A 67,288-nucleotide genomic window follows, 5' to 3' on the forward strand; every position below is an offset into this window, starting at 1 on the left:
TAAGCTAAGTAAAACTTTTTTGGTTTTCTTTTCCTGTGCACAGTGATGGGTTTTTTTACCCTTTTGATAATCACATTTCAGTGGTGGTGGAGTTTTTTTTGCCTATGATAGTAAATGAAACAGATTTGAGCGTATATCATTTTTGATTGTTGGCTGCTGACATATATGAATTTTGAGGCTTTTTCTCCACTTTTTGATGAAATGTTTATCGGGGGGTGTTCAGCCCATCTCTGGTGAGTAATATATATGTTTTGTGTTTTTGGATTTAAATGTCTCTATCATATCTCTCCTCTCCCACCTTTCCTCCAAAGTATACAGATTGTGATCTTTAAGTCTGTCCCCATACGGTTTATCACGAAGACCATGCATCATTTTAGTAGCGTTCCTCTGGACAGACACAGTATGATACATACATTTCCTGACAGAGAAACGGCTCATTCTGTTTTACTATTTAATCTCAAAATGTCAAGCAAAAATGCAAAACATTTCAAATTGTCTTCTCCGCTGCAGGAGGATTTGGTGCTACAAGTCAGTGCCAGTCAGTATCTGTGAACCTTGGATTTACCGTATACACATTTTCTCACTCCAGCCTCGACTCCAGAACACCAAGGCTCTTATTTTAGAAATAGCATGTTAAAATGGGGACCCCTCAGACCTCAGAAAGCCAAGTGTGTCCAGAAGGCATGGGGGATTGGGGAGGAAAGGGAGAGAGAATGGTCTAGGCAGAACTATAATCCAGCCATTGTGCTTTTAATCATCAGTTCTTTATAGGTAAATTCTACATATAGCAACTAATACATAAACTGTATTTAAAGTTAGGTGGTTAGAGAATAGCATTTACACCCAGGGGTAAGGTTACCATATTTGTGAAGAAAAAAAAGAAGACACATGATCCTGCCCACACTCCACCCACAGCCCCACCCACATTCTGCACACAGCCCCACCCACACTCCATCCATTTCCTTGGTGCCCCCTTCCCATCCAATGTACCCTTTTAGTGCTTCTCTCTCTCTCTCTCTCTCTCTCTCTCTCTCTCTCTCTCTTCCTCCAACCCTCCTCCCGTACAGGTTTTTGTTTTTTTTTTTCTCTCTCTCTCTTTCTCCTTCCAACCCCACTCTCCTTCCAGCTCCTCAAGCTACCTCTTCCCTGGACTGGCCACTGAAATTGGATCTTCAGACAGGCGGCAGCAGTAGCAGCAGCAGCGAGGTAAGCCTGCTGCCACCAGCCTGCCCTAGAAGTCACCTCTCTGCAAGTCTATGTGGGAACAGGAAGTCGCTGCAGAGAGGCAGCTTCCAGGGCAGGCCAGCAGCAGGCTCATCTCACTGCTGCCAGCTTTCCAAAGCTTTCCAAAGCTGGGCCCAGAGAGGAGGTAGGCGGGGGAATAAGGAAAGCTGGCTAAACCCAGACAGATTCCCCAATTTTTTTTTAAAAAACCATCCGAGCATCCAGACAGTCCTTGAAAATGAGGACATGTCCAGGATTTCACAGACATCTGGTAACCCTACCCAGGACCCCATTTACAGGATTCCCTTTATTCTCTAATTACATGTGTAAATTTGAGGTATGTCCCCAATCCACTCATGACCCTCCCACTTCCACACCCTCTTTTTGATGCTATGTGTAAATTTACATGCATAAACATAAATTCAACAACTGCACTAGCCGAAAGTGGATTGTTCAATCAGATAAAAAGTTCCTTAAAATCAGGCCAGGCTACAGTATTATTGATGTACTAGTTACATTAACGGTTGCTAGAATATATGTGTGTCTGTCTGTCTGTGTTTCTTTATCTCTCTCTCCTTGGCCGCTGTCCGTGTCCTTCTGTCTCCCCCTCCCCCGAGCAAAGCTGTCTGCCTCCAGCACACCCCTCCCCCCAAAGCAGCCCCTTTCCCTCTCCCTCTGGCCCCCTGTATTGATACCCCTGCTTACCCTCCCTGCATCCCGGCGTCTTCTGGCCTGCTCCAGGCCGCGATCATGGTGGCCAGCCCCAGCGTACCTCACAGGCCGCTCCCCAACCCGGAAGCATGCTCCCTCCCGATGCGATCCCGTGCATCAGAGGGAATGTGCCACCGAGGCCGGAAAGAGGCCCGCCAAAGCCGGCCACGATCGCAGGCTGCCCAGAAGAGAAGGAGTAGCGGCAGCGGCAGCAGCAGCGGTGAGCGAGGGCGGGAGGTGAGGTGCTTGCTTCCGGTTGGTGAGGAGCTTGCTTCGGATTGGTGAGTGAGGAGGGGAGTGGCCAGAGTGATCCCTGGCCACGTTCTAAAATGGAACGTGGCCACGGATCAGAAAACACGGCGCCAGGGATCACGATTTTTCAAGAGTGCATGCACGCTCTAGAGTTTTATTATATAGGATAATTCTTGGATCTGGAACAGCCCTTCTTGTTGCTCTTCCCTGAGACACATTTCCCCCTTCCCCAGTCCCCATCTCTTACCTCTTCCACCCTTTTCTTTCCCTTTCCTTATTCCCATCATTGATTAACATCTAAGCAATGCAACAAATAAGCATGACAGTCAGATAGGCCGCAGGTTTGTTTATTACCAATAACATATATAGATAACCATTAAATTTATTACAAACTGAGGCAACTCCAAACTTTTTCTCGTGCCAGCGTCGGTTCTCCCTCTGAAGTCACTTCTGGGTCCCGCGCCTAGGAACTGTTGGTGATGCTGCCCGCGCCGGGGAAGTTAAAAGAGGTATGGGATAGAGAAGGGGTGTGCGCGCATCAGGGAGGGTGGGGAAGGAGTGGGGGGCAGAGAAGAGGGTGCCTCTCACCCTTGCTACACTACGTTGTTCTTTGATGGTGCAATCTTGCAATGGAGCGTCTATGTTTCTGACCTTGTGGCTGCCACATGGCTAAAGGTCGAGCACGGGGGAGAGTTTGGTGCAGTGGTTGAAGCGACAGCCTCAGCAACCTGGGGTTGTGGGTTCAAACCCATGCTGCTGCTTATGACCCTAAGCAAGTCAGATAATCCCCCATTGCCCCAGGTTTATTAGACAGATTGTGAGCCCACCGGGACAGACAGGGAAAAATGCTTGAGCACCTGAATAAACTCGTGTAAAACTGTTCTGAGCTCTCCTGGGAGAACACTATGGAAAATTGAATAAATAAATGCACTGTGCATGGACGAACTATCCAACAGGCAATATACAAGTACATATGTTGCATTTCACTAACTCTGTTCCAGTTATCACTAGAAAATAAACTTAACAATTGCCTTTAATTTTTGATTCATAAGAACATAAGAACATAAGAACTGCCATCTCCGGATCAGACCTTCGGTCCATCAAGTCCGGCGATCCGCACACGCGGAGGCCCCGCCAGGTGTACACCTGGCGTAATTTATAGTCCACCATATCTTTATATGCCTCTCTTAAGGCATATAAAGATATGCTCTCATAGCAAATGCAACCACATCATTTTCAGAACATTAAGAACATAAGAAGTTGCCTCCACTGAGGCAGACCAGAGGTACATCTCGCCCAGCGGTCCGCTCCCGCGGCGGCCCATCAGGCCCATTGCCTGAGCAGTGGTCCCAGACTATCCCTATGACCAACTTAAAGAATTAAGAAATATTGAACACCATTTTTCTGATGTTGTATCTGCAGGGAAAATGTTTTAGCATAGTTATCAAAAAGAAGCAGGAAAGTCATACCTCACGCAGTAGAAGCACAAGCAGAGACAATTCAGGACAAAAGGATAGTCCTTCCTTAGGAACACACATACTTTATTGGAGAATCACATAAGACGGATTACTGCTTTACTCGACACATCATGTATTTCGATACATAAATAATGTGTCTTCATCATGAGTCATTATAAATCCTCTCAAAGGCATGAGAATGAAAAACAGTAGGCAGTAATCTACAAACAGAGCAATTTGCAGAGCAGCAGGACTCCTGATGAAGACATTATTTATGTGTCGAAACAATGGCCGTGTCAAGCTGAGCGGTAATCTGTTTTATGCGATTCTCCAATAAAGTTCATGTATTCCTAAGGAAGGACTATCCTTTTTGTCCTCACTTTTAGCATAGTTATCCCCAAACCTGATCCTGGAAACATCTCAGCCAAGGAGTCCTGTGTAGGCACCCAACTATCCAAAAACCCAATAAAGTAGATTGGCATATGTCCACTGAAAACTCTGGTAAAACAGAATTTATACCACCTACAATTGAACTGTAGCAAAACTCACGTTTTAGTTGTTTGCTTTTATTAGCATAATATTTCTAGATTTGTATAAATAAGAATGTATAAATCCAGACCAGTGGAGGATGTGTTGAGTTTAGATCTGTGGTAGGCGTTTCCTCTTGACCTATGCCAAAATCAAGTGGCAATGTTACACCGAACCTATCTTAAAACATATTGCATAACTGCTTGGGACCTCCTTCGAAATATGTAAAAAGGTTAAATCTTTGCAGAGAAGACACAGAATATTATATCTTTTCATTCCATTCATGATTGACAGTGTGACAAGAGGATGAATAAGTGAACTAAAGACAACATTGACTACTTGTTAAAAGGCAGGCTCGGTGCATTTGATACTTAGTTTACTTAATGCCATGATGAAAAGTTGATGAAATAGTTGTTTTGACATTTATCTTCTGGGATTGTAAGATTTGTTTTGATAATTTGGGAATTTGACTGACCCCAAAGGTTTGCTGTAGGTCTGTCTAACTTTCCCACATCACTTAAAGCATCAAAATGCTGAACACAAATAGAAGGAAGCTATAACCAGCTATGTCATAATATCCATGATGCTGCCTCTTAAATATGCATATACAATGGTAAACCAAAAGGTAAAGGCAAAATACATTTGAACACATCACTTTTCCACATAGTCCCCATGCAAGACGACACATTTGTTGTATCGATCAAGTAGCTTCTGCAGAGAAGTTCAGATACTCCTGAAGCTAGATTAGCACCGCTTCCTTTACTTCATCATGCTTTGTCTTTTGCTCTCTGGGTCACAGTGATGCACCCATATCTCGTCACCGGTGACAATTCTCTCCAGAATACTCGGATCTTCTTCATACCATCTCAGGAACTGGGTTGCAATCTCCACCCGCTGTTGCTTGTCCTAAAGGGCCAATAGCATCAAGCTCCTCATAGACGCTTAAACAGCCACCAAATTATTGCCCATATCAGCTTCGGCACTGTCTCTGATGCCACTTCCTGGGTGCGGGTCCCGGAAGAGATGTCAGAGAGAGCGCCAAAGCTGACACGGGCAGCAGGTTGGTGGCTGCTCGCGTCAAATTAAAAAGGTATGGGGGGGGAAGGGAAGGTGCGTGTTTTTTGCAGGGGGAGGAGTGGGAATGGGTGGTGGAGAGGAGGAGGTGTGCCCTCCCCTTATTATGCCACTGCTGCCTACACAATGGGTGGTGGTAAGTGCTCACATGCTCATTGTTATTAATGGCTGCATGGCCATTAATACAAAATAGAAAATCAGCCATTTTTTTGGTTTTAGGAAGAATGGCCTTAGCATGCAAGAAAAATTTATGTTATGTAAGTGTGTACTAAGGCCAATTTTTTGCCAATTGAAACCTGGTATAAATCCTAAGAACATAAGAATCGCCTCTGCTGAGTCAGACCACAGGTCCATCGCACCCAGCAGTCCGCTCCCGTGGCAGCCCCCCAGGTCAGTGATCTGTAAGTGATGCTTTATTTAAGACATTTTGTCCTGTGTAGTACCCCTCTAACTATACCCTTCAATCCCCTTTTCCTTCAGGAACTTGTCCAACCCTTTTTTGAAACCCAAAATCGTACTCTGCTCTACCACCTCCTCCGGAAGCGCATTCCAGATATCCACCACCCTCTGCGTGAAGAAGAACTTCCTAGCATTCGTTCTGAATCTGTCTCCCTTCAATTTTCTTGAGTGCCCTCTTGTTCTTGTTTCCCCCACCAGTCTGAAGAGTCTGTCCCTCTCTACCTTCTCTATATACTTTATGATCTTGTAAGTTTCTATCATGTCCCCTCTAAGTCTCCGTTTTTCCAGGGAAAAGAGCCCCAGTTTCTCCAGCCTCTCAGCATATGTTAGGCACAGAGCCCCCAAACACTATAATACTGCCTGTATGGAGCTACTACCTGTTCTTCTCCTCAACTTCTCTTGAATTCACCAATGATCTTCTATTGTGACCCACCATTTATAACTCTTTTATAATCCGCCTTGAACCGCAAGGTAATGGCGGAATAGAAATCTCTAATGTAATGTAATGCCCGCAACTCTAGTGAAACCCCTAACCCGCCCATGACCATGCATCCTTTCCAGTTATGCACTAAAAAATGTGTGCACATATCTTTATAGAATGGTGCTTAACATTGTAGCCAATAATTGATTGCTAGCAGCCAAATACTGGGCTAATTGGCTCATTACTCAATTAAATCGAGAACGCATCCGCATCTGCATGCACAGTTTTAAGTGTCATATATAGAATCTGGGAATACAGAGGTCATTCTCTATAGATTGCCTAAAGACAGGCACCAGGACGATGTGGGCCATGCATAAATTCTATATTGGTAATTGGGTGCAATTACCATTCTAGAATGCAAGTATGTCTATATTTACAAAACTAATTTTAGGAGTTAGGCATGAGCAAATGCTCATGCCTAACTGCAGACATTTAGGTGTATAACTGCTATTATTCTATAAGATGTGCACGTTAAGCACGAGGCACGTCCTTGACCCATCCATGGCTTCCCAGTTGCATTCTATTCTATTGCAGTTGCATTCTATGGAGTTTGCGCACACAATTTTTGAATCCCGACTAAGGGCTAGATTCACAAAGCAAACTGATTGTGACCCCTTTGCGACCAGATTTCCCTCGGGCCCCATTCACTAACCTCTTCTGCGATCCACTTTGAATCCGTTCATGCAAATGAGGTGAAACGCATGCAAAGTAGGCAGGGACGCGATTCACAACATAAAATTTCACATCCGACTTGGCTGGCCGATCAACTCAAGAAGCGACTGCTGGGGACCAGTCGAAAATGCCTTTCCAACTCTGGAAGCCCTGTTCTCTGCCCTGCACGCCACCCTCTCCTGCCTGCTCGCCCTGAATCGCTTGCATCGCCACTCCAGTTTTCTCCTGCCCTGACTTCCCCGATTCTCTCCTGGCCTTCCCCGCCCTCAGGCTCGCGGGACTAAAAACTAATAATAAAGGTTAAAGTTAAAAAAAAAAAGATCGCAGCTCCGATGGGCATGCACAGACCATCTACAGATAGTCTGAGCATGCATGGAGATCGCAGAAAAGCGATCCGTGCCGGCATTCCTCCGATCGCCCCCATCTGCATATTTTTGTTTCCTGAATTCGTCGGACCTGCCCGGATCGGGCCTGATCAGGTAGATTAGTGAATCTGGCCCTAAGGGCAATTATGCACATAACTGCTACTTAATGCCAATTAGCACCAATTAACATCAATTATAGCTAATTGGATGCTACGCTATTAGCAGCTATTTAATATGTTGTTACATGAGCAACTGACACTATGCTATAACTTGCACATGCAACTTTACACACTAATCCCCAAGCAAATTTGGGCATACATGCAATTTGTACGCACAATTTAATTGCGCAATGAGCCAATAACTACCAATAATAGGACACTAACAGCCAATTGATTGGTAATTAATTGGGGCCAATTAGGATTTGTGTGTGCATCTTGCTAAGTGTTCATGTTTTATTAACATTTGATATACTGCTTAAGCATATTACAGATCTAAGTGGTTTACAGTACAATACAGATACATTAGGAAAGGACTGGAACTCCATTAGCGATAGGAAAGCTAGAGATAGGATATAGCTAATAATATAGAAAATAGAATGTGCACCCCCAACCCCCTCTCAAAAAAAAAAAATAAAAACACCCAAATCTGATCACTGCCTATACCAAAAAGCAGAAAAGTAAAATACATAAAAAGTTGAGGGTATAATATTTATGTAGTGTAAGTGAAATAGGTCAAGTTAACACAATAAAAAAAAAATGATATAAGGATTCAGCATACCTTAGCAAAATAAAATAAACTCAAATATAATTGAATAAAGAAATATAGGAGAGTAAAACAATATTAAGATTTAAAAAAAAAAGAAAAGATAGAGCGGTACGGAAAGACAAATAGTAAAAAAAAAGGCTATTCTATAAAGATGTGAGGGTAAATTTTTTAGTATGGAAGTGAAAAGAAAGGGCATAGCTATGGGAGGGGCCTAGATGGGTCAGGGTCATTCACTCAAGATGCGCGCAGTATTGTAGAATTTGGGAGATCTGCGCCTAATTTATGCACACCAGATTTCAGTTGGTGTAAATCCACATGCCCAAAGTTAGGTGCAGATCCCGGCGCTATACGCCATTCTACGAGGGTGGTTTGAAAAGTTTGGTTAGAAAAAGCAAGTTAAACAACGTAGTCTCCATCTAGGGCTATACACTTAAGGGCAAATTCTATAAGAAGTACCCAAAAGGTAGGCGCCTATATAGGCACTGTTCAGCGCAATTCAAGTAAAATTGGGTGCTGTTTAGTGAATCGTACTGAGCGGCACCTATTTTGGAGGCGCCCAAGAAATAGGCCAGCTCTAGGCACAACTAAATTTTAGGCGCCTAATTGAGTGCTTAAGCACGCTTAAGAGCAGTGATTCTGCAACAAGGCGCCTAACACGAAGCCACGCCCACACCTAACATGCATAACGCCTATTTTTTTGAAGGCCGCCTAAATTTTTAGAGGCACCTTGTTACAGAATTGTGCTTTCCTGATAGGCGCCTATGTTTCAATTAGTGTTGATTAAAAAGCTTAATTGAGCTTGTTGGTCAATTTAGATAGGCGCCTATCTAGTTGGGCGCCTCCAAAATAGGTGCCTAACTTTAGGCGCTAGTTACAAAATTTGGGCCTTAGTCCAGCGAGTTTCAAGGTTTTTTTTCATAAGCTATTTTTCCTATGATACGAAAAAACTAGAAACTTGCTGGACTACATGTATAGCCCTGTCACATATAGAATCACATATAAAATAGCCCTAATAATCTTTACAATCAGAGCATCAAATCTGCCTGCCTTTCTTGATAAGTTATTAATTCCCTACAGCCCGTTGAGGTCTCTGAGATTAAATGAACACCTATTATCTATCCAGGGCAGGATTAACCAATAGGCCAAGTAGGCACATGCCTAGGGCCCAAAATGGTCAGGGGGGCCCGATGAAGGAGTGCATCAACATTGTTTTTTCCAAACGGCAATGGGCCCATCCAGCATCGATTGGCAACACGCCCCCCCCCCCCCGATCAGCAATGTGCCCCCCCCCCATCGACAGAAAGTAAGACAAGCAAGCAACGCGGGTAAGAAAGGCAACGGGAACTTGCCCAAAGCTTCCCTCTGACGCAGCTTCCTGTTTCCGCCTGGGTGCATGGTGGGGTTGGGCGAGGCAGGGGGCCCAGTGTACTTGTGTGCTTAGGGTCCCTCGACGAATTAATCCTGCCCTGTATCTATCCCCTCTGTAAAGGTTATTAACACACGACGTAATGACATTTTTTCAGTTACAGCCACCCAAATTTGGAATTTATTACCTATCTATCTACGAGAGGAAACTTCATTAGAAAGATTTAAAAGTTCTCTGAAGAGTTTCCTTTTCAGAGACGCTTTCGGAGCCTATAAAAATTACTTTTTTGACAGCATTTGTCTCTTTCTTACTTAATCAGCCAGGTTTTTATGATTTTTTTTTTTTTTTTTAGTTCAAAACTGTTTATTGAGTTTTCAATGTACAGAAGAGAACAAAAACAAAGATGAGTACAAATACAAATACAGTTCATGATGTAAATCACATCCATGTACAAAATATACTGATGGTTGTGCATATCTTTTTCCCGCCCTGATGTTTTTACCTTATATGTTCTCTGTCCGATTAAGATTTGTAGTTCCACCCTTTATCCTTATGTTTTTGGTTAGTTAATTGTTTTGTTTTTGCATAAATTAGACTATATATTTATATTATTATGTTTCCTTTATATTTGTACATCGCTTAGAAATACTAATAAACGTTCAATCAAATTTTAATAGAACTTGAAAACTATGTTGTTCAACTTGCTTTTTTTACCAAACTTTTCATACCAACTTCATATTATAAACAGTGCTCAATTCGAAATTCCATTCATAAAATAGCGCTCAGCGTTCCTTTGTTTTTTTAATACCCAAATATGTGCACCATTTTCTGAATCCAGTCCGAACCGTACAGTTGTGCATGCAAGTTTATTGGATTAGGGGGGTAAGCCCTGATTAGTTCATATGCTGATGAAGAGAGCTGATGAACTTAGCAGTGGGTATGCAAATATTCATTTGGGGTTTTGTTCATAATATCATAGCGAGCTTTATGCAGCATTTATGAATTTTGATTGAAACACTTATCAGAAAAGACCAAGGTGTGTTCTCTGTATTTGTTGAGCTTTTCACCCTGAAACCTGTTGCCACTTGCATTGCATACCACGTGCAAAGTCTGTTGACAAGGCAAATAAAGATATTGTACTACGTGACTTTTTTGAAAAAATACTTGTCAGTTTCAGAAAGGCAAAAAAAAAAAAAAAAAGGAAACAGGAAATCATACTTGTGGTGGAAAAATTTGGTACACTCCTAATCCAGTCATAATCTCCACTGAACAAGCAAGCAAGAGACAATATTTGAGGGACAATTTCAAAGGATCTCCCTGAGTAATTTAGAGAGTTGTGTACCTATTTGAATTTTGTCCCTCGCTTACCCCCCTTTTACAAAACAGTAGCGCAGATTTTAGCACTGGCCATGGCGGTAACAGCTCCGATGCTCATAGAATTTCCAGGAGCGTCAGAGCTGATACCACTGTGGCCAGCACTAAAAAATGTGCTACAGTTTTGCAAAAGGGGGATTAATGAGTAAAGGGCTGAATTCTTTAAACAGCACCCAAAAATTGGCATTGCCTACAAAACATGCTAAGCGCTATTCTATAAGCGGCTATCATAGCTAGGCACCATTTATAGAACATTGTTTGGTGCTGAGAACAACACCTATCTTTAGGCATAACCATTAATTTTAGGCATAAGAACATAAGAATTGCCGCTGCTGGGTCAGACAAGTGGTCCATCGTGCCCAGCAGTCCGCTCACGTGGCGGCCCCTTGGTCAAAGACCAGTGCCCTAACTGAGACTAGCCCTACCTGCGTACGTTCCGGTTCAGCAAGAACTTGTCCAACTTTGTCTTGAATCCCTGGAGGGTGTTTTCCCCTATAACAGCCTCCAGAAGAGCGTTCCAGTTTTCCACCACTCTCTGGGTGAAGAACTTCCTTACATTTATACGGATCTATCCCCTTTTAACTTTAGAGAGTGCCCTCTCGTTCTCCTTACCTTGGAGAGGGTGAACAATCTCTCTTTATCTACTAAGTCTATTCCCTTCATTATCTTGAATGTTTCGATCATGTCCCCTCTCAGTGTCCTCTTTTCAAGGGAGAAGAGGCCCAGTTTCTCTAATCTCTCAATGTACAGCAACTCCTCCAGCCCCTTAACCATTTTAGGCGCTCTTCTCTGAACCCTTTCAAGTAGTACTGTGTCCTTCTTCATGTACAGCGACCAGTGCTGGACCCAGGTGGGGGCGTACCATGGCCCAGTACAGCAGCATGATAACCTTCTCCGATCTGTTCATGATCCCCTTCTTAATCATTCCTAGCATTCTGTTCACCCTTTACTCTGCTGGCACACATTGTTCGGACGGCTTCATCAACTTGTCGACCAGTACTCCCAAGTCTTTTTCCTGGGGGGTCTCTCCAAGTACCGCCCCGGACATCCTGTAATCCTCATACCTAAATTAGGTATGGATTCCTCTTATTCTATAATAATGCATATAAAATACAGGAATGCCCCTGATCCACCATGATTCTCCCATCCCATAGCCACGCCCCTTTTTGGGCCTATGTAAATTTTATGTGCGGATCTGGGCATATAAATATGCACGTGTAACTTTTAATTGATTCCAATTAGTACTTCCAAGTACCTATCTTTACTTACTTATTATATTGTATCTTAATGTATCTTTACTGTAAACCGCTTAGAACCTCACGGTATAGCGGTATATAAGAAATTAAATTAAATTTAATTTAATTGTCAGTGCTAATTGGCTTGTTATTCAATTAAATTACACAGGCAAATTGGGTGTGTGCCCAAATTTGCACATGCACTTTTTAGCACCATTTATAGAATTTGAGGCATGTGGAAAAATTACTTTATTAAAGCAATGGGAGGAAATATATTTTTCGCCCAGAGAATGGTCAAGCTCTGGATCACATTGCCAGAGGTTGTGGCAATTGGTTTTAAGAAAGGTTTGGACAACTTCCTGGAGGAAAAGTCCATAGTCTGTTATTGAGAAAGACATGGGGGAAGTTACTGCTTGCTTTGGATCAGTAGCATGGAATGTTGCTACTCCTTGAGTTTTGATCAAGTACTAGGGACCCGGATTGGCTACCATGAGAATGGGCTACTGGGCTTGATGGACCGTTGGTCTGACCTAGTAAGGCTATTTTTTATGTTCTTACGTGAGCCAAGTATAGGACAATTAAGCCATTGTAACATCACTGATGAGGTTGGCTCTGAGACACTGTGGAATGAGGCATTATGACATCACAATCTCAGCTCTGGAATGTTGCTTTCATTGGGGTTCCAGAAACTTGCTATTCTTTCAGATATTGGAATGTTGCTACTCCTTGGGTTTTGGCCAGGTACTAGTGACCTGGATTGGCCACCTTGAGAACGGACTACTGGGCTTGATGGACCATTGGTCTGACCCAGTAAGGCTATTCTTATGTTCTTTTGTTTAACAGGAAATTACTGTTCTGTAATTACACAAACACACATATGAGTACATATTGCATTTATTTACTAAAGGCAACACATGCACCTCATGCTTTTTTTAACATTACCCCAGGAAAAGAAGGTGAACACATACATCTGCTTTGAGTTGGGTGTAATTAGTGGGGAGTGTGTGGTGCAGTGGTTAGAGCAAAAGTTGACATCATTGGAAATTAAGGGCTCCTTTTACTAAAGTGCGCTAGCGTTTTTAGCGCACGCAGCAGATTAGCACATGCTAACTCCACGCTACAGGACTAGAACTAACTCTAGCTCAATGCTGGCGTTAGCGTCTAGCATATGGGGCATTGTAGCGCGCGTTATTCTGCACGTTAATGCCCTAACGCAGCTTACTAAAAGGAGCCCTAAATTAATAACAATTTACATTGTGAGAGAAGGACCCAACATTGGCCGTGTTTCGGCAAAACATGTCTTCCTCAGGGATCCTAGTTATTGATTTTAATCCAGAAATTGCAGATGTAGATAAAACAAATCTATTTAAAACCTCTATGTTGGATGCCACTGCAGAAAACTACATTCCATATGTATGATTATACGGAATGTAGCTTTGTGCAATTGAATCCATCAGAGAGGTTTTAAGTCGATTTGTTTTATCTACAGCTGCAATTTCTGGATTAAAATCGATAACTAGGATCCCTGAGGAAGGCATGTTCATCGAAATACAGACGCATGTGAATTATTATTGATTTAATTTCCGATTATATTAACTTTTGATGTAATAAAGCCTGCATCAAGAATATCCTTTTTCACAATCCTGTTTGTTTTTGGATTCGACTTTCACTGTGGAAATATTGGGTCTTCTTTTTTTGTTGCTGAAGTGGTTAGAGCTAAAGCCTCAGCACCCTGAAGTTGTGAGTTCATATCCCATGCTTCTCCTTGTAACCCTGGACTGCACCTGAGCGCGGCGGGAACTAGATTTCTAGCAAACAATGTCAAGAGAGGAATAGAACAGGCTTTAAACTAAGAGGAAGGGGAAAGCCGACAGTCGACCAAGCATCAACGATTCGGAAGAAGGTATCCCGTGAAGATACTAAGGGGAAACAAGGCTGGGAAGAAACGAGGGACAAATTATAGGAGTCGACTAATCATGAAGAGGAGGTTAGAAAGATTATAGCAAAAGAGAAGAAACTAAAGACCAAAGCACAGGGAAAGGAAATGAAGACAACAAAATACCAGGATCTAAATTGCATATATACTAATGCAAGGAGCCTAAGAAACAAAATGGGGGAATTAGAAGCCATGGCCAATGCAGAGGACATAGATATCACTGGAATCTCTGAAACATGGTGGAATGAGGAAAGCAAATGGGATACAGCACTGCCGGGGTACAAGCTCTATCGCCAGGATAGGTTATGAGTAGTGTTCCGCTGGGCTTAGTGCTCGGGCCGCTGCTATTTAATATATTCATAAATGATCTAGAAACAGGGATGAAGTGTGGGATAATAAAATTTACGGATGACACCAAACTATTTAGTGGAGCTCGGACTAAAGAGGACTGCGAAGAATTACAAAGGGACTTGAACAAACTAGGGGAATGGGCGACGAGATGGCAGATGAAGTTCAACCTTGAGAAATGTAAAGTATTACATGTGGGAAGCAGAAACCCGAGGTACAACTATACGATGGGAGGGATGTTATTGAATGAGAGTACCAAAAAAGGGACTTGGGAGTAATGGTGGACATGACAATGAAGCCGACGGCACAGTGCGCAGCGGCCACTAAGAGAGCAAATAGAATGCTAGGCGTAATCAAGAAGGGTATTACAACCAGAACGAAAGAAGTTATCCTGCTGTTGTATTGGGAAATGGTGCATCCGCATCTGGAGTACTGCATCCAATATTGGTCGCCGTACCTTAAGAAGGATGTGGCGTTACTCGAGAGGGTTCAGAGGAGAGCGACACGTCTGATAAAAGGGATGGAAAACCTTTCATACGCTGAAAGATTGGAGAAACTGGGTCTCTTTTCCCTGGAGAAGAGGAGATTTAGAGGGGATATGATAGAGACTTACAAGATCATGAAGGGCATAGAGAGAGTAGAGAGGGAAAGATTCTTCTAACTTTCAAAAAATAAAAGAACAAGAGGGCATTCGGAAAAGTTGAAAGGGGACAGATTCAAAACGAATGCTAGGAAGTTCTTCTTTACCCAACTTGTGGTGGACACCTGGAATGCGCTTCCAGAGATCGTAATAGGGCAGAGTACGGTACTGGGGTTCAAGAAAGGATTGGACAATTTCCTGCTGGAAAAGGGGATAGAGGGTATAGATAGAGGATTACTGCACAGGTCCTGGACCTGTTGGGCCACCGCGTGAGCGGACTGCTGGGCACGATGGACCTCAGGTCTGACCCAGCGGAGGCATGGCTTATGTTCTTATGACAAGTCACTTAATCCCCTATTGCCCCAGGCGCATTAGATAAAGTGTGAGCCCGCCAGGATAGCTAGGAAAATTGCTTGAGTTCCTGAATGCAAACCACTTAGGCTATAAGTGGTATATAAATACTAAAATAAATAAATTATATACTTGTTTGTACCATTAAGAATAAATGCTTTTGTGTAAATTTTGTAAAATATGAGGGGAAGGCTGACAGTCCCACCCAACTCCACCTACCCTCCATCCCTAGAGCTCATTTGCAGAGGGAAGAGGCCTTTATGAAATAAGGCATCAGACACACATATAAAAATATGCATCAGCAGCAATGGCTTACCTAGGGTATGTGACACCCAGGGGCCCATCATTTTTGACAAACCCCCCTCTTCATTTTTTTGACACCCCCCTGATACCCCATGTAAAAAATATTTTTAGTAATGTTCCCCCAGGTGCAAGCCATGAGAAGGGTGTTCCCGGCCTTGGAGTCAGGGTCCGGGAAGTTCCCTACTCACAGCCCGGTCCCAAGTCTCTGGGTAGTCCTCGTGGCCCAGCATGTTCCCAGCCTTCTCTCCTATCCGGTCCAATGGCCCTTTACGTTCCGTGAAGCTGAAAAAACTGCCAACCTTGGCAGTGATTCAGCTATGTCGCCCCCGACTCCCCTTCCTGCTTTCCATCTGCCTCTGCCGCGATCCACCCGGGAGGAAACAGGAAGTTGCGTCATTGGCAGACGTGGAAAGCAAGAAGGGGAGCCATGGGCGATGCAGCTGAATCACTGCCGAGGCCGGCAGTTTTTTCAGCTTCATGGACTGGACAGGAGAGAAGGCTGGGAACATGCTGGGCCACAGGGCCTACCCAAAGTCTTGGGGCCAGGCCGTGTGAAGGGAAGTTCCTGGACCATGACTCCAAGGCCGGGAACACCCCCTGTCATGGCTTGCACCCAGGGCAGACCGCACCCCCCTTGGTACGCCACTGCTCAGCAGTGATCCTATGCATATTTTTCAATATTTTAAGTATCTGTTCTCCAAAGCACAGATGGACACGGTTCGGTGTTTACAAACTGGAAAGTAAACATGTAATTCTCAACAGAAATTCCCATGTAATTATGCCTCTTCCAAAGGAGGTATAAATATGTGTGCCTGACATGTATAATACACAGTGTCCGGACAAAAAAAAAAACAGGACCCCCAACATTTTTCAAATTAACCCAACTTCTGCCTGAAATTCGAGCTCACAAATTAATAAAACTCCAGAATTCACCGTGCCAACAGCTCAGTGGCATTGAAGACTTTGTCTTCAATGGAGGAGGAGGAGTGTGTGGCGCAGTGGTTGAAGCTACAGCCTCAGCACCCTGGGGTTGTGGGTTCAAACCCCGCGCTGCTCCTTGTGACCCTGGGCAAGTCACTCAGTCCTCTGTAGCCCCAGGTACGTTAGATAGATTGTGAGCCCACCGGGACAGATAGGGAAAATGCTTGAGTACCTGATTGTAAAACCGCTTAGATAACCTTGATAGGCGGTATATAAAATCCGAAAAAACCCCTTGTAAATGTGTTAAGGTGGATGGAGGACATTTTGAATGCAAGTTCTGAATTAACTAGGAAAAAAGGCCCATTATACTAATCTATTTTCAAAGATCACACACACACACAAAAAAAAAAGGAAATAAGGTGATACCTTTTTTATTGGTCTAACTTAATGCATTTTATGATTCATTGAGATAGCCCAGTAAAAAAGGTATCACCTTATTTTCTTTTTTCTCTTTTGTTTTGTTTCTTTATATGCTTAAATGATTGCAAAGTATTTTGAAACTCTGTATTGGGTCCTGTTTTTCAAAACACTGTGGGCCTGATTCTATAAATGGCACAGTTCGACACAGTTGTCATTCAACCACTAGGGTAGGGGTAGGCAATTCTGGTCCTTGAGAGCCAGAGCCAGGTCAGGTTTTCAGGATAGCTACAATGAATATGTATGAGATGGATTTGCATGCACTGCCTCCTTGAAATGCAAATCTATCTCATGCATATTTATTGTGGATATCCTGAAAACCTGACCTGGCTCCGGCTCTCGAGGACTGGAATTACCTATCCCTGAACTAGGGCATCATTTAATAATAATAATAACAGTTTATATACCGCAGGACCGTGAAGTTCTATGTGGTTTACAATGGTTACAAGATGTTACAAATTAATTAGAATTAACAAGGTTAGAAGCTATTTATTAACAGCACTAGAGATCAATTATTGTGGAGTAGGATTGTACAGGTTAGTTGCCTAAATACTTAAAGAACAGGTATGTTTTTAGGTGTTTCCTAAATTCCCCATAAGTAGTATGCGTGAGCAATTGTTCCAGATCTTTGCCCCATAATGCCGCTTGATGTGAGAGAAGATGTGGATGGTGTTTTTTTAATTTGCATCCTTTAACCAGTGGGGAAACAAAATTCAAGTGTGAGCTTCTCTTATGTCTGTTGTTTGAGAAAGAGAAGAGGTCAGTTATATATTTAGGGGCTAAACCGAATAGTGCCTTAAAGCAAGAGCATCCAAACTTAAACTTCACGCGTGCCTCCATCGGTAGCCAATGTAGAAGTCGGTAGGAAGGTGTTATATGATCGAACTTCTTCAACCCCAAAATTAGCTTGACTGCCGCATTTTGCACCAATTGTAATCACCGCATATTCTTCTGGGAAATTGCCAGGTAGGCGATATTGCAATAATCTGGTTGACTCGGTATAAGGGATTGTACTAGGATTCTAAATGATGAAACATCAAAATATGCTTTAATGGACCGAAGCTTCCAGAGAGTTAAAAAACTCTTTCTAACTAAGGAGTCCAAATGTTCTTTCATGGTTAGACTCTGGTCCAATGTTACACCCAATATCTTCATAGTGGGTTGGATGGGATAACTACGTTTATTGATGCACAGTGATGTTTTAGTGTCAAGTGAGTGTGGCGAAGCTACAAAAACTTTTGTTTTTTCTGAATTAAGCTTCAGTTTGAATTCAGTCATCCATTGCTCCATTGAGTTTAGTACTTCTGTTGCCTTAGGAGTGTTTTCCGAGAGAGAGGTAGCGAATGAGATACTGATTGTAAAGTTGTCTGCATAGCTAAATAATTTTATTCCCAGCTGGGTTAGTTGTGCACCTAATGACGACATGTAGACATTGAAAAGCAGTGGGGACAATGGTGACCCTTGTGGCACACCAGATGGATTGCTTCAGGTATCAGAGAGATCGTAATTAAAACGTACTTGATGGATGCGGGACATAAGGAAGCCTCGAAACCAGTCTAACACTTCTTCTCTGATACCAATTGCATCTAAGCATTGTAACAGTTTCCCATGGTCCAATAAGTCAAAGGCAGAGCTCATATCAAATTGCAAGACCGGGGCATTAAGGCCCTTACTAAACAAGAACCGTAAATTATCCAAGATAGCCGCAATTACTGTCTCAGTGCTAAACAAAGGTCTGAAACCAGATTGAGTTTCATGTAGGAGAGAGAACTGATCAAGGTATTCCATCAATTGGGCATGTACCAATCCTTCCGTGATTTGTACAATAAAAGGGATGGATGCTACTGGTCTGTAGTTGGTTACTAATGCTGATGATTCTTTACAATTCTTTGGAATTGGGGCTATTATGATATGACCGTTATTAGTGAGGAATTTTCCATTTTTTAAGTTATTGGTTAAATAATTCAGCAAAGATAGTTTAAAGTCTAATGGAGCTGCTTTCATAATTTCTGGGGGGACATGGGTCCAAAACACAGTACGATTTAGACTACTTGTTATATAATCATACCCAGCGGTGCTTAATTTGACTTAGATTCTGGAAGGCATCATAATGTTAAGAACCAGTATATTAAGCCAGAGTTTTCCTGGCTTCAATTACCAGCGCCTGACACAGATGCCTACTGATGCCTAAGTTGTACTGTGCCTATTCTGCACCCCAAGCCATGCCTATTTTTCAAGCAAACGCATTGAATGAAACTTTAATTGATCATTTTTTAATCATTTTGTGACTCAATGGAATTTTCAATTATCACACCATTTAAGCCAATTATTTATTTATTTATTTTTAACGTGGAAATAGGAGCTGCCGATCTAGGCATTACTTCTTGAATCAGGGCCTGTGTACATGTGCAGTTGGCAGTTTTAAAAGGAAACGTTTCCCTTCCAAAAACTGCTGCTCTTTATCCATATTCCACCTGCATCCACTTAAATGACCCTTCATGTGTCAGCATGCCTACTTTATATTCACTGTTAAAGTGCCCCTTGAACATGTTAAACACTCTTATCCATGTTTATGGCTGTATAAGCTACCCCCAGCATACATATTTTTACCCACAGTGAAAAGGTTTGTTGCTATGGGCAAGTTTCACTCCAAGAAGCAAACAACAAGTATAATTGAATTCTCAATTGTGCCAAATATAATTTCCTCCACGTACCTCACTTATTTATTTATTTATTCATTCAATTTTCTATACCGTTTTCCCAGGGGAGTTCCGAACGGTTTACATGAATTTATTCAGGTTCTCAAGCATCCTGTCTGTCCCGGCGGGCTCACAATCTATCTAATGTACCTGGGGCAATGGGAGGATTAGGTGACTTGCCCAGGGTCACAAGGAGCAGTGTGGGTTTGAACCCACAACTTCAGGGTGCTGAGACTGTAGCTTTTACCACTGTGCCACTCTAGAAATCAAAATGTAGTAGAAGTGAGGCAAGTATAGAACAATGAAGCCATTGTGACATCACTGATGAGGTTGGCTCTTAGGCATTGATGGAATGAGGCATTATGATGTCACAATACCAGCTCTGGTTATCAGAGAATGAAACTTTTCCCACTATACATTTATTCCGTTTTCTATATTGTTCTCCCAAGGAAGCTCAGAACAGTTTACATGAATTTATTTAGGTACTCAAGCATTTTTCCCTGTCTGTCCTGGTGGGCTCACAATTTATTAATGAACCTGAGGCAATGGGGGGATTAAGTGACTTGCCCAGGGTCACAAGGAGCAGCATGGGTTTGAACCCACAACCTCAGGGTGCTGAGGTAGTAGCTTTAACCACTGCGCCACACTCTCACTTCACCCTAGATGAACCTTCAGCCTTACACCCCACAACCCCTATTAATTTCTAGTCCCTGGCCCCTTGTCTTCCCCCTCCAAGATTTTGACAATTCTATAAAAATGCCTAATGGAATATCATGTTTTTTTAAAAAAATATTAAACTTTATTTTGCTGGTAAAGGTGGGCCATGATGGTTCTTTGAGTTTCTGTGGCTGTCGGAACTTATTCTTTTGCTGTCACTGCACCTGCTTGTTTTTGCTCCCCTAGAAGCTGCCGCCCGAGGTGACTGCTTAGGCATGTCTAATGGTTGGACCAGCCCTGCCCACTGGTACAAAATGCAGAGATACCTTTTTTTTTTTTTACCAAACTCTGAACCTGATCTTCAAAGCAAAACTACTAAGATATGGAAACATGGCATTTCTGAGGGGGGGGGGGGACCCTGTATTTTACCTGTGGAAATGCAGATTTTGATTATTGTTCAGTCGCAATGCAGGACGCTGTTCTACAATGCAGGTAATTTTCCGACATAGTGAAGCAAAATTTCCAGAGGGCGAAGGGGGGTGTCACATTGTGCATAATGTTCTATAATCATAATAGTACACATTGCTTCTGACAGAAAAATTATGGGCAGATACCCCCCTCCCTCCCCTCCCCCCCAATTCTATATATGACGCTTAGTGTGATCCCATAAAAGGTACCCGTTATATAAAGAATAGCACATAGGCCTGGATTCTCATCAGGACACTGAAAGTTCGGCAGCGGAAGGCATCCTACCACCACCTAACTAGTTTTAATTGGTGCTACACAACGTAGCAACTGAGCACGCCATTTAAAACCAATTTAAAAATATTTACAAAAAAGAAGGCGCCGCTACGCAGCCTCCAAGATCAGCGCCTAGGTCCCTGGTGGCCAGCGGCACATAGTGAAGCCGAAGCCCAGAAGTGAGCGTGGGTGGAGGCAGCGCCAGACTTTGGCGTCACTGTGCGCTGCAGGCCAGGATTCTTTTACAGTAATGTGTTGTACATTAGCTGCAAAACCTTAACAACAGCATAAGTAACTAGATGGCTAGATGTTCTAACAGTACTTTCTGGAAATAATACTTTGAAAGCACTGAAGCAGGGCTGCAAAGGGGGGTGGGGGAGCAAGGAGAGCAATTACCCCGGGCCACATTGCCACAAAGGGGCCCTAAGTCTGCTCAAAGCTGAAGGTGGTACGGTGTCAGGTCAAAAGCGCGCTGGGCCAAAGGCGCACGCAGACAATTGAGCACAGTGCGGAGGCACGCGCCGCAGAAAATTACTGTTTTTAGGGCTCCGACAGGGGGGGCGTAGGGGGGTGTAGGGGGGAACCCCCCCCACTTTACTTAATAGAGATCGCGCTGCGTTGTGGGGGCGTTGTGGGGGGTTTGGGGGGTTGTAACCCCCCACATTTTACTGAAAACTTCACTTTTTCCCTGTTTTTAGTAAAATGTTTACAGTAAAATGTGGAGGGTTACAAACCCCCAAACCCCCCACAACGCCGGCGCGATCTCTATTAAGTAAACTGGGGGGGGCTCCCCAACAAAACGCCCCGTCGGAGCCCCTAAAAACTGTAATTTTCTTCGACGCGCAACTCCGTCTTGCACTCAGTTGTCGGCGCGCGCCTTTGTCTTTCGCGGGGTTGTCTATGAACCAGGTGGTACAGGTTTTGGGGCCCGCAGCATATCTACCATCGACCTTCTACTAAAGACAAAATGATATTTATTTGTGTTGGTGGTACCTGTCAGGCAGGAAAGGCTGATGCAAGTTCTTTAAAATACATGTAAACATAAATGATTCTTAGAATGCTATAAAAGTATTTTTTTTACTTATAAAAATGGCAGTTTTGTTCATTGTACAAAAGAGAAGAATTACATTCATTCACAGAAATGAAAGCACAGCATACAGTCTGTATCAGCGTTTCTCAACTCGGTCCTGGAGTACCCCCTTGCCAGTCAGGTTTTCAGGATATCCACAATGAATATGCATGAAAGAAATTTGCATATAATGGAGGCAGTGTTTGCAAATCAAGTTTATGCATATTCATTGTGGATATCCTGAAAACCTGACTGGCAAGGGGGTACTCCAGGACCGAGTTGAGAAACGCTGGTCTATATAACACATACAGTAACACAGAATAGACCATTAGACAGCATGACAGTACCAAGAGGTCTGAAAGACTGCTGAAGTTAAGGCCTACCAGATATGAGTAACTAAAATCAGCATTTACTGATTTTTACCCAAACATTTCTAGGAAAAATACATTTACTATAAAGGAGGTCAACTATTGACCTTCAAATAGCTTTTGGCACATTTTTTAAAACCCTGTGCATTTTCTTCGGTTTTTAAAAGTCAAGGGTAAAGGGGGATGGGACTTGAACACCGATTTTTCTGTTTGGTTTTACACAATCAAAGCGTTTTACATATTTTTACTGGTTATTCTACTGCAGGCAATGAGAGAGTTAAGCAATATCTGTCAGCACAACCCACAGGAGGACACAAGATTTTGGAATTTAAAAGAGGAGAAAGTGTTTGCAAAAACTGGTCAACGAAATCCTGCTTCATTGCTTCATTTCAAAAATGGGAAAGCATTTAACTTTTTCTATTCATTTTCTGTGACTTTCTCTACAATAAAATTATTCTGCTATGAATTCCCAGCAAAGGCAGTTAAAAATGGAGAGGGTGATTTTTTTTTTTTTTTTAAAGATTTTTTTCCAGCAACTAAGCAGATACCTTAGGTAAAATGAGGTGCTGAAAATGCCCCCTCCCTCGGTAAAATTATTATATAATACAGTTATCCCCTCCCCTTTTACGAAACTGTAGCGTGGTTTTTAGTGCCGGCCACGGTGGTAACAGCTCCAATGCTCATAGGAATTCTACGAGCGTCAGAGCTGTTACCGCTGCGGTTAAAAACTGCGACAGTTTTATAAAGGGCGGGGGTAATTCTACCCATGTTGCATAGGAGCGTGGCCATGGAGGGTGATGCCAGAACCAGCAGACAATGACCAGGCATGTGATTTAGAGTGCAAAGTCCTTGGGTACAGAAGTATCTGCAGTGCTCCACCAGCCCACAGATATTCCTTTGAAAATTCATGTGCAGGCCTGCCTGCACACCCTACAACAAATCTAAAATTTGTCCCCCAAATGAAACGGGAATCGTATTGCTTTCTCTAGAAATATACACAATAAGAACAGTTATATGAAAATGTAGATTGTAATAGGGAGGTATGCTTTTTAAGCTCTGTTCAAGACTCCCCCCCAAAGAACTGTACTTAAACATACAAAAATGAAGGACTATTTAGTATTAGCTGTAACACATATCAAAACTGTTTAGCTCTCTTCTGAGGAAATCATCTGTGGTGACAGGAGAAGGGTGATATTCCACACAGTCTATGCTTGGATAAGGGAGATATTCTGTTCCTCTAGTGTTGTTGAAGTCTTGGGAGCCATGGCAGGTGACACAATAACATGCGGATGGGTTGTACTGCACCTGGTAACTGTATTCCTCAGAGGCTGTGAAGCCACAGTTCTTCACCTCCAGGTGAGCAGGGGAGCCATGAGCTACTACAGGCTGCTGATGTGGAGGGGAGTAGCTATAGTCAAAGGATCCTGAGAGTTCAGAGGAATCTGTAGGAGATTCTGGATCCTAGGGGGGGGAGGGGAAGCAAAAGGAGAATGTTCTTATTTCCTCTTTTGAAATAGGAAAAGGCAGGTCTTAGGGCCCTGCTCAACAAAAAAATAACACAATCCGAACCATTTTAGGGGTACCCATTGGAACAAGCTCTGTGGGTGCTGTGGGTGCCACCAATATTGAACCAATTCCTTGACTGTGTTCAGGGAGAGAGAATTTCTGTCACTTTGAAATGTTGGCTCCCATGGGGGTACCTACACTCAGTGCTTCTCAACCCAGTCCCTTGAGCACATCCAACCAGTTGGGCTTTCAGAATATCCATAATGAACATGCAGGAGAGAGATTTTCATGGATTGCCCAGTCGGTATCCATGCATATTCGTTGAGGATATCCTGAAAGCCCAACTAGCTTGAGTTGCCCCAAAGACTGGGCTGAGAAGCATTGCTCTAAGTCAAATCAATTGATCTGAATGGTTCGGTTCATAGACAACCCCGCGAAAGACAAAGGCGCGCGCCAACAACTGAGCGCAAGACAGAGGCGCGCACCGAAGAAAATTACAGTTTTTAGGGGCTCTGATGGGGGGTTTTGTTGGAGAGCCCCCCCCCAGTTTACTTAATAGAGATCGTGCCAGCATTGTGGTGGGTTTGGGGGGTTGTAACCCTCCACATTTTACTGTAAACTTAACTTTTTCCCTAAAAACAGGGAAAAAGTGAAGTTTTAAGTAAAATGTGGGGGGTTACAACCCCCCAAACCCTCCACAACGCCCCCACAACATGGCGCGATATGCCCCCCCCCCCCCGTCGGAGCCCTAAAAACAGTAATTTTCTGCGGCGTGCGCCTCCGCGCTGCGCTCAATTGTCTGCGCGCGCCTTTGTCCCGGAGCGCTTTTGACCTGACACCGAATGGTTCACTGGTTTCATATTTGCTTAAGCCTCCAGGCACCTTCTTCCTGAGACACACTTCAGATGTCAAGCTATGAACAATATACAATCAAGGGATACTTAACTCAATAATAATGGATAGCTAACTGAATTCTGCACAGATCTGTGACACCTTTGAGTAGGCTAGCCTGAAAACTGTTGAGAAACAAATGTGCCTGTGACCTAAGATCACCATCATTTTTGAAATAAGCAGTAGAGGGGCAAAGAGCAACAGGGCACAACATTGCCCTTAGAAGATAGCAAATGGACAAGAGATGTCTGGAGCTCAAAGAGAGGTTGATGGGAGTTGTTTAAAACTAATTTCAGTGTTGGCTGCAGTAGCTTTATCGGAAGGGAAAGTCAGTCACTGAGTGGCCAATATTTCAAAAATGGCAGCCAAAAGCAAATGAAAGAAACATTTTCTTAAAAAATGAATTTAAGAAATAAAATAGGATATGTAGCTGCTGACCCATTCCTTATTTCATAATGAACAACAGCATATTCTCATACAATGTGTGTGGGGTAGGGTGGGAGGGTGGAGCTAATGTCCTGCCATCCAACCTTATCTAGGTCAATATCATGTTATGGCCATTACCAAAGCAGGCAGATTAAATCTCTTGTTCAAAATAAATATATGACACTAACCAAGTGAAGAGGGCGACTTGCAACCAGATGGCTGGATACATTGAAAACAACCATGGGGATAACGATGGAGGCCCTTACCAGACTAGCACAAAACGGTTTCTTTCTTAGATCTGTAATTCATCAAGTCGCTAGGACCTGAACACAAGTTGATGGCATCTGACTAACCCCCCCACCCCCACCCCCCAGCTCCGATGCTCATAGAATTCCTATGAGCACTGGAGCTGTTACTGCTGTGGCCGGGGCTATAAACTGCGCTAAAGTTTTGTAAATGGGGAGGGGGAGGTAAATAACTATCCAGAGAAGTGATCTATGTGATCCTGAAGGGTCATATACATTGCATGCCATTATCGCATGATGATTTTTAGTCAGTCTAACACAGGGGTTGGGAACTCTGGTCCTCGAGAGCCGTATTCCAGTCGGGTTTTCAGGATTTCCCCAATGAATATGCATTGAAAGCAGTGCATGCACATAGATCTCATGCATATTCATTGGGGAAATCCTGACAAACCGACTGGATTGCGGCCCTCAAGGAGGGACTTTGAGACCCCTGGTATAGACCGTAAGCTCTTTCAAACAGGGACTGTCTCCTTTGTGACTCTTTACAGTAGTAGTAGTCGTAGTACATGTTAGAACAGGGGAAGGGAACTCCGGTCCTCGAGAGCCGTATTCCAGTCGGGTTTTCAGGATTTCCCCAATGAATATGCATTGAAAGCAGTGCATGCAAATAGATCTCATGCATATTCATTGGGGAAATCCTGAAAACCCGACTGGAATACAGCTCTCGAGGACCGGAGTTCCCCACCCCTGGTCTAACATAAGGTGGAAGTTTCCAAAGAAAATGGTTTTCCCCAGAGCTTCTAACTAGAGCTCTCCAATATGCTGAATTGAAATAAAAAGACTCAAATTCTTAGTTACAGATTCATCCGGTAATACAGCATTTCCTTGCATCTAGAGCAGGGGTCTCAAAGTCCCTCCTTGAGGGCCGCAATCCAGTCGGGTTTTCTGGATTTCCGCAATGAATATGCATGAGATCTATGTGCATGCACTGCTTTCAATACATATTCATTGGGGAAATCCTGAAAACCCGACTGGATTGCGGCCCTCAAGGAGGGACTTTGAGATCCCTGATCTAGAGCTAGACAAATATTAAAGGCATCATGAGTGGAAATAAAGCTGTACCAGGCTTTGGTTGAAGTAGAATGGAGGTGGCTGGTAGCTGCTGGTCGGGGAGCATGGTGAGAAATCCTGCAGAGGAGAGAAGTTGTCTGGGAGCAGCTCCTGCTGGAGGTAGGTCTCCAGAATCTGCTGTTCCAAATGGCACGCATTTCCTTCATTAGCTATGTAACAAGGAAACTGTCTGGGTGGAAAGTAGCTGGGAGCGGAAGGAAGGGGATCTGGATCAAAACAGAGTTCTGAAACAAGCAAAGAAAAGAAAACCACATATTAATTTCAGCCACCTTAAATACTCCTATATTTGCATAAATACAGTAGAAATGCAAATTTTTTTTATTTAGCTATCTGAAATTTGGCACACAGCAAGAAGTTTAAACAAATTATGGGCTCCTTTTACTAAGCCGCGTTAGGGCATTAACGTGTGGAATAGCGCACGTTAAATTGCCACACGCACTAGACGCTAATGCCAGCATTGAGCTGGCATTAGTTCTAGCCGTGTAGCGCGGGTTTAAGCATGCACTAAAATGCTACGTTCACTACAAACGCTAATGCAGCTTAGTAAAAGGAACCCTAAAAGTGTTTCATAAAGGGGGTTCATGTATTTTTGAAACATGGTGTGTGGTTGTTGTTTTTTTTTAATTCAAAATAAGACATAGCCCACTCTACAAGAGAGGGGGGTCATAGCATGTAAACTGGAAGGAAAAGACCTGCTCTCAATTCTGGGAACTATCTTGAACCTGCGGCCTTTCAAAATTTGCACTGCTTGATATTAATATTGGTTAGATACACCAAGGGCTCCTTTTACGAAGGCGCGTTAGCGGTTTAACGTGTGTTAATAGCGGGCGCTAAACTGCCGGCCGCGCTAGCCGCTGCCGCGGCTTCGTAAAAGGAGCCCCAAGAATCAGATGGCCATTCCCCAGCTATTTATTTCATCATATCTCTTCTTTTCTTTGGTTTATTTATCTTTACACATCCAGGGGGGTGGGGGGTTGGAGGGAGGGGAATAAATATTGATAGTGATATTTGGGTAACTTTATTCTTTATTTGTATTGTATATTAGGATATATTATGATAGTATTATATGCAGGAAAATGAAATTATTGAATGATATTTATGTTACCTGTATAGATAATAGTGGAATATGTGGAATATCTTTTGTTCTTTCATTTGTATGACACTGTTTTTGATTAAAAATCAATAAAGAATTTAAAAAATATATATCTTTAGAGATTCTTGGTGTATCTAACCAATATTAATATCAAGCAGTGCAAATTTTGAAAGCCCGCAGGTTCAAGATAGTTCCCAGAATTGAGAGTAGGTCTTTTCCTTCCAGGTCTTTTTTTTTATTATTATTATTATTTACCGCAATATGGTATATTTAAAAAAGCAAACAAACAAACAAACAAAAAAGAACAGCATACAATGACCTAAAGAAAATGCCAGCAAATTTGAATCGGTAACATTAATCTGATGTGATCTGTAAGGAAATGTTTCGAAACAGCCTCTCTCACAGTCATAAAGCTAGGAGGGGCTGCTGAAAAGTTCTCAGCCCAACCAACAATGTAAGGGCCGTCTCCATCAAGGGCTCTACACTTATAGTCCAGTGATTTTCCACTTCTTTTTTTTTTTTCCCCCCTCCCGTCAGAAAAATACAGAGCGAAAAAAGACTAAGGGCCTCTTCTATTAAACCGCGTTAGCGGCTGCTGAATGGTAACAACCCCAAAGCCCACAGAGATTTAAAGGGCTTCGGAGCTGTTGCCGCGTAGCTTTGTAGAAGAGGGGGGTGAGTGTAAAGCCTTTGATGGAGACTGTCCCAAATTTGTTGGTTGGGCTGAGAACTTTTCAGCTGCCCCTCATAAAGCTGAGCTACGTATATATAACCGCCTAATCATCCGTATATTTATGGGGAAGTCTGTGTACTATTTTCTTAAGAATTAATTACACCTTGGAGATGAGATATCTCCTGAAAATATCTTCACAGGGGTACCGAATGCCAGCAGTTACTATCTAATAGCATTATGATTATTAATAATAATTCAGTTTTGTCACTATGTTTTACAAGCTTTAATGTGAAATTTTTCCATTTCTAAACGTTATTTAAAATGTGGTATGATATATTTTTATATATTAGTAGCTAAAAAGCAAGTAAGATTGCATTGCATAGTTATGTTTCCTAGCAAATTAATGTGTAAATGCTACATTGACTTTTTCATGCTTATCATTATTTACCTGTATTCCTAAAATCCTAGCTAGGGGCATTCAGGTCCAGTCAGACAGATTTGGTTATATAAGATTTACCATATGTGACATATTCCCTGGTAACCAAACCTAATGTACTTTTACTTTAATTTTTTATATCCATTTCCAGTCAGTCTGCATCCTGGCGAACATACATTATTGTATGGGGACCAATGTTTGACTATTTCAATCTTCTAACAAAACTATAATTTGGCATTAGGTAGTCTGAATAGCTTGCATCTACCTCCCAGTCGTTTACAACCTTGGTTTCTGTGCATTGAATGAAGACAGGACTGACTGTGGATGTTATAGGGCTGTTCTGAACAGGTCTTGGCTTCTGCAAAATTGCCTTCCAGGGGAAGAAGAGCTGAACGCTGAAAACTCAAATCTTTTAAGAAGCCTACTTAATAGCTTCAGAACACTTAACATCCCATTTGGTAGTCATAAAGACCTAGCACCAACCAGAAAAGAGAGAGAGAGAGAGAGAAGAAGAAGATCATATAGATTAAGGCAACACAGACTGCAGGTAAGAAACCCCTTCAAAAACTCTTTTAAGAAGCCTACTTAATAGTTTCAGAACACTTAACATCCCATTTGGTACTCATAAAGACCTAGCACCAACCAGAAAAGAGAGAGAGAGAGAGAGAGAAGAAGAAGATCATATAGATTAAGGCAACACAGACTGCAGGTAAGAAACCCCTTCAAAAACTCTTTTAAGAAGCCTACTTAATAGCTTCAGAACACTTAACATTCCATTTGGTAGTCATAAAGACCTAGCACCAACCAGAAAAGAGAGAGAAAGAGAGAGAAGAAAAAGAAGATCATATAGATTAAGGCAACACAGACTGCAAGTAAGAAACCCCTTCAAAAACTCTTTTAAGAAGCCTACTTAATAGTTTCAGAACACTTAACATCCCATTTGGTACTCATAAAGACCTAGCACCAACCAGAAAAGAGAGAGAGAGAGAGAAGAAAAAGATCATATAGATTAAGGCAACACAGACTGCAGGTAAGAAACCCCTTCAAAAACTCTTTTAAGAAGCCTACTTAATAGTTTCAGAACACTTAACATCCCATTTGGTAGTCATAAAGACCTAGCACCAACCAGAAAAGAGAGAGAAAGAGAGAGAAGAAAAAGAAGATCATATAGATTAAGGCAACACAGACTGCAGGTAAGAAACCCCTTCAAAAACTCTTTTAAGAAGCCTACTTAATAGTTTCAGAACACTTAACATCCCATTTGGTAGTCATAAAGACCTAGCACCAACCAGAAAAGAGAGAGAAAGAGAGAGAAGAAAAAGAAGATCATATAGATTAAGGCAACACAGACTGCAGGTAAGAAACCCCTTCAAAAACTCTTTTAAGAAGCCTACTTAATAGCTTCAGAACACTTAACATCCCATTTGGTAGTCATAAAGACCTAGCACCAACCAGAAAAGAGAGAGAGAGAGAGAGAAGAAGAAGATCATATAGATTAAGGCAACACAGACTGCAGGTAAGAAACCCCTTCAAAAACTCTTTTAAGAAGCCTACTTAATAGTTTCAGAACACTTAACATCCCATTTGGTACTCATAAAGACCTAGCACCAACCAGAAAAGAGAGAGAGAGAGAGAGAGAAGAAGAAGATCATATAGATTAAGGCAACACAGACTGCAGGTAAGAAACCCCTTCAAAAACTCTTTTAAGAAGCCTACTTAATAGCTTCAGAACACTTAACATTCCATTTGGTAGTCATAAAGACCTAGCACCAACCAGAAAAGAGAGAGAAAGAGAGAGAAGAAAAAGAAGATCATATAGATTAAGGCAACACAGACTGCAAGTAAGAAACCCCTTCAAAAACTCTTTTAAGAAGCCTACTTAATAGTTTCAGAACACTTAACATCCCATTTGGTACTCATAAAGACCTAGCACCAACCAGAAAAGAGAGAGAGAGAGAGAAGAAAAAGATCATATAGATTAAGGCAACACAGACTGCAGGTAAGAAACCCCTTCAAAAACTCTTTTAAGAAGCCTACTTAATAGTTTCAGAACACTTAACATCCCATTTGGTAGTCATAAAGACCTAGCACCAACCAGAAAAGAGAGAGAAAGAGAGAGAAGAAAAAGAAGATCATATAGATTAAGGCAACACAGACTGCAGGTAAGAAACCCCTTCAAAAACTCTTTTAAGAAGCCTACTTAATAGTTTCAGAACACTTAACATCCCATTTGGTAGTCATAAAGACCTAGCACCAACCAGAAAAGAGAGAGAAAGAGAGAGAAGAAAAAGAAGATCATATAGATTAAGGCAACACAGACTGCAGGTAAGAAACCCCTTCAAAAACTCTTTTAAGAAGCCTACTTAATAGTTTCAGAACACTTAACATCCCATTTGGTAGTCATAAAGACCTAGCACCAACCAGAAAAGAGAGAGAAAGAGAGAGAAGAAAAAGAAGATCATATAGATTAAGGCAACACAGACTGCAGGTAAGAAACCCCTTCAAAAACTCTTTTAAGAAGCCTACTTAATAGTTTCAGAACACTTAACATCCCATTTGGTACTCATAAAGACCTAGCACCAACCAGAAAAGAGAGAGAGAAGAAGAAGATCATATAGATTAAGGCAACACAGACTGCAGGTAAGAAACCCCTTCAAAAACTCTTTTAAGAAGCCTACTTAATAGCTTCAGAACACTTAACATCCCATTTGGTAGTCATAAAGACCTAGCACCATCCAGAAAAGAGAGAGAAAGAGAGAGAAGAAAAAGAAGATCATATAGATTAAGGCAACACAGACTGCAGGTAAGAAACCCCTTCAAAAACTCTTTTAAGAAGCCTACTTAATAGTTTCAGAACACTTAACATCCCATTTGGTACTCATAAAGACTTAGATCCAACCAGAAAAGAGAGAGAGAAGAAGAAGATCATATAGATTAAGGCAACACAGACTGCAGGTAAGAAACCCCTTCACTGCTGTCCTGGAGTGAAACCTTGTATATACTGTACATATCAAAGCACTCTGTTTGGATAAGATCAGCATATGCAAAAATGGGGGGGAAATACCCTTAACAGGTATGATTGGTTCACCCTCATCTGCATTCAGTGTTTTTCCTAATCCTGATTGGCCAGACCTATAATTGAGTGTTGCCTGACTGACGTCTTAAATCAGGAGCAATAAAATCCCAGAGAGGTGGGCTTTTTGAAAAAAAAATTTTTTAAAAAAAGAGAGCGAGAATAAATCAGAAGTGTTCCTGGGGAATTTGTTGTGATATACTGTACCAACCTGCACAGGAGGATACTGGTTCAGAAAACTGGTCGCTTTTGCTTCGAGATACCTGCTAAAACACACACACACACATACAAATACATAAGCTGTGAGAAACCGATATGCCATGCACAAATACTGTACTTTATAGATTTACCTACATCAATGTTTGCTAAAAGCCTGACAGGTCTCGTACTTTAAGGTAAGTCGGGTACTTTTGTTCTCAATTTTACTTTACATCTTGGAAATACCTTTTCTGTGCACGGGGCTTCTTTCTCAAGCTTGCAAATTTGGACGCATATCAAAAGAAAGCATTCAATTGATGGTGCGGTATCAGAGGATTTTAACTCCTCCCCTTTTCCCCGGGAGAATCTATTTTAGTTTTTAATTACTTCAAGACACGAAGCAAACAAGAAATGTTTGATGCTGCCTTTAAACGTCAAAGGACAGGACTTCTTGGCGATCACATTGGGTTTTTGCTGCATCTGAGACCGAACTGCACTTCATCACACCACGATAAGCAGGGGATGTGTGTCTTGGATCTTCCTTTTAAACAGGATCAGAGCCGATGCTTTCGCGCACGTTGTACAATTAAAATAGCTTTTCTACACATTTTCATGTTTAATTACATCTGGACGTCTACAAGGTATCAAAAGGGTGCAGCCTACGATCAGTTCTGTAAAAGCCTCGAAGAGTTAGAGAAAAATCCACACATTGTAGAAAAGCTTTCTTTGGTTTAGGTCTGACTCCTTGGAGCAGAGACTTCACACATATAGAACGCAGTTTTTGAGGACTATAAATTTACTTTGTAGCCTCTGGTCTCTGATCGTCAAAACCCTTTTCAGATTAAATTCTTTCAAGCAGGAGATACATGCTGCGTTAGTTTCCGCCTCGCGTTATTTAAGCGCCCTTGAGCGAAGATGTGCGTGGTATAGAAGAACAAAAGTGGGAAGCCTGGAGGGTTGGGGGGGGGGGGGGTCATCTCTGCTTTGTTTGCTTACAAGTTGCAGAGCTGCCAGCCGCAGGTTTGAGGTTGTGTAACCCTAGGCTGGAATTAGGAGGCGGTTTCATTGAGCCCAACCTTTAAAGTCACGAACCGGGAAGCACTAATGCAATACCAGCTCTGCATGCAAATACTTCTGATCCTTTCCAATAAAATGTTTTTTTTTGTGGTTTTTTTTTGGGGGGGGGGGGTGTCGGGGGGAGGGGGTCTGTCCTAGCCTTTTAAGTTATCTGCTTCCCATTAACCCTTTTCCTTCTTGAAAATCTTCCCATAAACTTAATATAACAAGACTTTTTTTTTTTTTTTTGGTCTGCTTGCATTACAGGAAAAGAACCCTGAATCCGATTGTTTTACCAGTGCTGGGGTGATATTTTTCCCAGCAGCTTTTGCATTGGGGGGAAGACAAGTGTCTGATTTTAATTCTCTCTAGAAAATCAAGGCTTCTTTTACAAAGCTGTGGTTATAGGTCTCTACCTCAGCCAGGGAGGTAAATGTTCTGATGCCCTTAGAACAGGGGTAGGGAACTCCAGTCCTCGAGATCCATATTCCAGTCGGGTTTTCAGGATTTCCCCAATGAATATGCATTGAAAGCAGTGCATGCAAATAGATCTCATTCATAATCATTGGGGAAATCCTGAAAACCCAACTGGAATACAGCTCTCGAGGACTGGAGTTCCTTACACCTGCCTTAGAATTTCCATGAAAATGGGCCTTCCCAAGCCAGCGTTGCAATAGATTGGTGTTACCTGATCAAGTCAACATGTTTGAAATTCTTGTAGAACATTAAGGAGCCTTTTTACAAAGGCTTAGGGTGCTAACAGAATTAGGGCACAGTAGAGGCTCGTTTTACAATAGTGCAGTAGCCACAGCAAATGCACTGAAGCCCTGTTCAATTCCTATGAGTTTTGCTGCATTTTCCAGGGAAGAATGCAACCCTGGTTTTGTAAAAGGGGCCCTAAATGCAGTATAATGGGTTTCTTAGCAGTCGGCCCAGGCAAATGTCCCTTCGCACATGCTAAGCCAGGGGTGTCCAACCTTTTGGCTTCCCTAGGCCGCATTGGCCGAAAAAATGTTTCTGGGGCCGCACAAATGCGCAAATACTGCAGCAAGACAGAGGAGGGAGCCGACAAGATGGTAAACACCCGGGGACAGCAGAGGAAAATACTGCATTGCCCTTGACCGGGGCCACACAAAATACTTCATAGGGCCGCATGCGGCCCTTGGGCCGCAGGTTGGACACCCCTGTGCTAAGCTTTAATTAGATAATAAAGGCAAATTGTCCTGCTCTAGCACACAGCACCCAATGATCCTTGTTAAATATAGGACAAGCGGTATTACGCATCTTTTCCATGTACAAAATGGGAAAAAAATCGTATACGCCTGCTCTTTTTAATGTAATGCTTTGTGGATGACTTTCCTCTGCAATGATTTCCAAACTGAAATTAGTTAGTTTATTTATTTGAAAAATGTATATTCTGTTTATTTCAAGTACCGGATTACTATTGAATGTATTGTAAACTGCTTTGGGTGAATCTTTTCATAAAAAAGGCAATTAATAAATTCCAATGAATAAATTACATAAAAAATACACAATTAAGAATGACAGCATAAAATACAACATAGAGCAGGGGTAGGGAACTCCGGTCCTCGAGAGCCGTATTCCAGTCGGGTTTTCAGGATTTCCCAATGAATGTGCATAGAAAGCAGTGCATGCAAATAGATCTCATGCATATTCATTGGGAAAATCCTGAAAACCCGACTGGAATACGGATCTCGAGGACCAGAGTTCCCTACCCCTGACATAGAGCATAGCATAAAACATAAGAGCTTTATCCAAACTCCAAAACCAGGGTCCTTCCAGGATAAATTAAATAGGCTGTCCTGATTATTTTTTTCTGAAACAAACAGGTCTTAAGATGTGCCCTAAATCAGTGGTTCCCAACCCCGTCCTGGAGGACCACCATGCCAATCGGGTTTTCAGGCTAGCCCTAATGAATATGCATGGCACAGATTTGCATGCCTATCACTTCTATTATATGCAAATCTCTCATGCATATTTATAAGGGCTAGCCTGAAAACCCGATTGGCCTGGTGGTCCTCCAGGACAGGGTTGGGAACCACTGCCCTAAATATTATATTGGCTCCCTATGTAGGACAATGTATTCTAGCAGTGCAAGAAGATAAATGTACCATGCTTCAATTTAAATGATCAAATATTGGTGCATGCCCCTGTATAGAATCTGAAAATTGTGTAGGTATCAAATTAATATGCAAATTTTGAACAAATATGATAATTGTTAGACCAAAGACCAGTTGTTTGTTTTAAAAAAAAACCTCCATCAGCTGTTTACATCTTATCTGAAGTGGATTTCTTTTAAATTGTATTAATCTGGTAGAAAGCTTTTAAGAAAAGGCAGCTCCCACTTTCATATTTGCATTAAGGAGTGGCTTCCTTCCACTAACCTTTGTACACCTGAATTGTAGAAAGGCTTTCTGCACTGCATCTTGCCAAATAACAGCGTATTTTGGCAAACTGGGTTGGGGTTGGCTTGACTCTAGAGAACCACTCTTCAGTATTGGCTGTTGGTGAGATGAGACCTAACTCCTGGAGGGCCAGGTGGCTTTCTTTTCCAGTGCTCCACAATTTGTACATTTCTTACTGAATGCCCCAAGGGGAAAGCATTCAGGTGTCCCAGTGTTAACTGTGTAATGCTCAAACAGCCTTTGACTTACCACAAGTACTTAAACAAAGAGCTCAGTTACTGCCTTTGTATTCAGCCTGGGGCTCTCGCCACGTGCATTGCAGAAGCTAGGGCTAAAAGGACCAGGCAGCTGCAGGGCCGAGGAGCTTATGAGGGCAGAACTGCAGAAGGATCTACTCAGCAGGACGACTTGCCTTCCATGAGATGCAGAGGCAGGCTTATATCAGTCCCAACTTTAGGCACAGGCAACTGCCTAGGGTTCCACCTGCCTGAGCCTACATCTGTTTACTTTGGGATTAGATGTGTATACTGCTTGAAAGGGGGCTGCTGTAGCCCTATGGCCTTCCTCTACTTCTCTTTATCTTTGGGACTTCTGATACCCTCCTGCTTCTCCTCTCCCCTGCCCCCCCCCCACCCTCATTTCCAGGGTCTGATGTCTGGTTTTGCTTATAGGCCCCCAAATCTTAAATCTAGAATAGAGCTGAGACTCTAAGACAAAAGATAATTTTAAACATCCTCTAGGAAACTGTTCATATAGGGAGGGGGGAAGCATATGACTTACTTTGTATATTTTGAAAAATTGTAGTGGAGTTTTGTTTTTTCTTGTTAGTTTGGGGGTGGCATGTGAGAGTATTCTGGTTGTGGAAAAGAAAAGAATAGTGCAGTGGCATGGCAGTGTTAAAGTAATAAATTATCTTAATAGTACTAGAGCTCCTTGAAAATAACCTGCCTTAAATATTTAAATATTAGAAACTTGTGTTTTCAAATGATGATACCTTCCTCCCTTTCAATCCTGGGGCATATATTTATTTATTTTTATTAAACTTTAAATTTAGCAAGTGTGGTGGTTAGAGCATAATGTAGCAGTAAAGGAAAGGAAAAGTCTTTCTTGTCCCAAAATATAGACCTGATTAATACCCTTTTAAGCCATTGTAACTGCAGTACACATGAAGGGTATCTTTGAAATCACAACATAAAGGAAGACACATCTATTTGGAGATTATACAGCCCCAAAATGAGATTACTCCATTTTAAAGAGGTGCTGATTCCTCCAAATGTATATATACTGAGAAGATTTTGAAGGGGGGACCCCCCCCCCCACACCCCGAGAGGTGAAATACTTACTATTGCTTTGGTTTCTGCTTGCAGCGCCCTCTGCTGTTGTAACATTTCTTTCACAGTGATTTTAACTCTAACCCCTTGATATATCTTGGGTTTTTCTGAAAAGAAAAGGGATCCGGAAGGATGGGGATGAAGTGATTGTCACCAGAATTAAATACTAAATAAAAACTTTATTTTTATGTGTATTTTTTAATTTGCTGTGTTATTATTGTGATCAAATGCCTCCTTTATTATAGATCCACCATTCCCAGCATCTATTACATTACAAAAGGTTCTATTTTCTGTCCCAGGAGGAGAAAGTATATGTAGGATGTAAGAAGAAGATAGCACTTATAGGGGATGGAGGAAGTAAAGTTAAGGGTACATCTTCCTTCTTCCACAAATACGAGGGGCTTCTGAAAATTTCTCAGCCCGACCAACAAAGTTGGGGCATTCTCCAATGAGGGCTATACATTAAGGCCAGTGATTTTCCACTATTTTCATTCCATATTTTTCCAAAACACCAAAAAGTGATTTTGCACTTTTTTCATTCCGTCAGAAAAATATGGAATGAAAAAAGTGGAAAATTGCTGGACTAACGGCCTCTTTTACAAAGCCGCACAACAACAGCCCTGAAGCTCTTTAAATCTCTATGGGCTTCGGGGCCTTTAGCACAGCACAGCCGCTAGCGTGGCTTTGTAAAAAAAAGGCCAAAAGTGTATAGCCCTCATTGGAGAGTACCCCAACTTTTGGGGTTAGACTGAGAACTTTCCAGCGGCCCCTCGTAATGTTGATTTTATGTTATGTATGTTTTATATGGAAACCATCTAGATATAGACTGTAAATATATTTTTAAAAATAATAACCCCTTCCCCCCTTGGCTTTTTTTTTTTTTTTTTTAATCACCGGCCATGGCGGTAAAAGCTCTGACACTCATAGAATTCCTATGAGCATCAGAGCTAATACTGCCGTGGCCGGTGATAAAAAAAAAAAAAAAAAAGCCAAATGCAGCTTCAAATATAAATAATCTTTAGTAAAAGTCCCACTTAGGGCCTCTATTTTCTATGGCCGTCCATCCCGCCAACATCCACAACCCCCCCTCCTTAAAAAAAAATATCTCCTTTCTGAAGTGCAATTTTAGCGGCTTATTTTGCATGTGTGCTCTACATGTACTGTATATTAATATGACATCTGTGAGGCTCTGGTGGCCTTTTATGAAGGCATGTCAGCGGTTTAACGCGTGAAATAGCGCACGTTAAACCGCCAGCTGTGCTAGCCGCTACCGCCTCCTCTTGAGCAGGCGGTAGTTTTTCCAGCTAGCGCGGGGGTGAGCGCGTGATGGAACATCGCACGCGTTAAACCCGCTAACGCGCCTTCGTAAAAGGAGCCCAAAGAGGACATTTTATTAGTTGCAACTGCTGAATTATTGAAAAGTTGATGCTTTTAGTTGTTTTGGTTTTACAATTCTGCTGGCTTATAATGCGCTTCATTCTGATTCCTCCTTTGTAACTATTTCTACAGAAACAGATTATCTCGCAGGGGGAGAATTATGACTTTCCCTAATATGCACTAGGTAGAAAATCTTCACAATCCATTCTATTATATTTATGAAGATGATTGTGGGTTTAAAAAAAAACTTCAAATAGTGCAAAGGGTTCAGAGCTGGGCAGGAAGTCTCAATGGTCTGTTCTATTTATTCTGACATGTCAGACTTTTATGAATTGAAAGATATTTCTGTGCTATAGTTGCATGGGGTGCAGGGGGCTATTCTAGCATTTTTTTTTTTTAATATATAAGGGAAAGCATGCATGTGTTAACTCCTTGACGCTTTCGACCAAATTTGGTTTTGAATGGAAGAATTTTCATTGAATCCAACATGTCCACACATTCAATAGTTGGGAATGAAAAGCATCTCTAAAATGACCACCTTGTAAGCAAGCTTAGATGCAACAAGAGCTTTTAAACTCTGAATTGCAGAGTTGGGGGATCTGAAATGTAGGATCATTCCCTCAATCCCTTCCACCACCCCCCTCCCTCCCCCCCACCCAGCGACCATGCATATTTTGATCATCTTGGATTAGGTTAAGCAGAACTTCCATTCTTAAAGACTCACACTTATCTACATTTTAAAATGCAAGTATCAGCCTTATTCCATAGTGTGTGCAGTCATGAAAATGAACCAGGGTCGGGCAGAGCTACGCGTTACCTGCCCCGAAGTGTCACTGACAAAATGTCACAGTAATAGGGCACAGCGCGCCTAGGAAAAGCTACACCTTATTAACCTACACCCCACCCCCACCCTCTGAAAATCGAAATATAGAGTCACAGTCTAGTGCAAAATGAGATCAGCTCCTCAAATTTGCTCCGATTGGGTTGGGGCGTGGGGGGGGGGGAGTTTGCTCTCGTTAACCACGCAGCAGAACTAAGAACTACCCCACTGCGGAACCTGGGCTCCCTCCAATTATTCCACAAGCAACTGAAAACCTGGCTTTCCACTAAAATGTAATTCTATCCCCCCTTACTCTTCTCTTCTATTTATAAGTTCATGTAAACCTTTTTTTTTTCTTCTCTTCCTAGATTTTAAATTGTTGTAAACCGTGCCGAACTCCACAACATCCGTGGAGATGATGCGGTATATAAACTTAAGGTTTAGTTTAGTTTAGGATGGCAGTTTCCCTGCTTTTTTGCTCCGCGCCAGTTCAGTGGGTCCTACAGCACCTCCAGTCCGGCCAAACTCCTGCAGTGGCACCGCGATCCCCTTTCATTTCAACACCCTAGAAATTCTCAGGGTCAATTCGTTTTAAAAGGGCCTTAACCTCTATCCGTCCGTCCACGCGTCCCTCCCACCAATAAAAATGAACATCTGTATTATTTTCTGCACTTAGGCATCCAACTTTTCTTTGCAAAAAAAGGGGAGTTTTGTCTACCCTCCACCCTCAAATAAATAGACAAAAAAGCAATACTGAACCTCAGAGACATGGTAAAGTTCATCTTTGCCCAGTTTCGTTTAATTTCTAAACATATAGTCAAAAAAGCAACTTGTTTTGTAGGAATTCAAAGCAATGGGATAAAATGTGAAGGCTGCTTCTGCCAACACCTATTTGCACAGGAGAACTCCCCTCTCAGAGCCGTAAATAACCCTTGGGTGGTGTTTGTTTTTTTTTTTTTTTTACGACACACTTTCCCCCTTTCTTTTGCGCTAGGAAAGTCAGCTTTTCATTGTGTTAAACTCACTGGGATATTGCTTTCTGCCTAACGAATGTTCAGGGGTGAAAAATATGTAAAAATGCATATAATGCTAAAGGACTCGCTGCTTTGAAATTCACCTGGGGGTGGAAGAAGCCTACCCTGTAAGTAGACGTCTAGATTTATGTTAGAAAGAGAGAGAGAAATGTTTGCGAGCGAAACCAAGAGAAAAATGGATCCAGGGCTTCTGCCTGCTGGAAGCCCGGCAGATCTGCAGCTCCTGAAGCTTTTACAGTACGCAAGATTGCAAAAGACAAAAAGAAAGCTCCCCCCCCCCCCCTTTGCGATTTCCCCGAGTAAAACCATAAATCGCTCTTTAAAAACTTGCAGTGGCTTAACTTGTATGTGGTATCTCCCCCCTACCCTTTGTTTTGTTTTTTAGAGAAACTATTCGTAGGGAATGGGTATAAAAATAAGAGAGGGGGGGGGGGGAGAGAAAGAAATGCAATCAGACAGCAAAAATATGGAAAAAGTGTGTAAGGGGGGGGGGTGAGAAACACGCAGCTCAGTGTGGAGGGAGTATTTTGCCATTTAAAAGCACTCCGGTTAAGCGTACGAGGGACGGCTGATGTGGAGCCACGAAACTTACACACTTTTCCTGACACATTTCCCTTTATTTCATACGACTGAAACGAAAAGTGTGTTGGGCTGAGAACTTTCCAGCGGCCCCTCGGGAAGGCACTAATAGATCTGTCCTTTCTGGGGGGGGGGGGGTTATTGTAAGTTAGACTGCACTGCCCACGGAGGACGATCGGCCAGTCCTAAACCCCCCTCCCCCCACCCCCCCCCCCCCGCTCCCAACTCTAGCGGGACCTACAGGTAGAAGCAGCCGATTCCCAGGAGGGAGAGCGCGGGCAGCGAACCCGCCAGCTACGGTCTGTTGTAGCAGCAACAGCGCCACCTCTGGTCATGGCCGGAGCCCAGCGATCGCGATCAAAATCCCAGTCCACGGCAGAGGTCATTCCTAAATCATTTAATTTAACCCAGTTGTGCAAGTAATATAACCAAGCGAAAATATGGCGTCTTTGCCGCCCACTCCTCAACTCGCTTCCCCAGCCACCGCAGGGAGGGGGGAGGGGAAGCCTCAAGTTAAACCCGCCGCCTTCTTTTAAAAATAAGGGCAGCAGGTTGGGATCGCGCAATGGACGGTACATCGGGGAAGAGCTGCGGTGCTGGAAACGCGCAGCTTCAGAAACGCCCATATTTTTAACGGTCAGACAGACTCAGGGAAAACGCTGCTTTCTGATCGGCACCGGTTCGTTTCCGAACTGAACGTGAGGGGAAAATCTATAGTCCAGTCTGTTTTGCTAAGTCCACATCACAGCTTTTTTAGTGTAACCTTCAAAATCCCTTTTTTATTTTTCACCTGCTCGTACTGTCCACGGCTAAAAATCGCAGTGTAGCACACACGCAGGGAGTTAATCCTTCTGTCCAAAACACAGTTCACAATGCATCTTGTTTTTTTTCCTAATAAAAACAGCTTCTTTTAATGAGTGAAAAAGTTTCCAAGTGATTTACAAAGCGATTTCGCATTTAAAAATAACTTCTTGAACAAATGGGCAACTTTCCAATCTCCTGCTAACAATTTCGTGTTTTTTTTTTTTAAATGCAATGCAATGCAATTTATATTATTATAAATAAATATATTAATCGCATCTATGTTTAAATATAAGATTAATTCTTTTTCCAGTATAATTTTTTCTAGATTCCATTAGTTAAACAGTGAAATGATTCAGTTTGCTCATGTTTTTTTAGATCTTGAAACACTCATGCTTCCTTTTTTTTTTTCTTGAAATTAAAGGCAAAAAGTGACAAAAACCATCAAGACAATTTAAGATACACATGAATTCTAGAAGAAAAGGAAAATATGAACTTACCAGACATTTTTAAAAGAGCAAGAAAGAAGAGACAACTGATGCTGCAAAGGAATTCACCAGCAGAGCTCCCTAAATTTGAAAAGAGACAAGTGTAATGTTTTTAAATTTTAGAAGCACAAATTTCATTGTCCAAATTCAAGCAGCAGGCAAACAATACTTATGTATTTTACCTACGGATATAAGTTTGAGGTTCTCTTTCCCCATTGCCAAGTATTTAAAACCTCTAGAATCCAATGATTTGACAATCAATGATTGCGCGATACTTTCAATTTGAATATTCAAAGGCTTAACAAAAAGAGAGATCTTTTTCTGAAACACAGCACATCCACATCTATAAGAGGGTCTTGGGGAATAGGATTTGATGTCACTGCTTCTCTGGGACCCTGCTTTTTTGACATTTTTAACATTTTATCCACCTTTCCAGAAACAAGGCAGATGTGCCAGAAGATGCTCAGTATTTTCATTACAGAGGGAGAAACTTTCTCCCTCAGTGCTTTCATATCATAAGACACCTGTAAAGGAAGTGCTGCTGTGGAATAGGGTAATTTTTAGGCATTTAGGGAGATTTTAAATAGAATTTTGAGGATTTTTACAGCAAAGGTGACACGTGGTGGGCGTGGCATGAAACAGACACAGTTTGAGGCATCCCTACAAATTCAGCTGATCACCCAAAACATTATTTTACCCCATTTCTTTCCTCTTTGCCAATTTTCATCGTGAATGTTTTTTGGGGGGTGTTTTTTTTTTTTTTTTTAACTTTTTATTTATTGTGTGCCTTTTCCAAGTAATTATCATTTCAGCATTCTTGACAACCCTCTCCTGTTTGACAATTAGCCCTATATCAAACACTGGAAAATTACAAAATTGGACAGATTTTTCCTGCTATGTTTGAATATATACCTCTGACTAATTTTTCTTTACTTTTCCCTTTAATTAGAGGTTATGTTCCATGCACTACAGATCCAATAGGGTTTCCTTAGCTGGAAACTGCTGTTTGAGAAATGGATTTACACATGCTATAAACACAAAGCACAGAGAAATAGTTGCTATTCCTATTATTCCGCCAGGATTTACCCAGATATACAACACTGACTCTGATAAGTTAAGGTAACGGAGAGGCCCAGCCAGTGAAATGCTAGGGCCTCTAGGGCAGGGGTGTCAAAGTCCCTCCTCGAGGGCCGCAATCCAGTCGGGTTTTCAGGATTTCCCCAATGAATATGCATGAGATCTATTTGCTTGCACTGCTTTCATTGTATGCTAATAGATCTCACGCATATTCATTGGGGAAATCCTGAAAACCCGACTGGATTGCGGCCCTCGAGGAGGGACTTTGACAGCCCTGCTCTAGGGCCAACATGTCAGTCTTCGGGCTTCAAACTTTCCACCCTGCCCTATTTTGTTGTTTAATGAGAGCAAATGTTTATTCTAATCCATGAAATAAAAAAAATATATATCGAGGCTGCCTGTAATCTTTTAAAGGATTTCACATTTTCTTTGATCCTAGTCCTAGCTTCTCCTCTCCTACCCTCCATTTTTGTGCCATGTATAACTGTGTGCTACCTGCTCTGCAAAATAGATGAAAAAAAATGTCACAAGAGATTTTAATAAAAGGGTTAGCTCAATATGAGCTAAGGTGGAATTGTGCAGCTGCCAGAACTAACTGTGGTATCCGCTCAGAACCACTTTCCTTAACCAGACACACGGACAAATGACTTTTTGGAGGGAGACAAAGCCAAAGCCAAAGTGTGGCAAGAACATCAGAACGGCACATGGTCATGTTTACAGACTACAAGTTTTGTACGTTTGGGAAGACAGAGATTAAAGTATAAATCTTCAGTACTTCTGCGAAGGAGTTCAGCTTGATGGCCCTAATTAAAAGGGGATGATTTAAGGCAAGCCAGATCTAACCGTTCCTTTTGCTCAATCCGAACCAGAACTGCTAAGCTGTCAAACCTACTTCTGCGTGGCTAGAAGGGTTACATCAAGGCATATGTGTGTGTATTGCTTTCTACCTGAATATTTTAACAGGCTGCGGTGGCAGGGCGTACAGCAGGATTTTACCTTGAGCTAATTTGGCAGGATGTAGTTTTGAGCTTATTCTGTAATGGTTACAGGTGATTAAGTGGTGGATAAATTTTTGAGTGGATGGATTCCAAGATTAGTGAATTAGTGAGTAATGTTCTGGGTTAACCATATGTTAACACTTTTAACAGTGGCATTTAAAAAAAACAATCTTTTAATGGAGAAAATTCACTCTTTGAACGTGTTTAATCCGTCTCTTCATAGAGTCATCATTAAGATTGTCCAGCTTTCGGTTTCTTTCTTTCTTTCATGGGAGGTTTAATTCTCCCAGTTTGGTCACTCTCCAGTTCCTTGATCCCAGTGAAGTCCAGTGTCATCTTCCCTGTTATTATACAGATTGTTTAGGTGTATAGAGGTATAGAAATTTTAATGTTAATTCTCAGTCTCAGCTCAAAGGCTCCTGGGCTCAGGATTCAGTCTTTACATTTGGCTCTAGACCAGGGATCTCAAAGTCCCTCCTCGAGGGTTTTCAGGATTTCCTCAATGAATATGCATGAGATCTATGTGCATGCACTGCTTTCAATGCACATTCATTGGGGAAATCCTGCTCTAGACAAAAGGAGGCTGAGAAGACAAGCGAATGAACATTTTGTTATAGGTACATAATTAGAAGCATTCTTTATTAGCCATTCAGATGGTAACACGAAATTGGAAGAGCTCTGATCGTCTCAGTTTCCCTTTCTGGTGGGCAAGCTTACAAATACGAAAAAATGAATGTGGAATTGTTAGGGAATAATAAGACATTTAAATTAGTATGGGGCCCGTTGGCAGTGTTTATTGCATCTATATAAGCATGTAATCTATATAATAGATATCTCTATTTACTATAGGTTTGTTTTCCATGCACATCCAGAATGGGTACGGGAGGGGGGGGTTGTATTTCATAATATGTTTACATCATTGACTAATGGAAGGGATGGGGGGTAAAGGATGATTTTAAATTCTGTAAATTAAAGGTACTTCTTTTTGTTGTTGTGTATTTAAAGATTTATATATATTGCATTGTTCATACTTGAAAATTAATGGAAAAAAATTTTAAAAAAGAAGCATTCTTTATTCACTGCAGATAAGAAGGAATTGGCAGCAGCTGGCTTTCTGTTCAAAGTGACGGCTTAGACCAGTGGTCTCAAACTCAAACCCTTTGCAGGGCCACATTTTGAATTTGTAGGTACTTGGAGGGCCGCAGAAAAAAAATTGTTAATGTCTTATTAAAGAAATTACAATTTTGCATGAGGTAAAACTCTTTATAGTTTATAAATCTTCGCCCCACCCCCAAAGACCTGCATGTTCCCCTCCTTCTTTGCAGCATCCTCTAGTTTCCCCCCTAGCCTCCTGGTCTTAGTTTCAGCTAATTACCGTAGCCTGCAGAGAGGATCGCCCGTGCTGTAGCGCTCCTTGCAGGCTGCCATCGGCCTACGCAGGACGTTCCCTCTGCTACGGTCCCGCCCCTCCTCTGACATCAGGGGCAGGATCACGGCAAAGGGAGCGTGCTGCTGAGGACGACGGCAGCCTGCAAGGAGCGCTACAGCACGGGCAATCCTCTCTGCAGGCTGCAGTAATTATCTGAAGATAAGAGTGGGAGGCCAGGGCGGAAGCCATAGGACGCTGCAAAGAGCGGGCAGCACTAGTACAGACCGCGGGCCGCAAAATAGTACGTGGCGGGCCGCATGTGGCCCCCGGGCCATGCGTTTCAGACCACTGGCTTAGACTGTAGGGCAGCCAGATGACCAGGAACGCAGACTCCTTCTCAGCCTCACAGCGCTCCAGAACTTGTTCATTTGAAATTCCTCTTAACTCCAACCAGCCCTCGTTCCTCATCCGGATCAGCTGTAAATTCGGGGACTCATTACGGTACGATGAAATCTGGGCTTAGCGTGTTCTAACATAGGACTTTCCCATGTGCTAAAACCAGACTTACTGTAGCATACAAGTCAAGTTTGTTTGTTTGCAGGTCATGTGCTAATATTCTTACTACACGGCATCTCCAAATAATAATAATGTGGAGGCACTAAGGTCCTAATTCTATAAATGGTGTCTTCTGGTAGGTGCCTAGATCAGGATCCCTACCAATGTAGGCATCTATCATGGGAGTAACGCAGTGGAACAAATTAACTGGACTGCTAAGGGCGCTATTTGATACCTTATGTTATTCTTTGCTGTAAGGTAGTTAGTTGTATGTATTATGCTTGTGATACCCATGCTTGTAAATGCCACTTTCTTTTTTTTTTCAATAAAAATTACCAGTTCAAAAAAAAAATACTTAAAACTACACCATATTTAGAAGCTTTTCAATGAAAGATGTGTTGTTTAATGCTGGTTTTAGGATGATTTGTACTGTGAGGATCTATTAAATTACAGCTCCCTGAGTTGTAACTATTCATTTGTAATTTAAGATAAGCTTGGTCTATGTCATTTTGTGTATGTTATTTCTGTAGTGCCGCCTAAGATAAATTTTGTAAATAAATAAATCATTTTTTTAATTGGTTCAACTGGTGCTATTAATTGAACAGCACCATTAAAAAACAATTAAAAAAATTAATTTTCAGGTAGGCGTCTAATTTGGAAGGCGCCATGTAGGTGTCTAAAGAGAGGTGCCTACCCAAAAAGTAGGGGTGGAGTTTGGACGTGGATTGCCGTAGGTGTTGAGCTTAGGTGTCGGTAAATTAGGCCAAAAAAAAGCCCTAACCTAATATACCAGGGTCGAATATTCTGAAACCTACCAGTGTCTGAGTTAGGCGCTGCTAGGATTGATTCAACAAATGGTGCCTAGCAGTTGATTGGCAATAACTCCCCGCAGCGCCCAGCCACTAGGTGCCATTATAGAATCAGCGCCCAAGTTCGCCCACATTAACCCTGTGTTTACCAGCTAGCACGTGCTAATGTGAACCTGCTAACCGGTCAATGCTTCAACACCCCACTCTCTGCCCATACCACAACCTCTCCAAAAATATATTTTTTAAAAACAATATGCACCTAGCACATGCGAACAGGCAAAATAACACAAAGGGCCGGATTCTGTAACTGGCACCGATATTGGTGGCTGCCTTACAAGGGGCTGCTGATCTTGTATCAATCATCACATCGGCGCCAGTTTCAGAATCGCATTTATGGGAAAGATAGAACATAAGAATTGCCGCTGATGGGTCAGACCAGAGGTCGATTGTGCCCAGCAGTACGCTCATGCGGCAGCCCTTAGGTCAAAGACCAGTGCCCTAACTGAAACTAGCCTTATCTGCGTACATTCTGGTTCAGCAGGAACTTATTAAACTTTGTCTTGATTCCCTGGAGGGTGTTTTCTCCTATAACAGCCTCTGGAAGAGCATTCCAATTTTCTACCACTCTCTAGGTAAAGAAGAACTTCCTTACGTTTGTACGGAATCTGTCCCCTTTTAACTTTAGAGAGTGTCCTCTCATTCTCTCCACCTTGGAGAGGATGAACAATCTGTCTTTATCTATTAAGTCTATTCCCTTCATTATCTTGAACGTTTCGATCATGTCCCCTCTCAGTCTCCTCTTTTCAAGGGAGAATAGGCCCAGTTTCTCTAATCTCTCACTGTACGGCAACTCCTCCAGCCCCTTAACCATTTTAGTCACTCTTTTCTGGACCCTTTCGAGTAGTACCGTGTCCTTCTTCATGTTCGGCGACCAGTGCTGGACACAGTATTCCAGGTGAGGGTATACCATGGCCCGGTACAGCGGCATGATAACCTTCTCCGATCTGTTCATGATCCCCTTCTTAATCACTCCTAGCATTCTGTTCACCCTTTTCGCCACCACCCAGGATTTTCTGGGCCTACCTTTCCAGCATGGATTGCACCTACATAGACACTTTAGGCCACCTAAAGCCACTTTGGGCATTGGTCACGCCTCCTTTGGCATTCGGTGATCTTAAGTACCTATGTAGGTATGTTTCCAGCTCCTTTTATATAGGCACTGGTAGGCGCTTCAACCAGTGGCGTAGCGAAAGAGACAGGCACCTGGGGTGGTGGTGCCCCTCACCCATCCTCTTCCCTGCCCCCCCCCCCTCCGCCATGCACGCCCCTTCCCGTACTTTTTTAACTTTGGCACGAGCAGCAACGAACTTGCTGCTCGCACCGACTTTGGAGCTCTATCTGACACTACTTCCTCCTCGCGCCGAAGTTCAAAAGGTACGGGGAAGGGGCTCGAGTGCGTGCGCATGGCAGGAGGGAGGAGTGGGAAGGGGCAGAGAGGAGGAGGGGTGCCAGCGCCCCAAGGAAGACCACACTTGGGGTGGACCGTCCCCCCTTCCTACGCCACTGGATTCAACCTAACAGCATTCTTCAATTAACTTAGGCACTGGTTTTAGAATTTCGCCCCAAATGCTTTAATGTTTTGTGATATCTTGTTTTTCACAAGATAAGCAGGTGCTAGGGTTTAACTCCCTTTAGTAAAAGGGCACCTGGGCTTGATGATTGAATGTCCTTATTCTGATGGCTAAGATGAAGATTACAAGACTGATCAGCCTCTTCAGTAACATAGGCAGGTTGCACCTCCTCGTCCACCCAGCCCCTGGCATTGAATGCTGGAAGCATGGAGAAAAAGGCCAATGCTCCCAAGCGTTCAGCCTTTGAATTTGCCGCTGCCGGGTAGCTCTTACCCCTCTTTCCCGACCCACCCAATGCAAGGGAGCGAACTCCCCCAATGTCAGAGATGACGTTGGAGGGTACAGGGGAGAGCTGGGGAAAGAGGGCGGAGCGAAGGCCGTGCTCCCACCGGGCAGCCGCCATGTTACCAGCGGCATGCTCGGAGGGCCATCGCTGCCGGCATTAAAGACATCAAAGGCACAGCTTATGGAGTGTAACCCCGTTTGTGATCTTTTTCCCATTCATTTGGTCCTGAGCACTTTGTACACTTTGTAAGATGGTGTTGCAGTCATTAGTGGGTGATTTTTTTTTTTGCAACTTGTATTTCACGTATTACCCATGTGGTATTTAATCTATTTTCCCCAAGTTTTGTTTTTGAGTCTTCAGTAAAGAGCCTGAGACTATGCTGGATGAGTCTGCAGCGTGCGATTTGTTTGTTGATTGTCATTGTCTATTTTTGGGGAGGGGGTAGTTTTCATAGTTTTCTTCTATATCCTCTCCCAACTGGTTTTAGTGTAGTCACTGGAGTGATGTCTTAGCCAGGGTCCCTCACCAGGGCTCCTTCCAGAACTTTACGGTGATGGGCCCTGAAACCTGCCCCACTAGCCCCTTAATTCTGTATACTAGAATGCACTATTTTTTGCTTAGTGTGCAAAGTTGAAAGCACAAGTTATAGAGGAGTGGTAGTTAGGTGCATTATTTAATAATTAGCCATAATTGTCATTAATTCATACTAACTAGCCGTTACATATATAAGTACCCTTATTCAGGATTCTACAAATTGTGCCTACAAAATCCATAGCGCACAACTGCAAGGGGATGTGGACTAGAGGTCTGCATGGGAACGGGGATCACGGGAATCCCCCCTAACCCACGGGACTCCCACGGGGACCCCCTCTAGCCAACGGGACTCCCACGGGGATGGAAGGCTTTGGAAGCAGGGTTCGTCCATATAATATAATTGACACGTCAGCCTTAGTAAAAGAGGGGGTTTATAAGTTAATTACCTGAACAGAAACCAAAAAAAGGGTTCCACCAAAGAGATTCCACAAGGAAAACAGCAGCGCAAACACAAAAGAAACTGTGGAATTGATGATCCTGTCAGAAGAAATTGCTGCTTTTTATGGGGACGGGTGGGGATGGAGGTGATTCCTTGCGGGGCTAGGTGGGGACGGAGAGGATCCTGGTGGGGACGGGCGGGGATGGGTGGGATTTCTGTCCCCGTGCATCTCTCTAATGTGGACCTCAGAGGGCTAAGGGCATAAGTCAGGGGCATTCCTAGCACTTGCATGTGCTGGGTTATAAAATGTCAGCCGTTATGCAGCGTTAGACCAGCCTTCCAGCTATAGTGGAAGCATAACTTATAATATTCTATAACCCAACTCATGCCTAATTGCCAATATAGAACTCATGCTTAGCCTGCATCATTCCAGCACCTATGTTTACACAACCTGTAGAGAATTACCCCTTAGGCGCTGCCATTGCACAGGGTTATGACTCTATCTGGGCATTCTAGAATATATAGTTAGGGGGGCAAATCTCAGGGCCTGCTCAACAGCTCTCCTCCAAAAGAGGGAGCTGAAGATCCGGGCTGATAACTGACCTTCCCAAAGAGACACCAGGCCTTACCTTTCAGTCTGTTATAAAGCTGCTCTTATGAAAAGAACAGGGGACCATATTTTAAATGGTTTTGAGCCATGGTGGTGTGTTTTTCTCTTCCTCTCACCAGCGCTTTGCGGTTGATGGCACAAATTTCTTCTACACTTCTCCCTTTGTATTCGCGGTTTCAGCAATCGCGGTTTTGATTATTCCCATTTTTTAGCTTGCTGGCTCCTCCCCCCAAATTACATCAGCTTGCGTAGAGAAATCGCTGATTCCCAGCACTTTCTTCACCGTGTTTTGCCTCTCTTTAAGGAGCAGGCCGGGTCTCCCACCGTGTTATTCGCGGTTTCACCATATTCACGATGGTTTTTAATAGAAAACAGTGAATAACATGAAAAAGTTATTCACAGTTTTTCTGTATTTGCGGTTCTGTTAATCCCCTATCACAGCGAATACGGAGGGAGAAGTGTACTGATGTTATGGAGCAAATCTTTCATAACCCTAAGAGAGGATTAGTTTCTCAGTAAAGTTCTGGGAGGTGAGAGTGGGCAAAATAAAATGCAATGCAGACATACCGTGTTAGTTTGCCAAAAATAAAAAGCAGTTAAGCACAAAACCGACCATGTAGCTTTTTTTTTTTTTTGCAGACTTCTTGGACTGAAAAGTTCAAATATTAGCAAACCAAAAGTGTTACTTCGGGCCCACTATTTTGTAACCAAGTCAGGGACAGTGGATGAGAATGTGCGTGCTTTTATCTATAGCGTCTTAGCCTCTGAAATAACTGGACCCCTAAAAAACAGATCTTAGTGAAACTCTAACTTTATCCTAAGGCAAAAAGGCAACTGTTGCTGTATGATCCAGCCGACTTGAACATTTCCGAAGTCAAGAGCTTGAGAACCGCAAATGAAAACAGTACAACAGGTGGAAAGAACTTGACGATGTTACTGACATGAAACTTAATAAAATCTAAAGCTCTTCAAAGTTGCGGTTTCTTACAAGTCTGAGCAGGATTTTTGAAATCAACGCGTTTCATTAGGCGTCTTGCTCTGGATACTTAGTAATGGTGGTTTAGAGAAGACCCATTTTCCTTGAATATACAGCGCCATCTATTGTCCGAAAATGAGAATGTCTTGTAAAAGCACCAGCCAGACGATCAATTTGTTGTCCCCTCAATGCTACCGTTTGTAGATGTTTGGTCCAATTTAAAGCTAGCTACTGAGTAAAGGTATAAGCCAGCCTTATATAAAGATACGGCGGCCTGATTGATCAACAGTCAGATAAAACCCTCTCTAGAACGAACCTATGCAGGTGTGAATACTCTAGGTGTACACGGTGTACTGTTATATTTGCAACCGGCTGCCAATTCTGTCAGCTGTATTTGTGAGGTACGACAAATTGCTCACATTTACTATGATAAAGGTCGTAAATCATTTTTAGATTAACTTTATCTTAGGTAAATTTAAAGCAATTATATTAATCTGGCGTTGCATGTGGCTAGCAGTGGGCAACTTTATTACTCCAAAGCAGTTAAATAGAACATCGGAGAGCACAGGATGTGCGCCCTTCCCCATCCCATCCGCAACAGCACAGCTGTGCATGCAAGAGATTAATGAAACAAAAAATGTAACTTTGAAAGGATGTTTCTTTTCAAAGCATGTGAAATTATTCAGGCATTCCTTTGCCACTAAATCTTTTTGCCTAGATTTGTATTTTACATTGCTGCTTTATGGTTTGTTTGTTGTTGTTTTTTTAAGAAGAAAAGAGAAAGTTAAGGCCAGTAACAACCCCACTAGCAGAGGTGGCAGAGGCCTGTAATTTAAGGGATTTTGGACTCCTTAGTGATAGGAAAAGCGCTAAAATAACCCAGCTTGTTGCAAAAGAATCTGACTATAACAGTAGCCCACGTTAGTAACTTCACCTCTCATTGTGTTACTATGTAACTCCAGTTAGAAAACGTATTTGGGTATCATTCAGTAATTACAAAGGGTTGCTTGTCAATCAAATAGCCTGATCTAATCTTACTTGTATTCCCATAGCATGCATGGGTTTGTAGCTCTGATTTTTCTCTTTGAGTTCCCTATGAAAATCAGAACTACAAATCCATGGATGCAACAGGGCAGACACAGGACTGGTTCAACCGGTGGCAAGTCAAATGCACGTGGACAATTGCGTGCAGACAACTGAGCGTAAGACAATTCAGCGCAAGGCAAGTGAGCGTAAGACAACTCGGCGCAATGACAATGCATCAATGTAATGTACGTCATTGTCATACGTGACTGTGTTTTGCCAATGCATTTTTAATCAATATGGTTACCTAGCTTCTTGTCTTACGCGCTTGGCTTGTGATATAAAGTCCTGTGCTCACTTGTCTTGCTTTGCATTTGACTATGAACCATTCGCACTCAGCTGCCTTGCGCTCACTTATCTTGTGCTCAGATGTCTTGCGCTCACTTGTCTTCACGCATTTGGCCGCGCGCATTTGTCTTGTGCGCATTTGACTATGAACCAGTTCAACCTGTTTGGATGACCTGGAGTAGAGTTACCATATGGTTCCAGAAAAAGGAGGATGGATTGAGACTTCTGGGTTTTACTTCTATTGGAAGCAGTGGAAGTAAAACCCGGATGTCTCAATCCGTTCTTCTTTTTCTGGAGCCATATGATAACCCTAACCTGGAGTGAGGGGGTAGCCTTAGCATTGTAATGTGCATGCCATGGCATAGATGTTTATCATTGAAGGGCCACCTCACTACAGCAACTGAATGTGTATTGCAGAACAGGGTCAGAAGCCGCATTTTGGTGAATATTCCACAAACATGTATTTAACATATACATATTTTTATCATGGTTCGTGGCTTGTTAAAATGTCATATACCAACCTTCCTGACCCCATAACAGGGTGGTTTATAAATAATTTTTTTTTTAATGCATAAAAAAGGAACTCCATTGGTTGAGAGAACTAAACCACACCTACAAGTATTTGAAAAATGTTTGTGAAGTGAAACACAAGAAGGATTATTTCTAGATCACGCTTGTTCAGGTAGAAACTGATGTTTTAGCCATCATTCTGTGCCTTTTTTCAGGGATACCCTGAAGAAAGCCACGACATGATGGCTGAAATGTCGGTCTCTACCTGACAAGATGCAACGAGACACAGAAACCCCCAACAAGCATGGTGCCAGCTGCAGAAGCCCTGAGAGAACATGTTTCTAGACCACTTTTCTAGTTTAGCTCAAAGCAGTTGACAATATTTTCTTCAGGTATGATGAATCCATTTCCCAAAGAGCTTACATTAAAAGCAATGGGAGATAAAGTGATTTGCTTAAGGTCACAAGGCATGTCAACAGCAGAAATGGGATTTGAACTAGAGAATGACAAGGTGACAAAATTAATCACCGTTCCCGTCCCCGCGGATAACCGCGGGAAATAATCCCATGTCATTTTCTAGTGTCTATTTCAACCTCGGTCCTTCTACACCAGCATTCTTCAAAGCAAAGCTTGCGGGTCAGTGATTGTGGCCATTCATACTCTGATTCTTATGTGTGCCAAGGATAATGAAGCCATTGTGACATCACTGATGTGATTGACTCTTAGGCACTGGTGGAATGAGGCATTATGACATCACAATATCTGCTCTGGATACCAGAGACTGTCATTCTTTAGTGTCTGTTTCAACCTCAGTCCTTCTACACCAGCATTCTTCAAAGCAAAGCTTGTGGGTCAGTGGTTGTGGCCATTCATACTCTGATTCTTCCCTCTCTCCTTAAAGAATGACATGAAGATGGTTTCCCGCGGTTATCCACGGGGACGGGAACGGTGATGAATTTTGTCACCGTGTCATTCTCTAATTTGAACCCTGTTTCCTCTGGTTCTCAGTCATTGCTCTTAGTGGTTACAGAGAGATTTCTAAAGGACTCAGAATTTGCTTCTCAAGTAGAAAAACGAAGGGTTGTGGTACAATAAGGGAAAACTGAGCAGAATGTAGCATCATATGGCATGTGATTATGCTTTTCTAGCAATAAAATTATATTTTCTTTCCTCATGGATTCATATTCATAAGCTAAAACTGCAGCAGAACATTTTGTGGCTCAGCAGCAGCTTTGCAAATTAAGGGCCCCCAGAGCAGGAAGGATATAACCTTAGAAGATATGGGCTCCCTCATTCCTGCATTATAGGGGCTGCTTGGGTGGAATATATGCCACTAGATGTGGGTCAGTTCCCAGCACTGTTTCCTCTGAGTAGGAGTCCTCCAACTACATTGCTGCCAGTGGGGGGGGGGGGGGGGGGAGTAATGCTACAATATTGTATTTTCAGTCACTAGGGACAGGAGGGTAGGATTTCTGCAGAGCTTGCCTGTCCCTCACTATTGAAAATGTGATGGTGAAATAGCACCCCCCACTGGCAGGACTGTAGGTGGAGGACTCTCATTCAGCTAAGGGGGAACAGTGCTTCCCAGCTCAAATTTTCCACTCCCTGAAATGCTGCAAAGGCAGCACTCACAGCCCCTAGAGGCTAGATTTAGGGTAGTGCTAGTAGATCTACACAGCACTGTAAACATTATATGCAGGTACTTTCTCTGTTCCTAGTGGGCTCACAGACTAAGGGCTCCTTTTACAAAGGCGCGCCAGCGGTTTTAGCACGTGCTAGCCGCTACGGCCTCCTTTTAAGCAGGCGGTAATTTTTCATCTAGCGCGCGCTAATCTTGTGCATGCGCTAGAAAACGGTAGCGCACCCTAGTAAAAGGAACCCTACGTTTTTGTGCCTAGGATAATGGAGGGTTAAGTGACTTGCCAAGGTCAAAAGAAGCTGCAGTGGGGATTGAACCCAGTTCCCCAGGATTTCTCTCTGCTGCGCTCACTGTTGGGCTACTCTTCCTATGGTGTCATTATTCTGGAAGACCCCTGCCATCGTGGGATTATCATTGGAATGATGGACTTGGTAAGCAGGGACAAAAATTCCCAGCTAGCTCTAAATGAATGCTTATGGTACCAGCTCTGAGCCCTGATTCCAACTGAGCCAGAAGCTAGCCAATAAACAAACAAAAAAAAAAAAAAAATTAAAAACACTGAACAAACAAATTATTAAGATCCTTTTTTTTGCAACTTTAAATTGCCTAGAGATTCTGGCTTGATATAAAAACTTGATAACACTTAATGAGTCTTTTCATTCAGGGTGCAGCCAGGGGAATTTGCCGAATGCTGTGGACAAGTAGACCCCATTCAAAAATCCACATTGCCAGTGCAGATTAGAGAATGACACGGTGACAAAATTCATCACCGTTCCCGTCCCCGCGGATAACCGCGGGAAATAATCCCATGTCATTTTCTAGTGTCTATTTCAACCTCGGTCCTTCTACACCAGCATTCTTCAGAGCAAAGCTTGTGGGTCAGTGGTTGTGGCCATTCATACTCTGATTCTTATGTGAGCCAAGGATAATGTGATTGGTTCTTAGGCACTGGTGGAATGAGGCATTATGACATCACAATATCTGCTCTGGATACCACAGACTGTCATTCTGTAGTGTCTGTTTCAACCTCAGTCCTTCTACACCAGCATTCTTCAAAGCAAAGCTTGAGGGTCAGTAGTTGTGGCCATTCATACTCTGATTCTTCCCTCTCTCCTTAAAGAATGGCATGAAGATTGTTTACCGCGGTTATCCGCGGGGACGGGAACGGTGATGAATTTTGTCACCGTGTCATTCTCTAGTGCAGAGGCTTACTTTCTATTTCCACAGATACTGTGCAACTGTGCCATTGATCAGTGAACCATGAAGCATGGCAAACAAGCTGCCTCACACAAGGTCACACAGAGAGACTAGGGGATAAAAGTTGGGGGTTAGAACTAACACATTGGTCAGGGGATTCAAGAAAGTGGCCACCCAATACCAGCTCAATTGAGCCTTTGGTTTTGGGATTAGTGTAGATTATTTTTATTCTTTTTTTTTTTCTATCAGTTATGGTAAAAAAAAAAAAAAGGCAGAGCTACAATCTTTCTGTCTAGGCCTCTGCGACTGTTTCCAGATCTATGTGGCAACTGAGTATTACTGTTATCAGATTCCTTTTCCCCTTTTAAAACATTTTTAAATCTAGAATATGTGCCTTCAGATGTGCGCTGTTACCTTGTGTCACTGTACTAGGTATTTGTGGTTTCAGCATTCAAAGTTTCGATTATTCACAGTTTTTAGCTTGATGGCTCCTCCCCCCAAATTACATCAGCTTGCATAGAGAAATCGCTGATTCCAAGCGTTTACAGAGAAAATCGCTGATTCCCATCACTTTATTCACAATGTTTTGCCTCTACAATGCTCCACTAGCATCCATAGAACTACGCTGGGAGACCCATATCTCTAGCAGACAAACCCTGCTGGTTTTAAGGGGTTTGGTAGCAGGTATTGGTGTATTTCTCTGAAACCTTTTCCCTCAATTTCAATCAAGAATAAGAGTAAATTACAATAAAAAATTTAAAAGGCCCCACTTGGAGTATTGTGTTCAGTTTTGGAGACCGTATTGGCGAAGGATGTAAGAAGACTTGAAGGGGTCCAGAGGAGGGCGACAAAAATGATAGGAGGCTTGCGCCAGAAGACATATGAGGAGAGACTGGAATCCCTGAATATGTATACCCTAGAGGAAAGGAGAGACAGGGGAGATATGATTCAGACGTTCAAATACTTGAAGGGTATTAACGTAGAACATAATCTTTTCCAGAGAAAGGAAAATGGTAAAACCAGAGGACATAATTTGAGGTTGAGGGATGGTAGATTCAAGAGCAATGTTAGGAAATTCTACTTTACGGAAAGGGTGGTGGATGCCTGGAATGCGCTCCCGAGAGAGGTGGTGGAGAGTAAAACTGTGACTGAGTTCAAAGAAGCTTGGGATGAACACAGAGGATCTAGAATCAGAAAATAAGATTAAAAATTGAACTAAGGCCAGTACTGGGCAGACTTGCACAGTCTGTGTCTGTATATGGCCATTTGGTGGAGGATGGGCTGGGGAGGGCTTCAATGGCCGGGAGGGTGTAGATGGGTTGGAGTAGGTTTTAAAAGAGATTTTGGCAGTAGGAACCCAAGCACAGTACTGGGTAAAGCTTTGGATTCTTGCCCAGAAATAGCTAAGAAGAAAAAATTTAAAAAAATGTAAATTGAATCAGGTTGGGCAGACTGGATGGACCATTTGGGTCTTTATCTGCAGTCATCTACTATGTTACTATGAAAGGCCCTCTACTGAGATGCCTAGGAGATGATCCTAACATGGTATATTGTGCCAGCTCTTCCACCTCTCATTTACCCTTTTCTCTCAGCTTCTCTCCTTTATTTATTTATTCAATTTTCCATACTGTTTTTCCAAGGGAGCTCAGAATGGTTTGCATGAATGTATTCAAGCATTTTTTTCCCTGTCTGTCCCAGTGAGCTCACAATCTATCTAATGTACCTGGGGCAATAGGGGGATTAGGTGGCTTGCCCAGGGTCACAAGGAGCAGTGTGGGTTTAAACCCACAACCTCAGGGTACTGAGGCTGGAGCTCCCCCTAGTTCCCTTCCTTCTCCCTAGCTCAAGCTACAGGAACTGAACATAAGGGTTGGCCAAGATGGGGAGAAGCTGAGAGGTCATGGATTAGATGGGGCAAGACGGTATCAGCATGCCATACAGCTTTTTGTTTGGTTGTCTTTTTCTGCAGACCATAGTGTACTCAATAGGGCTGGCATTAGGGATTGGTAACCAGGTCAATTGCTATGAGCCCCCATGTCCCAGTGTGTCCCAAGCCTGTCTGACGTTAAAGGAGGGACAGATAAGCAGCCTTTGCTCTGGGATCCATCAAGTCTAACTTCTGATGCTAAGTCTTTGCTATCAGCCACAATGTCTAGTTAGCTTTATGGTGTTGGTGAGTTCAATTTAATTGTGACTGCTTTGGCAAAATACTTGAACCAAGAGGTTGCTTTTGATTTATTCCTTTGCATAGGAGAGGAAATGACATTATTATTTGACTGGTATCTTTATGAACATCTGTGAATATGCTGAAATAGAAAGTGGGATCCAGTCCTTCTCTTCTCTGGGGAGTATAATATACTCTAGCTTGAAGTGGAGGCATGGTTCCTTCCCATAGGCCAAAGTTAGAGCACACGACACATCCTGCTGAAAGGAAAAGAAGTAATGGCTTAGCTTGTCCAGGCATGGTGAGCTACTGGCATATCCTCAGGTATCGATAGCCTAGCTTCGAGCATGGCATGGCATGTTTTTGTTCAATAAAGTCATAGCCGCTTTTTTCTCTACAAATAGTGTCTTTATTGTGTTCAGTGCTACAATTACAGGTAGGCAAAGGGAAGAAGGTACAGGAATGGTCATGATTGTCACAGGGAAACATAGAAACATGATGGCAGATAAAGGTCAAATGGTTCATCCAATATGCCCATCCACAGCATCCACTATCTCCTCCTCTCCCTAAAAGATCCCATGTGCCTGTCTCACACTTTCTTGAATTCAGACAAAGTCTTTGTCTCTACCACCTCTACTGGGACACTATTCCACGCATTTACCACCCTTTCTGTAAAAAAGTATTTCCTTAGATTACTCCTGAGCCTATCACCTCTTAACTTCATCCTATGCCTTCTCATTCTGGAGCTTCTTTTCAATTGAAAGAGACTCGCCTCGTGGGCATTTATGCCACATAGGTATTTAAACATCTCTATCATATCTCCCCTTTTCCACCTTTCCTCCAAAGTACACATATCAAGATCTTTAAATCTATCTCCACACACCTTATAATGAAGACCACAGACTATTTTAATAACCTTCCTCTGGACTGTCTCCATCCTGTTTAAATCTTTTTGAAGGTGCAATCTCCAGAATTGTACACAATATTGTAAATGAGGTCTCACCAGAGTCTTATACAGGGGCATCAATACTTCCCTCTTCCTATGCACTCAAACATCCTTCTAGCTTTCACCATTGCCTTTTCAACCTGTTGGCCACCTTAAAATCAGCACATACTATTTTACTCAAGTCCCGCTCCTCTTTCATGCACAAAAGTTCTTCACCTCTAAACTGTACCGTTCCTTCGGGGTTTTGCAGGCCAAATGCATGACCTTGCATTTCTTAGCATTAAAGCTTAGCTTCCGAATTTCAGACCATTCTTCAAGCTTCACTAGGTCCTGTCAATGTTAATGTTTTATTAATGAGATCAGTACTGTTATATTAATTGATAGAAATGATAATGGTTTTATGCATATTTTTTTTTTCAAATTCATTGTTACAGTATTGACAAATAATGCTAGTTGCTTTATTGAAAAACATTATTTCACATGCCCTTGATAAAATTTAATCATTTTACTAAGGATGTGATTTTCTTTTACAGTTTTACCTCGGTTTACGAGTGCACCGGTTTGCGAGTGATTTGCAAGACGAGCAAAACATTCGCAAAATCGGCACCTTGGAAACCGAGCTTGCCTTGATTTGCGAGTGGCGCCCCCCGCGATCCGGCACCCTCCCCCCTGCGATCCGGCATCTCCCTCGCTCGTGTCGCACCCTCACCCCTACCCCCGCCATGATATGGCATCCCCCAGCACCCACCCGAACACACTGTTTACCCCCATCTGGCAGCGGCACCGGCACCAACGTACAGGACATGCCGGTGCCGGTGCATGAAGATTTGCGTCTTCTTGTTTGCTGAGCCTTGAGCATCTGCGCATGCTCAAGGCCTTCAAGTTCACGCTCTCTCTGAGATTTTCGGAGATCTCCAAGAGAGCGTGAACTCGAAGGCCTTGAGCATGCGCAGATGCTCAAGGCTCAGCAAACAAGAAGATGCAGATCTTCGGGCACCGGCATGTCCTGTGCATTGGTGCCGGTGCCGGTGCCGGTGCCAGATGGGGGTAAGCAGTGTGTTCGGGTGGGTGCTGGGGGATGCCAGATCACGGCAGGGGGGGTGCAACGTGAGCGGGGGGGATACCGGATCACGGGGGGAGGGTGCCAGATCGCGGGGGGATGGTGGATCACGCGGGGGGCCTTTGTGTGCGGGGGGGAGCAATGCCGGTTCTCGAGGGTTAGAGCAGCACCGCTGGCCTCGGGGGGTGGGGGTGGGTGGGAACATATCAAGCGAGTTTCTCTTAGTTCCTATGGGGAAATGCGCTTTGATATTTTGGTTTACGAGCATGCTTCTGGAACGAATTATGCTCGTAAACCAAGATACCACTGTATTTTGATTTTTTCAACGTCATTATTAAGACACTATAGGAAAACCAACATATTTATTAAATTTAATTTGTGAATGGAATACGATTTGCCTTAACTTTGGGATTTAAATCAGTTTTGTGACTTGGATTTCTTGCACTTTGAGAACTTCCCAAGATGCGGAGCATCTCTGTCCATTCTGGTGTGTTAGTTTTTATATTTTGCGATCACAATTTTGTGTGTTAACGCCATTTCCATTTTAAGAATGTTTTTGAAGATACGGTAAAATAAATAATCTTTATCTAAAACAAATAGTTTAAAGGTAGGAAAATATAGAACTGAGACAGGAAGATATAGCAGCGCATACTCAACTATGGTTACTTAAATTGAGGCATGGGGAATAAACAGACTTGTGCAAGATCACAGAAAGAGACAGGCTAAAAGTTGCTTAAAGTTGGGGGCAGAGATGGGGATTAGGGCTAACACATATGAAGGTACCATGTGCTCAGGGGTCATAGAGAATAAGCATGAGGCACAGATCTCATGTGTGATTCCCAATTCCTTTAGGGGTCCTTTTACTGAGGCGCACTAACCGATTTAGCGCATCCTAAATGCTAAGGCGCCCATTATATTTTATGGACGCCTTAGCATTTAGCATGTGCTAATTTTTAGTGTGCATTAAATCAGTTAGCACGCCTTAGTAAAAGGACCCCTTTAGTGAATTATAGCAGAGGTGGTGCAAATTCTGTAACATTTTCTTCCCGAAACAAAAGCAGCATTCACTTCTGCAGAAGGAGAAAACTGTATTTTTCCAGGCATGGTTTGGTCCTGTTTAAAAGTTAGTGCTTTGCAAAATAACTATAACTTTTATTTAAGAAGATCCTGTCGCTGTTGAAAGAATATTATTTGAGTTGACTGCATACTTCTGAGGCGGTGAACCATATTAAGAGAGACACGAGTTGTGTGTTGTCATAGTCTCATAACAGGTAGAACCTGTTCCATGCGTCACAGTACAGTAACAGTTCACTTTAGGAGGACCCTGTCTTCAGAAAGCTGTACTTCCTGCTTCATTAGGAATTGACCTTGCTTTGCACCCGGGCTGTGACTGTGTGTCCTCCATGCAAGCTGTGACTTCTTTTCTCTGTTTCAAGACCTATTTTGGAGATATAGTAATATTGCTAGCAACTAATACTGATCACAGTGATTTCCTAGAATAAAACATGTGGTACAAGACTTCCATGTCCCAGGTACTGGGATATGACATTTTAAATTGTAAGACCTTCAATTCAACAATACCATTAAAATTACCACTAGGAAGAAAAAGAGACCTCAGCAGCCAAATAAAGGACCCTTGTTTCAGCCCTTTATGTAAATGGTTTCTATATCATTCATTGGTCCTCTTAAAAACTCCCAACCTATTAAATGTGCTTATGTGCAAAATTAATTTTAATATTTTTGTGATTTGTCCAGAAAAATGAATAATCGCAGCTCACTTTCATCACCAAAGAGAAAAAGCAGAGCACTTATCTTGTAATCCCAATGCGGGCCACCATTTCAATCAAACTGGTTGGCTTATCATTTCTATAGCTCTACTAGATATACTCAGTGCTGTACATCAAAATATAGAAGAGACAGTCCCTGCTCAAAAGAGCTTACAATCTAGTACAGTGGTTCTTAACCTGTGTTCGACCGAACCCCAGGGGTTCGGTGAGTCAGTCTCGCGGGTTCAGCGGAGGTCAAAACACACCTCCGACTCATATAGCGCGCAATCCTTTTCGAGGATGCTGGACATAAAAACGAAGAAAAGGAACAGACTTTGTTGCGAAAATGACATGAGAGTGGCACTTGCCAAGGTAAAGCCGCGCATTTCTGAACTGGTCTCTGAGAGGCAACAGCAGAAGTCACACCAATTTGCAGTAAATTTCATTATTATGTTATTATTATTCGAAATATAGGAGAACTTTTTTGTTTTCAAAATTGATATTATTTTTTCCCTCACTGTATACCTATGTTTTGAATTTGTAAAAATCATATTTTATTTTTCCAATAAAGAAGGGTTTGGTGAACACGCATATGAAACTGGTGGGGTTCAGTACCTCCAACAAGGTTAAGAACCACTGATCTAGTAGGACAGACACACTGGACAAGAAGGTGCATCCATACACAGTGCTCAGGTGGGAGAATTACAGAGGGAATGATAAGACAAATATTGGTGCTTAGCAAGTGGGTTGGAGTTTGGAATTGAAAATATTTTCACAGCTTTGAGTCTGGATTTAAATACTGCCAGAGATGGAGCCTGATGTATTGAGTCAGGCAGTTTGTTCCAGGCACATGGTACAACAAAGTAGAAAGGGTGGAGTCTGGAGTTGGCTGTAGAAGAGAAGGGTACAGATAAGAAAGACTTACCCAATGAGCGGAGTGCCTGGGGGAGAAATGAGAGAGGAGAGATACTGAGGAACTGTAGAGTGAATACACTTGTAGGTCATTAAGTGGAGTTTGAACTGTATGCAGAAACAGATAGGGAGTCAATGAAGTGAATTGAGGATAGGAGTAATTAATGTGGGCTTAACGACATTGGTGGAATATGAGGCACGCAGTAGATTGAAGGAGAGAGAGAGGGTTTTGCAGAAGGCCAGTGAGAAGCAGGTTGCAGTAGCCTAGACAAGAGATGATTAGGGTCTTAGCAGTGCGCTCAGAAAGAAAGGGCCTGATTTTAACAATATTGTAGAGAAAGAAATGACAGGTTTTGGCAATCTGTTGAATATGTGAAGAGAAGGATAGAAATGAGTTAAAGATTACCCCGAGGTTGTGAGCCAGTGTAGCAGGGAAGGTGAGGGCGTTCACAGAAAAAGAGAATGGAGGAAGAGGAGATATGGGTTTAGGTGGAAAGATAGAAGCTCAGTCTTGACCATGTTTAATTTAGATGGCGTTGAGACATCCAGGTAGCAATGTCAGACAAACAGGTTGAAACACGAGATTGAATGTTTGTTGAGATTTCAAGTGTAGAGAGATAGATCTGTGAGTCATCAGCATAGAGGTCATACTGAAAGCCATGGAAGGAGATTAGAGCACCAAGGGAAGAAGTGTAAATGGGAAAAATGTAGTCCCAGGACAGAGCCCTGAGAAGCACCAACAGCAGGATGGCGGTGGAGGAGGATCCACCATAGCATATGCTAAAGGTGCAATGGGAAATATAGGAAGAAAACCATGAAATAGCAGAGCCCTGAAATCCAAGCAAGAACAATGTATCAATGAGTAGGTAGTGATTTAATGTGTCAAAAGCTGCGGATAGATCAAGAAGGATGAGGACGAAGTAGAGGCCTTTGGATTTGGCCAGAAGCAGGTCAATCTGCACACAAAGTGAAAGCAAAATGAAGTCAATAAATGTGTTCCTTGAAAACTCTAAATATAAAACAATTGTCAGTATTTAAAAATCTGAAGTATTCTCACTGTTCTTTTCAAAATGGCGATGATTATGTCAGATGCACTCATATTTAAAGGTACAGTACTATGTAGGTCATTTCTTCACAGTCTTTTTTTTTTTTTTTCTTTGTTGTAATTTTAATATAACTTCACAAGATATCTCTTGTTCAAGCAAAGCAGATAGAAAATTTTTAACAAGAAACCAATACATTTGTAGTTGAAAACAAACTTAGATCTTTCTTAGACCACAATTAGAGTGGAGGAGAATATTAAGAGTGAGGAGCAACTGAAATATAGCAAAATTACAAAGGAATAGGCTTTTAAGTAAAAAAATAACTATTTATTTTCCCATTTTATAACTATCTTAACATCTTACTGAACTTTCCCGGCTGCCATTTTCTTCAAATCCAGGAATAGTCGGAGTTGTTCTGGCATAAAAAAGACATGGAGGGGCATATTCGTAAGGGACGTCTAAGTCCATTTGCATATAAGTCGCAAGTCATCCAAAGTAGAAAACAGCCTAGGACACATTTTCGAAAAATACGTCCAAAATTTTTTTTCTTTCAAAAATCGTCCTGCGATCTTATCGTCCAAGCCGCTAAATCATCCATTTTTATACCACATTTCCGTCCAACTTTTTCATCCAAGTCAAAAATGCCTAGAATTATCCCTGTTGGATGTGGGAGGGGTCTGCAAAGTGATGGACTGCACACCCAGACATGGCACCTAAATAGTGGAGTACCTTACAGGGCACTGCTGTGAACTTCACAAAAAGGGTGCCATGTCTTCTCACTACAGCTCCCTTATAGTTCATGGTGAGCCCCCCAAACCACCTCCAGAATCCCCTAGACCCACTTATCTACCACCCTAATAGCCCTTATGGCTGCAGGAGCCACTTATATGCCAGTTATAAAGGGTTTTGGGGGTGTATAAGGGAGTGCACATGTTTAAGTATCAATGCAGTGATTACAGGGGCTTATGGGCATGGGTCCTCCTCTGCATGAGTCCCTAACCCACCCCCAAGATGGCTTAAGCCGCCTCTGTGCTGGACGACAAGGCTTTCCTATGCCAGGCGACCAGGAGGCTGAATTTTAAAGGTGTGATTAATATTTTTATGGGGTTGGGGGGTTGGTGATCACTGGGGTAGTGTGTGGGGGTCTGTTTTATGTGTTAGGTGGGTTTTTGTGACTTAGACCAATATTTTACATGAGTAATAGCTTGTTATTATTTGATGATATCTGACTCTTTGCTCTCATTGACATACCAAATAATACAGTATCATATGACAATGCCACCGGGTTTTCTAATAAACAATTAATTTGGTCCCAAATTGATTTCCAAAAAGTCATAATAAATGGAGAAACTTTTTTTTTTTTTTAAACCAGTCCTGCCTGCCTAAAAGTAAAAAAAAAAATCAGTTCATTTATATTCCTTCTCAAATAACATAGGGGTCCTTTTACTATGGCGTGCCATCAGTTTGGACTAAGGGGACCTGCAAAGGAAGTGGAAGTAGTGGGACCGTTGGGAAACAGCGATCATAATATGATCAAGTTCAAGGTTGAGGTAGGAATGCCAAAAAGAAAGAGAACCATAGCAACAACTTTTAATTTCAGGAAAGGAAACTATGAAGCAATGAGGGGAATGGTAAAGAAGAAACTTAGGAACACTTCCAAAAAATGGCAAACGGTAGAACACGCCTGGTCTTTTTTCAAAGACACGGTGAGCGAGGCACAAAATCAGTATATCCCCCGATTCAGAAAAGGGTGCAAAAAGAGTCGAACAAAAGACCCGGCGTGGATAACTAAAATAGTGAAGGAAGCGATAGGCAATAAGAGAAATTCATTCAGAAAATGGAAAAAAGACAAAACTGAGGAAAACTGGAAAGAGCACAGGAGGTATCAAAAAGAATGTCACCATGTGGTTCGAAAAGCCAAGAAAGAATATGAAGAGAGACTAGCCAGGGAAGCATGAAATTTCAAACCGTTCTTTAGATATGTTAAAGGGAAGCAGCCGGCTAGGGAGGAGGTGGGACCGCTAGACGACGGAGACAGGATGGGAGTGGTGAAGGAGGAAAAAGAGGTCGCAGAAAGACTTAACATGTTCTTTTCAATGGAAATCAAGCACAAAAGTTAACATCCATGGAAGTGAGCCTTGAAGATGTGCGCAGGCAGATAGAAAAACTAAAAACTGACAAATCCCTGGGTCTGGACAGAATCCATCCAAGAGTTCTGAAGGAACTAAAGGAGGAAATAGCGGAACTACTACAGCAAATTTGCAATCTATCTCTGAAAACAGGTGAGATCCCGGAGGATTGGAAGATAGCCAACGTTATGCCCATTTTAAAAAGGGATCAAAAGGTGATCCGGGAAACTACAGACCGGTGAGTCTGACCTCGGTTCCAGGCAAAATGGCGGAAGCACTGATAAAAGAAAACATCGATGAACATTTTGAAAAAAACTTCTGATAACCAGCCAACATGGATTCTGCAAGGGGAGATCGTGCCTGACTAACTTATTGCACTTCTTCGAGGGAATTAACAAATAGATGGACAGAGGAGACCCCCATAGACATCATATACCTAGATTTCCAGAAAGCCTTTGACAAGGTGCCTCATGAACGTCTACTCCGGAAACTGAAGAACCATGGGGTGGACGGAGACGTGCATAGATGGATCAGAAACTGGTTAGAGGGTAGGAAACAGAGGGTAGGGGTGAAGGGCCACTACTCGGACTGGAGGAAGGTCACGAGTGGTGTTCCGCAGGGCTCGGTGCTCGGGCCGATGCTATTTAATATATTCATAAATGATCTAGAAACAGGGACGAAGTGCGAGATAATAAAATTTGCAGATGACACTAAACTATTTAATGGAGCTCGGACAAAGGAGGACTGCGAAGAATTGCAAAGGGACTTGGACAAACTAGGGGAATGGGCGACGAGATGGCAGATGAAGTTCAACGTTGAGAAGTGTAAAGTATTGCATGTAGGAAGCAGAAACTCGAGGTTCAATTACACGATGGGAGGGATGTTATTGAACGAGAGTACCCAAGAAAGGGACTTGGGGGTAATGGTGGACATGACAATGAAGCCGACGGCATAGTGCGCAGCGGCTGCTAAGAGAGCAAATAGAATGCTAGGTATAATCAAGAAGGGTATTACAACCAGGACGAAAGAAGTCATCCTGCCGTTGTATTGGGCGATGGTGCATCCGCATCTGGAGTACTGCGTCCAATATTGGTCGCCGTGGTCGCCATACCTTAAGAAGGACATGGCGTTACTCGAGAGAGTTCAGAGGAGAGCGACACATCTGATTAAAGGAATGGAAAACCTTTCATATGCTGAGAGATTGGAGAAA

At 42.5% G+C, this 67,288-nt stretch overlaps 1 protein-coding gene and 1 long non-coding RNA gene across 3 annotated transcripts; one reads left to right on the forward strand and one right to left on the reverse strand.

The window, feature by feature from the left end:
• Positions 1-22,099: 22,099 nt before the first annotated feature.
• COLCA2 (colorectal cancer associated 2) lies at positions 22,100-42,270 on the reverse strand. Of its 2 annotated transcripts, none has more exons than XM_033919206.1 (5): positions 42,070-42,270; positions 36,971-37,065; positions 32,159-32,213; positions 26,664-26,896; positions 22,100-23,934 (listed from the first exon to the last, which is right to left on the reverse strand). In XM_033919206.1, the coding sequence occupies exons 1-5, from the start codon at positions 42,074-42,076 to the stop codon at positions 23,593-23,595; spliced, it is 732 nt and encodes a 243-aa protein (XP_033775097.1). In that variant the 5' UTR covers positions 42,077-42,270; the 3' UTR covers positions 22,100-23,592. The 2 variants fall into 2 exon arrangements, with proteins under 2 accessions (XP_033775097.1, XP_033775098.1); XM_033919207.1 differs by lacking the exon at positions 42,070-42,270 and adding an exon at positions 39,915-39,962.
• LOC117347811 lies at positions 40,167-43,658 on the forward strand. Its single transcript, XR_004536843.1, has 2 exons — positions 40,167-40,296; positions 41,994-43,658. It is a non-coding gene; the product is annotated as an uncharacterized LOC117347811 (long non-coding RNA).
• The last annotated feature ends 23,630 nt before the right edge of the window (positions 43,659-67,288 follow it).

The sequence above is a fragment of the Geotrypetes seraphini genome, chromosome 13, assembly GCF_902459505.1.
Source record: "Geotrypetes seraphini chromosome 13, aGeoSer1.1, whole genome shotgun sequence".
In the NCBI taxonomy this organism is placed as follows: domain Eukaryota; kingdom Metazoa; phylum Chordata; class Amphibia; order Gymnophiona; family Dermophiidae; genus Geotrypetes; species Geotrypetes seraphini.

Excerpts from the sequence above, each read along its gene's own strand:
- COLCA2 (XM_033919206.1), bottom strand. Across the intron at positions 32,214-36,970 it reads AAGCAGAAACCAAAGCAATA|CAGGTATCTCGAAGCAAAAG; the intron begins GTAAGTATTTCA and ends TGTGTGTTTTAG. Across the intron at positions 23,935-26,663 it reads TCTACTTCAACCAAAGCCTG|GATCCAGAATCTCCTACAGA; the intron begins GTACAGCTTTAT and ends TCCCCCCCCTAG.